This window comes from Selaginella moellendorffii, unplaced genomic scaffold, assembly GCF_000143415.4.
Source record: "Selaginella moellendorffii unplaced genomic scaffold, v1.0 SELMOscaffold_151, whole genome shotgun sequence".
NCBI lineage: Eukaryota > Viridiplantae > Streptophyta > Lycopodiopsida > Selaginellales > Selaginellaceae > Selaginella > Selaginella moellendorffii.
The window spans coordinates 86274-147552 of record NW_003314412.1 but is presented as its reverse complement, the minus strand read 5'-3'; the positions used below and the strand labels follow the sequence as shown (position 1 = coordinate 147552).

At 44.3% G+C, this 61279-nt stretch overlaps 15 protein-coding genes and 1 non-coding gene across 23 annotated transcripts; 7 read left to right on the top strand and 9 right to left on the bottom strand.

The window, feature by feature from the left end:
• Positions 1-17477: 17477 nt before the first annotated feature.
• On the bottom strand, positions 17478-18737 carry LOC9640802 (peptide methionine sulfoxide reductase). Of its 2 annotated transcripts, XR_002991289.1 has the most exons (3): positions 18131-18737; positions 17684-18067; positions 17479-17633 (listed from the first exon to the last, which is right to left on the bottom strand). XR_002991289.1 is itself a non-coding variant. In XM_002993197.2 (2 exons), the coding sequence occupies exons 1-2, from the start codon at positions 18503-18505 to the stop codon at positions 17816-17818; spliced, it is 627 nt and encodes a 208-aa protein (XP_002993243.1). In that variant the 5' UTR covers positions 18506-18737; the 3' UTR covers positions 17478-17815. The 2 variants fall into 2 exon arrangements, 1 of the variants encoding a protein (XP_002993243.1); XM_002993197.2 differs by having other exon boundaries at positions 17478-18067.
• Positions 18738-19371: 634 nt separating this feature from the next.
• LOC9640833 (protein CHLORORESPIRATORY REDUCTION 7, chloroplastic) lies at positions 19372-20056 on the bottom strand. Its single transcript, XM_002993196.2, has 2 exons — positions 19815-20056; positions 19372-19765 (listed from the first exon to the last, which is right to left on the bottom strand). The coding sequence occupies exons 1-2, from the start codon at positions 19962-19964 to the stop codon at positions 19466-19468; spliced, it is 450 nt and encodes a 149-aa protein (XP_002993242.2). The 5' UTR covers positions 19965-20056; the 3' UTR covers positions 19372-19465.
• On the bottom strand, positions 19990-22326 carry LOC112343459 (pentatricopeptide repeat-containing protein At1g11290, chloroplastic-like). Of its 2 annotated transcripts, none has more exons than XM_024666942.1 (2): positions 22227-22326; positions 19990-22180 (listed from the first exon to the last, which is right to left on the bottom strand). In XM_024666942.1, the coding sequence occupies exon 2, from the start codon at positions 22164-22166 to the stop codon at positions 20013-20015; it is 2154 nt and encodes a 717-aa protein (XP_024522710.1). In that variant the 5' UTR covers positions 22167-22180; positions 22227-22326; the 3' UTR covers positions 19990-20012. The 2 variants fall into 2 exon arrangements, with proteins under 2 accessions (XP_024522710.1, XP_024522711.1); XM_024666943.1 differs by having other exon boundaries at positions 19990-22168; positions 22227-22255.
• LOC112343458 (putative pentatricopeptide repeat-containing protein At3g13770, mitochondrial) lies at positions 22276-26075 on the bottom strand. Its single transcript, XM_024666941.1, has 4 exons — positions 26007-26075; positions 25817-25953; positions 22431-25744; positions 22276-22377 (listed from the first exon to the last, which is right to left on the bottom strand). The coding sequence occupies exon 3, from the start codon at positions 25725-25727 to the stop codon at positions 22440-22442; it is 3288 nt and encodes a 1095-aa protein (XP_024522709.1). The 5' UTR covers positions 25728-25744; positions 25817-25953; positions 26007-26075; the 3' UTR covers positions 22276-22377; positions 22431-22439.
• On the bottom strand, positions 26070-27905 carry LOC112343465 (pentatricopeptide repeat-containing protein At1g11290, chloroplastic-like). The gene has a single exon (XM_024666968.1). The coding sequence runs from the start codon at positions 27903-27905 to the stop codon at positions 26070-26072; it is 1836 nt and encodes a 611-aa protein (XP_024522736.1).
• Positions 27906-27922: 17 nt separating this feature from the next.
• On the top strand, positions 27923-30039 carry LOC9640832 (TITAN-like protein). 4 transcript variants are annotated; one of them, XR_002991287.1, is made up of 7 exons: positions 27923-28212; positions 28286-28412; positions 28514-28736; positions 28799-29190; positions 29260-29324; positions 29384-29450; positions 29557-30039. XR_002991287.1 is itself a non-coding variant. In XM_024666948.1 (6 exons), exons 1-5 carry the CDS (start codon positions 27968-27970, stop codon positions 29302-29304), a joined length of 1032 nt encoding a protein of 343 aa, XP_024522716.1. In that variant the 5' UTR covers positions 27923-27967; the 3' UTR covers positions 29305-29324; positions 29365-29934. The 4 variants fall into 4 exon arrangements, 2 of the variants coding, with proteins under 2 accessions (XP_024522716.1, XP_024522715.1); XR_002991288.1 differs by having other exon boundaries at positions 29365-29450; XM_024666948.1 differs by having other exon boundaries at positions 29365-29934.
• Positions 30040-30341: 302 nt separating this feature from the next.
• LOC9640801 (zinc finger CCCH domain-containing protein 12) lies at positions 30342-33695 on the top strand. Of its 2 annotated transcripts, XM_024666944.1 has the most exons (7): positions 30344-30953; positions 31139-31359; positions 31529-31591; positions 31729-31848; positions 32002-32313; positions 32506-32790; positions 32920-33695. In XM_024666944.1, the coding sequence occupies exons 1-7, from the start codon at positions 30791-30793 to the stop codon at positions 33313-33315; spliced, it is 1560 nt and encodes a 519-aa protein (XP_024522712.1). In that variant the 5' UTR covers positions 30344-30790; the 3' UTR covers positions 33316-33695. The 2 variants fall into 2 exon arrangements, with proteins under 2 accessions (XP_024522714.1, XP_024522712.1); XM_024666946.1 differs by lacking the exon at positions 31529-31591 and having other exon boundaries at positions 30342-30953; positions 32920-33436.
• A 253-nt stretch (positions 33696-33948) lies between these two features.
• Positions 33949-35706, bottom strand: LOC9640800 (DNA-(apurinic or apyrimidinic site) lyase). Its single transcript, XM_002993195.2, has 9 exons — positions 35481-35706; positions 35327-35419; positions 35134-35284; positions 34844-35045; positions 34707-34785; positions 34594-34655; positions 34437-34523; positions 34265-34368; positions 33949-34192 (listed from the first exon to the last, which is right to left on the bottom strand). The coding sequence occupies exons 1-9, from the start codon at positions 35685-35687 to the stop codon at positions 34122-34124; spliced, it is 1056 nt and encodes a 351-aa protein (XP_002993241.1). The 5' UTR covers positions 35688-35706; the 3' UTR covers positions 33949-34121.
• Positions 35707-35795: 89 nt separating this feature from the next.
• LOC9640799 lies at positions 35796-37949 on the bottom strand. The gene has a single exon (XM_002993194.1). The coding sequence runs from the start codon at positions 37947-37949 to the stop codon at positions 35796-35798; it is 2154 nt and encodes a 717-aa protein (XP_002993240.1).
• A 7-nt stretch (positions 37950-37956) lies between these two features.
• On the bottom strand, positions 37957-40607 carry LOC9640798 (probable ribosomal RNA small subunit methyltransferase B). Of its 2 annotated transcripts, XM_002993193.2 has the most exons (16): positions 40351-40607; positions 40114-40268; positions 39942-40058; positions 39823-39888; positions 39678-39761; positions 39525-39611; positions 39371-39462; positions 39255-39315; positions 39117-39176; positions 39003-39063; positions 38832-38939; positions 38638-38759; positions 38498-38566; positions 38341-38426; positions 38180-38276; positions 37957-38126 (listed from the first exon to the last, which is right to left on the bottom strand). In XM_002993193.2, the coding sequence occupies exons 1-16, from the start codon at positions 40598-40600 to the stop codon at positions 37995-37997; spliced, it is 1647 nt and encodes a 548-aa protein (XP_002993239.2). In that variant the 5' UTR covers positions 40601-40607; the 3' UTR covers positions 37957-37994. The 2 variants fall into 2 exon arrangements, 1 of the variants encoding a protein (XP_002993239.2); XR_002991286.1 differs by lacking the exons at positions 37957-38126; positions 38180-38276 and having other exon boundaries at positions 38410-38426; positions 38640-38759.
• Positions 40608-43252: 2645 nt separating this feature from the next.
• On the top strand, positions 43253-44653 carry LOC112343464 (pentatricopeptide repeat-containing protein At4g02750-like). Its single transcript, XM_024666966.1, has one exon. The coding sequence runs from the start codon at positions 43253-43255 to the stop codon at positions 44651-44653; it is 1401 nt and encodes a 466-aa protein (XP_024522734.1).
• An 8-nt stretch (positions 44654-44661) lies between these two features.
• LOC9640831 (chitin elicitor receptor kinase 1) lies at positions 44662-47705 on the bottom strand. The gene is made up of 12 exons (XM_024666965.1): positions 46631-47705; positions 46521-46551; positions 46459-46466; positions 46196-46390; positions 45935-46137; positions 45791-45880; positions 45640-45733; positions 45439-45590; positions 45281-45384; positions 45077-45227; positions 44906-45007; positions 44662-44850 (listed from the first exon to the last, which is right to left on the bottom strand). The coding sequence occupies exons 1-12, from the start codon at positions 47703-47705 to the stop codon at positions 44737-44739; spliced, it is 2319 nt and encodes a 772-aa protein (XP_024522733.1). The 3' UTR covers positions 44662-44736.
• A 211-nt stretch (positions 47706-47916) lies between these two features.
• LOC9640830 (transcription factor E2FA) lies at positions 47917-50723 on the top strand. The gene is made up of 15 exons (XM_024666980.1): positions 47917-48268; positions 48339-48465; positions 48523-48582; positions 48652-48737; positions 48810-48898; positions 48961-49015; positions 49078-49130; positions 49180-49230; positions 49300-49348; positions 49417-49482; positions 49549-49625; positions 49685-49889; positions 49954-50020; positions 50120-50245; positions 50311-50723. Exons 1-14 carry the CDS (start codon positions 48053-48055, stop codon positions 50206-50208), a joined length of 1290 nt encoding a protein of 429 aa, XP_024522748.1. The 5' UTR covers positions 47917-48052; the 3' UTR covers positions 50209-50245; positions 50311-50723.
• A 30-nt stretch (positions 50724-50753) lies between these two features.
• On the top strand, positions 50754-50827 carry TRNAV-CAC. The gene has a single exon. It is a non-coding gene; the product is annotated as a tRNA-Val (tRNA).
• Positions 50828-50997: 170 nt separating this feature from the next.
• LOC112343456 (18.1 kDa class I heat shock protein-like) lies at positions 50998-51520 on the top strand. The gene has a single exon (XM_024666939.1). It carries the CDS (start codon positions 51031-51033, stop codon positions 51475-51477), a length of 447 nt encoding a protein of 148 aa, XP_024522707.1. The 5' UTR covers positions 50998-51030; the 3' UTR covers positions 51478-51520.
• A 2280-nt stretch (positions 51521-53800) lies between these two features.
• On the top strand, positions 53801-54329 carry LOC112343455 (18.1 kDa class I heat shock protein-like). Its single transcript, XM_024666938.1, has one exon. The coding sequence runs from the start codon at positions 53829-53831 to the stop codon at positions 54273-54275; it is 447 nt and encodes a 148-aa protein (XP_024522706.1). The 5' UTR covers positions 53801-53828; the 3' UTR covers positions 54276-54329.
• The last annotated feature ends 6950 nt before the right edge of the window (positions 54330-61279 follow it).

Genomic DNA, 61279 nt, shown 5'->3' with positions numbered 1-61279 from the left:
TTAAAGTTGATGTAAAAAAGTGGCCGTTGCGCTTTTCTAAGAAAGGTGACCCTTAGGCCTTTTTTTTATAGTGTTATGCTCGATGGCAAAATGCACTTTGCATTTCATTAGATTCTATGAGAGTAGTGAACTCTCACTAATCTTGACTTGTTTTAGGTGGCCCTGTGCCTTGGCTAAGGATGGTGATTTCCAATTTAGTTGTTTGAGGTTGAGATGTTAGTACCTGTACTATAGCTTTATTTATGAGGAGGTTGTGTACTGATATGAGTCCATCTCATGGTTATCACTTTAGTTTTGACTGAGTTGGATTCGAGTTGTCCTTTAGTTTATGCTTGTCCATAAACCTTTATCTCGTACTTGGGGTATTATGTTCATGTTGGACAAGTATATAATTTGATGACATAAGTTTAGTGTTTGGGTTTTGTGAAAGGCAAGTTGAAAAGTGATTGTTGGTTGCTTTGCAACTAGTGATTGCTTGTAGATTTTGTCGAGGTCTATTGACACTTGTTTTGCTCAATGAAGATTTAGCAGTGATAGACTTGCTTTACTGGATGGTGTTGCAAAAAATCATGTTATTAGACTTTCATGGGTTTTCCATGTTGGTATGTTGACTTTACCTTTATCAATATTATTTGTTTACGTTTAGTCTGTAGTATTGGATTTCATGGAGTCTTGGATGTGGTGAATCACTCCTTGATGATGTGTTATCTAAAATTGAGTATTATTGAAGGATTAGTCTCGGATACTTAGTATAATATCTTCGATATTGGTTAGCTTGGTTGCTAAAGAGCTTTGGGTGGTGATTCACTCTTGCTTTCTTTTAACTTTGTTATGGTGTTAATGGCATTGAAGTGATGCTATATCATTGACATTGTTGATATTGAGATGCAAGTGAGATGAGATGTCTTTCCTTATGATTGGTATTGAGTTTCATTAGTCTTAATGAAGATCGTATAGATGATTTGGCTTTACCTTTGTGTTGTTGGCATTCATGCATTTACTAGTTAACAACTATATTGACATTCAAATGAACTAAGTGGTAAGTTTGAGTTAATTGTGTTTTAGATGAGATTATTTAGTAGGGATTGAGCTTTGAGCTTTTCCTTAAAAAGTGATTTAGTCATGAACAACACTAATTCCACAAGAGGATGAGTTAGTAATTGATATTGGATTATTTAAATCCTTATTGAATTTGAGTTTGAATATGTTGATCATTAATGATTCTTCTTGTGCTTGTTATGATGCGACTTACATCTTGCTATAAATGGATTCATGGAAGATTTTTTTAGTGATCACTAATTGAGCATAGCTCCATTATGCTTGGCTTTTGGATTGATGCAGATATACTCTTCATTAGCTTTGGTATTATGAAAATTGGCTTATGGAAGTGTTAAGGAAGATGTTGTGAATTATATAATGATTTCTTCTTTAGCATTGAAGTTAGTTCATACAAAACTTGTGATCGTTATTATGCAAGACTTGGTTATAGACTTCTTCAAACTTTTGGTTTCTTGAGTTTTCATGTTTATTGTTTCATTTGTTAAAAGTTGTTGGGGAAAGCATTTTGGCTCATTAGTTTCGATGTTGAAGTTAGTATTTGCATCTGGCAATCATTAATGATGATTGATTATATTTAGAATAATTGATTATCCTTATTAAAGATGTTTGCTTGATTATTATTGATATAGAATGATTTGTCATTCTATGAGATGGTAAATTCCTTCTTTGATAATGATTATGCATATCTTTTTTGATGGGATGATTGATGATCTTTCATGATGGTTAGTTATGTTATTTGATAGCTTATGGCTTTTCGCAATACCACATATTCTTTGTGGTTTACTCTAGATTGGTCTCTTGGGTTTGAGATATCAATAGCATATTGTTGACACTTGTTTGAGCAACTCTGATTCTTTGGTATTGTTGACTAGAATCTATTTAGATTGGTTAATGCAATTGTTAGCATGAATGAGTGTTTGTTGGTCTTATCATATTCATTCTGTTCTGTTAATTATTGCTTAAGCTAGTTTTGATAGATTAGGATGTTATTTCCTTCGGGTGATATATTCACGAGCATTGTGCTTGCTAGTCGAGATACTTTATGTTCTTTTAGTTGTATTTTGTGAGTTATTTTGCATGCTATCTGCAATCTTTGATAGTTGTGTTTTGTCATTGAGTGTCCTTGATGATACATTAGCTATTGAATTTTGTTGGATAGTAAATCCTATATTTCCCCCTGTTGTGATCTTGGTGGTTCCTACACTATAATACTGGTTTATCGGATGATAACTTATTTGAAATACTTTTGGTGTTCTAATCAAGATATATTCATTGATAATTAAGTTTCTAAGATATCATTGTCTCTGACTTTGATATTGTCCATCTATTAATTTTTGAGTTTGGGCCAGTATAGATAGACTGGCTTCGGCACTTCATGTGCATGGTAAAATCTCTAGTCATGGGGTAGCTACTGTCGACTGGTCACATCACCCGCCTCTTTGTCGATGTTCCTTATTCCGTTGAAGGGCATGACTGTGTAAACAACTTTAACTGCCTGTTTACAATAGTCTATCTAAACCTTACCGACAAGTTTGGGTTCTTTGCTCAGGAGGGTTGGGGCCTCTGGCTTCTCTCTCTATGCCATCTACGGGTAGGGGCGTATCACACTTTTGTAAGTTGGGTGACACCCAGAGCAGCAAGGGTGGCTAACTCCATTGGTTATTTCCTTGTTGGCAACAGCCAGAAAGTGTTTGAGATGGTAGCGCAACCTTAAATAAAGAGGTTGCCTCCTAACTCATTTAAGTTGGTGCATTTCTCACATAGTGTGATCATCATGAACTTTTTCTGGAGTTGTTTCCTTAGTGGTAGTCTAGACTCGAGTATGTATTGACGAGGACATCGATCTTCTCTAAGGGGGGGAGAGTGTCATGAATGTGACTTCGGGTATCAAAAGTTACCTATCGGCTAGTCCTTTCAGATACTCTTTCCTTACTGCCACGATGGCAAGAGGTTGGTATTGTTGGATCCTTTATTAGTCTTTGCCTAAGCTAATTGAAAAATTGGTCCTCACGTATGTACTTAACCAAATGAGCATAAAGACGGAATTCCTAAGTGCTATTAGTTAAGCATACTTGATCTGGTTAGAGAAACTCATTCATTGACTTGCATTTGCTAGTGTTAGGAACCCCCTCGACATTGAGATTGGTCCCTCAATATTTGCAAGATGATAGCTTACTGTGTTTGCCAAACACCCTTGCTATTATGTCCTTTGTGTTAATCTCATTTTTGTCCCAAATGCTATTTATGGAAAGTGTTTAGATTTGCTCATTTGGCATGTCTACAAAATGTAGAGATTGTTCGGAACACAATGGTGTTCGTTTCGTATCCAAATTTGCAATCTAGGGATATTTCATATTTAGTAAGTTTTGAATTTGTCCCGGAGACTAACTCTTGGTACTAAAGGAGGCTTGGGGGGGGCTGTGGGGGGTTCCAAATGTATAGTAGGGATAGTGGGTAGGTTAGGCATGGCTGACTAACCTGAGGCATAATTTAGTTCCCGTTTGCGTGGTTGTCTTTGTTCTATGTCCAACTTGGGTCTAAGCCCAAGTTCCACACCATGCTAGCTAGTGGAGTACCCATGTCCTTGCGTTAGGCCACTAGTATGCTAAAATAGCGCCAGACTCCGTTTGGCTTCATTTTGCATGCTGGTCCTGGCATTGGGATGCTGGTTGCTCTAGGACTATTCCAAATTACTCTGGGCTCCTGTCCCTTTGCTCCTTGGGCTGTATGCTCAAAAGTTGTTTCATGGTTCACTTCTGTCATTCCTTGGCTCCATGCTTGGGAGTTTGGCACCATTCCTTCATTTAGTGGCCCAAGGCCCTAAACCTTGGGTTCCACACCACTGTCCTATGGACACGTGGCATGCAACACATGGCATATGACACATGGTATATGGAGGGTTTAAGTTTCTCTTTGTGGTATTATCCTATGGTAAATCACTATAGGATAAAGGGTAAAAACTATGTGCGCTATAATCGCACTCACCTCGGATAAGATTGAAAACTTTGAGAAATCTGATTTTAATCTTAAGAGGATAGTTGGAGACATGAGTGACAGAACCAGGACTATTCCTATAGAGACGTATAGGAGGCTAATAAGAAAAAGTAAGGTAGTTAAATTTATTGGTACTATCTCCACGCAAAAGTAGGGTAAAATAAACTTGGCTCAAACACTTGAGTATGAGATTCTCTCCATGAAGTACATCACTGCGCTTGCAAAGGAGTATATAGTCAAAATAGAAGGTGGAGAGTACACAATTGTCATTCAAGACTTTTCTTCTTGTATATGTCCAAACTTTATGAAGCACAAGAAACATAGGAAATTATATGCTCTTTACAAGCATATGTATTATATCTTCATCAACATCTTGCACTAGGATTCTAAAGTGGATATTCATATACACCAAGCAAGCTTTACTATTGCTAAGTTGTAGAACTTTTGGAGCTAATTAGATTTCTTTAACACTATCGATGTTTATTCTCTATTAATAATATAAGCTTATTATACTTTATATAATTAATAAAAAAATGTTTTTTCATTTCACTTTTCATTTTATATACTTGCGAGTGTTCTTTTTGCAATACTGTCTATAGTACTTATGTGTCTCCATTTCTGTCTTTACAATCTCAAAAAAGATTTTATAATAGTCTTTTAGGTATGTGATGTTACAGTGTGTCGCGAGAGAATATATACCATCATATTGATCATCGTCATTATTTTCACAAGATGCTAGAAAACATATAGGGCATTTTTTGAAAGTTACAGAATTGCAGTTTTCTAAAACAAGTAAGAGGGCATTTTTTTACCCAATTTGTTGTGCCCTCTGTCATTACATTTATCTCTAACTCATGATCAGTATCCTCACTATCATCTTTTTCATTTTCTTGTGTGGTTTGGTTATGTTGTACAATGGGATAATTATTACATCTCCTAGCCCTTGAACTGTGGAAAGAAAGATTGTGAGACTTTGTAGCGCACGTGGTTTTTACCCTTTATCCTATGGTGATTTACCATAGGATAACACCACGAAGTGAAACCTAAACCCTCTTTGTGCCACGTGACAGATGCCACATGTCACATGCCACATGTCCAAAGGACAATGGTGTGGAACCCAAGTTTCAAGACCTTGGGCCACTGAATGAAGGAACGGTGCCAAACCCCCAAGCATGGAGCCAAGGAGTGATGGAACCGGACCACGGAGCAACTCCCGAGCATACAGCCCAAGGAGTGAAGGGACAGGAGCATGGAGCGACTTGGAATAGTCCTAGAGCGACCAGCATCCCAATGTCAGGACCAGCATGCAAAACAAAGCCAAATGGAGTCTAGTGCTATTTCAGCATACCGGTGGCCTAACGTGAGGATATGGGTACTCCACTAGCTAGCATGGAATGAAACTTGGGCTTAGACCAAACCGGACGCAAAACAAGGACAGGCACACAAGCAAGTGCTAAACTATGCCACAGGTTGGTCGGCCATGCCCGACCTGCCCCCTATCCCTACTATACATTTGGAACCCCATAAGCCTACCCCCCCCCCCCCCCCTTTGAGGAACACACGCTTTGGGCTTTCACCCCAAGCCTCCCTTAGTATCAGGAGTTAGTCTCTAAGACAAGCTCAAAACTTACTAAATATGAAATGGCGCTTGAATGCGAATTTGGACACGGGACGAACACCATTATGTTCAGGCCAATCTCTACATTCCGTAGATATGCCAAATGAGCAAATCTAGACACTTTCCATAAATAGCATTTGGGACCGAAATGAGACTAACACAAAGGGCATGATAGCGAGGGTGTTTGGCAGACACAGTAAGTTATCATCTAGCAAATATTGAAGGACCAATCTCAATATCGCAGGGGTTCTTGATACTAGCAAGTGCAAGACAGAGCAAAAGAGAACTAAGAGCCAAGCCGAGTTTGCTCAGCTAGAAACACATAGGAGTTCCTACCTTATGTCCATCTGGCTAAGTACAGATGCTAAGCCCAGTAAACTAACACTTGAACAAGAGGGGTTGATAAAGGGAACTAGCAATACCGACCTCTTACCATCATGGTAGTAAGGAAGGAGTGTCTGTAAGGATTGGCCAACAGGTAACTTTCGATACCTAAAGTCACATTCGCGACACTCTCCCCCCCTAGGAAAGATCAACGTTCTTGTCGATGCATACTCGAGTCTAGAATACCGCCAAAGAAACAACTCCAAAAAAGTTCATGGTACTTACACTATGTGAGAAATACACCAATTTAAATGAGTTAGGGGGTAACCTCTTTGTCTAACGCGGAGCGAATCCTATGTCTTTCAATCATGTTGATCTTGGTGGTTCTTATACTCTAATACTAGTTTATCGAATGATAACTTACTTGGAATACATTTCTATTCTAATCTAAGATTTATTTACTAATAATTCAATCTCTAAAATATCATTGTCTATGATTTTGATATGGTCCATATATTGATCTTTGAGTTTGGGCTAGTATAGGCAGACTGGCATCGAGACTTCGTGTGCATGTTGAAATCTCTAATCATGGGGTAACTATTGTCGACTGGTCACATAACCTACCTCTCTGTCGATATTCTTTATTCCGTTAAAAGGGCATGACCGTGTAAACAACTCTAACTACCTGTTTACAGTAGTCTATCTAAACCTTACCGACAGGTTTGGTTTCTTTGCTCAGAAGGGTTGAGGCCTTTAGCTTTTCTCTCTATGTTCCTGTGGGCAGGGGCATATCACACTTTTGTAAGTTGGGTGACACCTAGAGCAGCAAGAGTGGCTGATTCCATTGGTCAATTCCTTGTTGGCGACAGTTGGAAGGTGTCTGAGTTGGTGGCACATATCCAACAAAATTTGATAGCCAAACTTATCATCAAGAAATCTCGATGATAAAACTTAACTACCGAAAATGGTAGATAGCATGCCAAACAACTCACAAAACACAACTCATAAAACACAAAGCATCATTGACTAACAAGCACAATGCTCACAAATATATCACCCGAAGGAAATAACATCATAATCTATGAGAACTAACTCAAGCAATAATCAATAGAACAAAATGAATATTGCAAAGTAAATAAACGCTTGTTCATATCAACCATTGCACTAGCCAATTTTAATAGATCCCAGTCAACAATACTAAGGAACTAGAGTTGTTTAATCAAGTGTCAGCAACATCCCACCGATGTCTCAAACCTAAGAGACCAATCCAAAACAAACCACAAAGAACATGTGATATTGCAAAAAGCCATAAGCCATCAAAGAGAACAACTAACCACTATGAAAGATCATCAATCATCCCATCAATAAAGAGATGCATAATCATCGTTGAAGAAAGAACTTACCATCTTGAAGAACGGCAACTCAATCTATATTAACAATAATCAAGCAAAACCTTTGACAAGAATAATCAACTATCCTAGATGATAGTTAATCATAGTTAATCACTAATAATTGTTAGATGCAAATATTAACTTCAACATCGAAGCTAATGAGCAAAAATACCTTCCCTCAACAACTTCTAACAAATAGAATAATGAGCATAATAAACTCAAAGAACCAAAAGTTTGAAGAAGCCTATAGCTAAGTCTTGCCTAACAACGATCACAAGTTTTGCATGAACTAACTTCAATGCTAAAAAAGAAATCATGGTATAACCCACAACATCTTCCTCAACACATCCATAAGCTAAACTTCATAATGCAAAAGCTAATGAAGAGCATTTTTATATCAATCCAAAAGCTAAGCACAATGGAGTTATGCCCAACAAGTGATCACTAAATGATCCTAAACCAAGTCACTAAACTAGTATTATAGTATTGGAACCACCAAGATCACCATCATTGGAAAACATAAGATTCACCATCGAACAAAATTCAATAGCCAAACTAGCATCAAGAAAAACTCAATGATAAAACTTAACTATCAAAGATTGCAGATAATATGCTAAACAACTTACGAAAGAAAACTCAAAGAACACAAAGTATCATTGATTGGCAAGCAAAATGCTCGCAAATGTATCACTCAAAGGAGATAATATCCTAATCTACCAGAACTAACTTAAGCAAGAATCAACAGAACAGAATGAATGTGGTAAGACCTACAAACACTCATTCATGCCAACTATCACATTAGCCAATCTGAATAGCTCCCAGTCAATAATGCCAAGGAATTAGAGTTGCTCAAGCAAGTATCAGCAATATCCTATTGATGTCTTAAACCTAAGAGACCAATCCAGAGCAAACCACAAAGAACATGTGGTATTGCGAAAAGCCATAAGCCATCAAAGAGAACAACTAACCATCATGAAAAATCATCAATCATTCTATCAAAAAGAGATATGCAAAATCATTGTCTAAGAAGGAATCCACCATCCCGAAGAATAGCAAATCATTCTAGATCAACAATAATCAAGCAAAACCTATGACAAGGATCAAGTGCTAACGGATCAACTGATGAGCTATAGCAAATGAATGCTACAACCCTTTTTCCAACACCTTATGGGCAAACCCTCAAGGAAACAACATACCAACTCAAGCTTAGCATAATGGACCACCATCGAGAATCCAATCAAAGCTACTACAATGTTACTTTGTGCAAGTAGACTAGCATTATTATCAACCACTTTGGGGTCAATCATCATTTAACCAATAGCAAGTCTAGACAAAATAGTTTAGTACTTCACTGCTATCCATCCCACAATTCACCATTTGTAAGACCATCATCTCCAAGATGCATCACGGTAGGGACTCTTGATTGCATATTATGAACACGAGCACTGAGTTAACACCTTAATGTAAATTATCTCCCAAGAAGGGAAGATGATTTATGTGTTTGATCCTTCGTCCTTGACAACTCTCTTTTCGGTCTCATCTTTGACTAAACTTCAAGCTTGCTTTCGCACTGCTTTCAGTCCAATCCAAGAAAAGTTTATGAGAGAGCATGGCAATGATTACTTGAATCAATAGACTAATCCCTACAGTCTTGATTGATTCACTTATAATCATGCCTAGGAAGGATCCACTAGTGTAGTACTAAATAGCTACGGACCAGCTTGTTTGCCACTCATAGCAAACCTAGGGAAAGTTTACTTTCACCCATGGTACATGGAACAACTTACGGAACTACTGGAACAACTTATCGAACCAAGCATCATTCTCATGACAGATGCCCAATCTGTCAAACGATAATATCTCGGATCATCGTTTTCATCTCTGCATATGCAACGAGACTAGTTGCCCAATCTCATTGGATAGTACTCGCCGAGACTCATCCTCTAATACCAAATATAGCGCACGTGGTTTTGACCCTTTATCCTATGGTGATTTACCATAGGATAACACCACAAAGCGGAACCTAAACCCTCTTTGTGCCATGTGACAAATGCCATATGTTATATGCCACGTGTCCAAAGGAACGTGGTGTGGAACTCGAGTTCAGGGCCTTGGGCCACTGAACAAAGGAACGGTGCCAAACTCCCAAGCATAAAGCTAAGGAGTGATGGAACCGGACCACGGAGCAACTCCTGAGCATACAGCCCAAGGAGTAAAGGGACAGGAGCCCGGAGTGACTTGGAACAGTCTTGGAGCAACCAGCATCCCAATGCTAGGACCAGCATGCAAAATGGAGCCAAATGAAGTCTGACACTATTTCAGCATACCGGTGGCCTAACGTGAGGATATGAGTACTCCACTAGCTAGCATGGAATGGAACTTGGGCTTAGACCCAAGCCGGATGCAGAACAAGGACAGGCATGCAAGCAAAAGCTAAACTATGCCACAAGTTGGTCGGCCATGCCCGACCTACCCTCTATCCCTACTATACATTTGGAACCCCATAAGCCCCCCCCCCCCTGACGAACACATGCTTTGGGCTTTCACCCCAAGCCTCCCTTAGTATCAGGAGTTACTCTCTGGGACAAGCTCAAAACTTACTAAATATGGAATGGCGCTAGAATGCAAATTTGGATACGGGACAAACACCATTATGTTCAGGCCAATCGCTACATTCCGTAGATATGCCAAATGAGCAAATCTAGACACTTTCCATAAAATTGAGATTGGTCCTTCAATATTTGCTAGATGATAACTTATTGTGTCTGCCAAACACCCTCACTATCATGCCTTTTGTGTTAGTCTCATTTTGGTCCCAAATATATCACAGGGGTTCTTGATACTAGCAAGTGCAAGATAGAGCAAAAAAGAACTAAGAGCCAGGCTGAGTTTGCTTAGCTAGAAACACATAGGAGTTCCTACCTTATGTCTATCTGGCTAAGTACAGATGCTAAGCCCAGTAAACTAACACTTGAACAAGAGGGGTTGATAAAGGGAACTAGCAATACCGACCTCCTGCCATCGTGGCAGTAAGGAAGGAGTGTCCGTAAGGACTGGCCGACAGGTAACTTTCGATACCTAAAGTCACATTCGTGACAGGGTTAAAATTACTAACACTAGAACCCACAAACATTTATATGTATTTCCCTCTTTTTGAATGAGAGTGTGAATGAAATTCCATAAATTCAATGGTTATATTTTTTTCCTTTCAAATAGTTATATGGCTTTATATAAAATCTTATTTTGAATTTAATAATTTTTTAATTCTGAAAAACCTGATATTTACTAGCTAGAAAGCACAGAGTATAGATTTAAGGAAGTGACAAGAATACTTTTTTTGCAAACATCTTATTTTATGTTCTAACAAACATCCCTATTATGGTATGTAGTCAATATTTAAATTGTTAGAACAAGAAGTGTCCTTTAGAACATTTTTATCAGTGAATCTACTTGCAAGTAATAACATTTAAGTAGCTTTGACTTAGTTCTCAATGGTGATCCATTATGCTAAACCTAAATTAGTACCTTGGTCTTTGAGAATTTACCCATTAGATATGTAACATTTAAAGTTCTAGCTATTGTTATTCTTAGATTTGCTCTTCTTTTTTATATTTATTGCATTGGGCTGTTTATCCAATTTCTCTGGAGGGGTGGTGTGGTCACAGTCTCCTTCATTTAATCTGGCAACATAGCTCCTCGCTAGGCAAAAACTGTTGGAAAGGATTATAGCATTCACTTGCTATAGCTTGTTAATTATCCTTTAGCACTTAGAGTAGATTATTAAATAGAGAAAGTGTGAAGTTAAGGCATTGATATTGTTAGCACTTGTGTTAGTGGAAGTGACATTGTTGTTTCGAGTGATAAAAAGTTTTTCCTTAGAGCTTGATTTTCCATGTTATTTTTCTTGTTTGTGTTTTGGCATCACATTGGATCTTGAAGATGATTAAAGAAGAGTGTTAGTGTAATATGAATACTTGAAGATATAATCTTTGTGATCAAGTTTTGGGTATTCATTAACATTTATGGATAATGGTGTTAGATGTACAATATATGGGTATGATGTTAGATGCTTAAAAAGTTGTTGGGTCATAAGAACCTATGTTGAAGTGAACTTGTGAGAAGTTGTAGGTAGGAAAAAATCTTAAAAGTTTGTATTCTTAGATAAAGAGTTGTTCTTTTTCTAGGATGGAAATTTTCCACAAATTTTCTTAGGCTTTTCCAATGGTTGATTTGTTGATTATTTTACTTAGAAACCATTCTATTTTTATAAGCCAATATAAACTAGTGAAAGGGTTAAAGTTGACTTTGGTTTCCAACTCAATTGCCTAGGTTTAAGTTTAGAGTCTTAAGTTGGTATAAAAAAGTGGTTGTTGTGCTTTCTAAAAAAGTAACCCTTATGTCTTTCTTATGCAGCATTATGCTTGGTGGTAGGTTGAATTTTGCATTTCATTAGACTTTATGAGAGTAGTGAGCTTTCATTAATCTTGATTTAGTCTTGGTGACCTTGCACCTAAGCTAAGTTGGTCATATCCAACTTAATTGTATGCGGTTGAGGTATTAATACCCATACTATATTTTTGCCTATTAAGAGGTTATGTACTATATGAGTCCATCTTATGGTCTTTACTTTAGTTTCAGCTAAGTGTTAATTATGCATAGCTAGCCTTTTCAAAACATGTTTAAAGCTATTGGCTATAACGTATCAGCAAATTTATTGTTGTATGATTGAATTTGAGTGGTCATTTGGTTTGCATTTGTCCATATTCCTATATCTCGTACTTAGGGTATTATGTTCATGTTGGACAAGTATATGACTCAATGGCATAAGTTTAATGTTTGAGTTTTGTGGAAAGCAAGTTGAAAAGTGATTGTTGGTTGCTTTGCGACTAGTACCTGTAGACTTTATTAAGGATTTTTAACACTTACTTTACACACCATCTGGTAAATAAGCCCACCACTAATAAATTTTCATCAACTAGATTTTTCCATGTTAGTGTATTGACTCTACCTTTGTTGATATCATTTTGTGGTGTTTAGTTTGTGGTGTTCGATTACATTGAGTCTTGGACATGGTGAATCACTGCTTGATGTGTTATCTGTAACGAAGGTTTAATCTTAGATACTGAGTAAGGTATCTTTGACTTTGGTTACCTTGGTTGTTAAAAAGGTTTAAATGGTAATTTACTTTTATTTTCTTATAACTTTGTTCTAGTGTTGATGACATTCAAGTGGTGCTCTGTTATTAATATTGTTGATATTAAAATTCAAGTGAGATGAAATGCCTCTCTATAGGATTGATATTGAATTTTATTAGTTTCAATACAAATAGTGTTTGATAATTTGGTTATATTTTTATGTTATTGGCATTCATGCATTTACTAATTAGCAACTATGTTTTGCGTTCAAATGAGCTGAGTGGTAAGTTGAGTTAGTTATGTTCTAGACAAAATTACCTAATAGGGGTTGAGTTTTGGTTTTTCCTTGAAACGTGATTTAACTATGACTATACTAGTTTTATAAGAGGAAGAGTTAATGATTGATATTGAAGATATTAGTTCTTTATTGGATTTGAGTTGGGGATATATCAATCATTGATGATTTTTCTTATGCTTGCTATAAAATGAATTATGTTTTATTATAGAAGATGGATTCATAAAAGATTATTTAGTGATCACTTGTTAAACATAACTTTGTTGTGCTTGGTTTTTGAATTGATGCAGACATACTCTTCATTAACTTTTGCATTATAAAGTTTGGCTTCTAGATGTGCTGAGGAGAATATTGTGGGTTGTACCATAATTGAAAGACTCATGATCATTGTTAAGCCAGACTTAGTTATAGGCTTCTTTGAATTTTTTATTCCTTGAATTTTCATGTTTATTGTTCCATTTGTTAAAAGTTGTTAAGAAAGGCAATTTAGCTCATTAGCTTTAATGTTGAAGTTAGCTTCTACATCTAGCAATCATTGACAATGAATGACTATCATCTTCAGATATTTAATTATTCTTATTAAAAGTTTTATTTGGTTGTTGTTGGTGATGAATGACTTGCCGTCCTTTGGGATGGTGAATATTTTTCTTGATAATTTTGTATCTCTCTATTGATGAAATAATTGATGATCTTTTATGATAGTTAGTTATTCTCTTTGATAGCTTATGGTTTTTGCATTACCAAATATTTTTTATGGTTTTCTTTGGATTGGTCTTTTTAAATTTGAGATATTGGTAGGATATTGTTAACACTTAAGCAACTTGAGTTCCTTTGTATTTTGATTGGGATCTATTCAAATTAGCTAGTGTGATAATTGACATGAATATTATATTTGTTGGTTTTTGCAACACTTATTTTGTTACGTTGATTATTGCTATAGTTAGTTTTGATAGATTGGATGTTATTTCTTTTAGGTGATACATTTGTAAATATTTTACTTACTAGTCAATGATACTTTGTGTTCTTTATGTTATCTTATGTAAATTGTTTAGCATGCTATTAGTCGTCTTTCATAGTTAAGTTTTATCATTAAGTTTTCTTGATGATACATTGGCTATTAAATTTTGTTGGATGGTGAATCCTATATTTTCTAATTATTATTATCTTGATGGTTTTTTGTACTCTAATACTGGTTTATTAAATAATAATTTATTTAAAATACTTTTGTGTTCTAATTTAAAATTTATTCACTGATAATTAAATCTCTAAGATATCATTGTCTATCCATATCTTGATATTTCCATTTGGGCTAGTATAGGTAGATTGGCTTCAGTACTTCATGTGTATAATGAAATTTTTAGTCATAGAGTAGCTACTGTCAACTTGTCATATCATCCACCCCTCACTTGATATTCCTTATTTCATTAAAAAGGTATGACTATGTAAAAAACTCTAACTACCTTTAAATAGTAGTCTATCAAAACTTTACCGACGGATTTGGTTTTTTTGCTCATGAGGGTTAGGGCCTTTGGCTTCTTTCTCTATATCATCTACAGGTAGGGACATGTCATTTTTTGTAAATTATGTGACATCTAGAGTAGCAAGTGTGGCTGACTCCATTGGTTATTTTCTTGTCAATGATGGCCAAAAGATGTCTGAGTTATAGCGCATTTGCGTTAGAGTGAAAGGTTGCCTCATAACTCATTAAATTGATGCATTTAATACAAAGTGTGAATACCATGAATTTTGTTTAAAGTTGTTTCTTTCGCGGTGGTCTATATTAAAGTATGCATTGATGAGGATGTCAATCTTCTTTAAAGGGGGGAAAAGTATTGCAAATGTGATTACAGGTATTGAAAATTATTTATTAGTTAATCCTTTTGGATATTCTTTCCTTACTACTGCGATAGTAAGAGGTTAGTATTACTAATTCCCTTTCAGCCCCTTTTGTTTAAATGTTGGGCTTAGCATTTATACATAACCTGATGAACATAATGCAAAAACTCCTGACATTAGAAAGTTGGATGCTTTAGAACTATTCTAAGTCTCTTTGTGCTCTTATCCCTTTGCTCTTTGGGTTATACACTTGGGAATTACTTCATACTCCGGTTCCTTTACTCATTAGCTCCATGCTTAGGAGTTTAATTCCATTCCTTCATTCAATGGCCTAATGCTTTGAAACTCAAGTTCCACTCTACTGTCCTTGGATATGTGGCATGTGGCATATGGTATGTGGCACATGGCATATAGAGGGTTTAGGTTTTACTATGTATCCTATGGTAAATCATTATAAGATAAAGGAGGAAAACCACATAAACAAAACCTTTAGAAATATTCTTTTTGATATGTTTATGTAATGCTTTCAATTATGCTAGTGAAAGATTGTAGATAAGACCAAATAGTGGTAATTTCCCCTCCACAAGATGAATGGGACAATCATAAAGTCGATGTGATGGTAAATTATTAACTCTTCTATTATTAAAAACATCATCAAAGTTAGCATACTTGTGGAAAATTGTAGTGTATGTGATCATGGGATGAGATTTCAATATACTATCAATATGAATCTTGGAACATTGGGAGATAAAATAGGGATAAAATAATCACTAAAGACTCTCTTAGGCAATTGCCCTTTTTTCAATTGATTTAAGGGGAGAAAGATAGGGTGCACTACAAAAATGTACATTTAATTTTAATATATTAAGTTGATGTTATATAAATAATAATTGCAAAGAAAGGATTAGAATTATAATAACAAGCATCTTAGAACTTAAATAAAGAAATATGAAAAATTTAAATTGGAGAAGCATAAAAAAATGTTATGTCTTTGCTATCTCTCTTAGTTATTATAAAGTATATTTACTATTACTAGCCATAGCAAAAATCAAAGCCCAAATCTCTACTCATTCGATTTATTGAATTTGAACTCATGGCCTATTAAGCATAAAGCTATACCTAGATTAGATTTCTGAATTAGTTGAGGGTTAAACTAATAATGTTTTTGGTTGGTATCCCTGAGCGCCATTGATATTTGCTTAATCCTTGTTTAAGCAAATGACCTCTATCATATTGCATTAGAGTCCAAAAGAGGTTATATTGATAAAATATTGCAAATGCAAGACCCTTATAAAAGTAAAGAGTGTTCAAAATAAATCTATTTTTTATTTTTTTATTATTTTAGTATTTTCAAATAAAATAGAAAATAAAAAAACATTTCCTTCTCTAAATAATAAAATAAATAGTATTATTAAAATTAAAATTTCAATAAATTATTTTAAAATATCAATATCACAATTTAGAAAATGACTCTTCACTTATTTCTCTATAACAGTTAATTTAGAAACAATAATTATATTAAAAAATAAGTCTTTCACCATTATGGTCTCATTAATGAACATAAGTAGTTGAGTTGATAATATATTTTTCAATATTAAAATAAAAAAATGATAAAATGTCTCCTTTTAGCATAATTTTATTTTTTTATATTTCACACTATCTAGAATTTGATTATTTTATATGCAACAAACTTAGGTATTAGCTTGGATGAAGGTTATTATTATTCTTTCATTAAATAACATAGCATGTCATTAGTGTTTCAGTTTTGCATAGTAAATATGATTATTATATTTGGCTTACTATAAGAAAGGATAGTACATTCTTTTATTGTATACATTTTGAAATATCACATTAATCCAAGGAGAAAATACTTGTTCGTAGGGACGAATTTAGAGCTGTGTGAATATCGTGTTCATCAGTTTTGCTCGACAGCCTTTCACGATGTTGACCCAAAGCACAGAAAAATCCAATCATGCATCAGCAGGCATAGCAGAACTCAAAATTTCCTCACAGCTGCACAGCAACCTGATCTTGTACAAACCTGTTGGTTTGTGCTGGAACTTGGAGGGAATCCCTTTCTCTTCTCGGAATTTGGAAACCCAGCAGCTGTCTTTGCATGAGTCGTCACGTACTTCTAGAAATTCAACAGCTGTGGAGATCACTGGACTCTGATCATGATGATCAGACTGAGAGCAGTATGTGATTTCTCCTCGGCTGGAAAAGAGAGATTTGATTGCCCTGGACTTTTCCCAACCTTGGGCGACTTTGCCTGATTTGCCCAAGTCAAGTGATGAAATTCAGGGAAGATTTCTTTGAAATGGTTTCAAATCCCAACGATCAATTATCTCATCTCAACAAAAGCAAAGGAAATGGAGCTATCACCATCTGTCCGTATTCATGTACTTTGACGAAAACAACGAGGACAAAGCTAAGTTGGCTTCCAGGGTAGCGTCGATCGACGACTAACATTCCACTAGAAGAGCTAGAACTCCAAAGTCACGAAAAGAATCTAGATATATAGACGAGAACACGAGTGTCTAGATAAAGCCTAAGAATAATCTACGCTTTTTCTTGTTTAGAACAATGAGTTGTGAGGATTTTTTTTAACCAGCACAGTGAAAGTTTCATTCTTTTTAAAGAATCGCTGCGATCAGCGGTTCTAGGTTCCCCACGAATCCTTCTAGAAAACGAAAATCTTCTCTCTTTTCTCTAACTTATAATTTAAGGCCGAGAGAGAGAATCGCCCACCGAAAAACACGCACGGTAAAATTCGAGGATGGGGAAGGCTTACAACATTTGTCGTTCTTCCTACCGTGGCGACGAGCGTAACTTTACTCGTTTTTATTCCTTTTGATCAGCGATCTTCTTTTACTTGCTGGTGGTGGCAGCGCCACCTTCTTACTTATTGCCTGGTGATTGTTTTCTTTCGATCAAACTGTACAGTTGATTGGAAGAACCTCCGCTTCTTCTTCTTCTTCTCGCTGGAACTCAATAAAAATTCTCGAAATGTTTATGGAAGAAATGGACGTACCTAGGAGGAGGAGGAGAAAATTTTTTGTTTTTGATCCTTCCCAAGGACTCTCACTCGTACGAGGAGAATGAGTGTAGAGAAAAAAAAAGGATGAGAGGAAAGAAAGAAAAGGAAGAACCAAATGGCGTTGTTCTACCCATAGCAGCGGATTGGATCAGTGCAACCCTTTGCAGCGGACTGCCTGAATCCGAATCGCCCACCTTTGGCGAGGTACTGCTGGTGGAACGCCTCGGCTCGATAGAATTTCTTGGCGGCCAGGATCTCCGTCACGATCGGGCTGTCCAAGCTCTTCTGGAGGCTCTCTTTCGATGCTATGGCCGCGCTCTCTTGCTCGGGAGTGTAGTAGTAAATTCCAGAGCGGTACTGGGTTCCCACATCGTTAGCCTGTTCTTCACGAAAACTTCCAGCTAGAATCGCGAAGAAAAAAATCTGTTTTTGCGAGCTTACCTGACGATTTGGAGTGGTAGGATCGTGCTTGGACCAGAAAACGCTGAGGAGATTCTCGTATGAGCAGCACTTTGGATCGAATTGGACCCGGACGACCTCGACATGGCCGGTATCCCCATCGCAAACGTCCCTGTAGGAAGGGTTGTGGAGGTAGCCGCGCGAGTAGCCCACTTCCGTCTTGGTCACGCCAGGAACTCTCTGGTACGCCAGCTCCACTCCCCAGAAGCATCCGGCGCCGAATTGGGCCATCTCGTTGCCCGCCTCCGCCACATCCAAATCCGGCCCCTGCGCGATCTTCATCAGCGCCATCTCGTCCTGTGCCGCATTCCTGCTTCCAAGCCCCAGCTTGTGGAGCCATCCCCGGACCTTCCCCATCCCGCCGCGACACTCCCCGGGCCGCAAGAATTCCTAGAATCCAGCTCCAAGATCCACAAATCCCGAGCGCGCATGAAGAAATACTACCACTCTAGATCAAAACCCCGGCCATGCTCCCATCGATCGCTATGCAGCGCGCGCCCGCGGCGCACGCGCACTAGCTCCACCGCCCTGCGAGAAATCAATCCATAGAGATCACTGCATGCCCTCGATCCGGCATGGCGCTCGCATTTTCTCCCTCCCACCACGAAGAAAACCTAGCAAGCTCTCTCGCGCATTACGATTGCCACGGCAACCGTCGATTCCGTCGATCCGACGGTCCGCGTCGCTCGCTGCCGTTGCCGTCGGATGCGTCACATCTACCGCCCGCCGTGCTTAACTGCCTGACGTGGCGGCCGCAACGGCGGGCCACGTGGCAAGAAACACGTCAGCAGCCTTTTCTCTAGAATCGTACGGTAGCCGTGGCCAAAAGTCATTTTTGACTGGTGGGTAGTGCCACCGCCGTTGGATCATCCATCCAATGCATGGAAGAAAAGCTATGGTTTGTACTATGTAGGAAAAGACCCCCGATTAATAAAAAATCGCCCAATGTTTAGAGTCATACGATTCCTGTGACTCGCGGAAACGAGGGAGAGAGAAAAAAAAAAAAGTTGCTAGCAATTCACAAGCTACGCGACGGGCGACGACACGCTGCCGTACATATCTTGTATTTGCGCCATATGGCGTGGCCTGGCAGTGACCGTTCCTGTTTTCCGTGCCCTACCACCTTTCTAGAAGTTAGGTTTCTTTAGAACCTTCTAAAATGTTAGTTTAATGGTGTGGATCCCAACCAACTTTTTGATTATAAATTCACGGCACGCCCTGGCTTACGTAATGTGGGCTTGATATGTTCGTTCTAGATGTTGACACGAAATAGAAAGATAGAAAAAGAGTAGTTCTAAACAAAGCTACTACTATAATCTATCGTTCTTCCAGTCTAACTTGGAACCATTGAATGGAACCAAAGCCGCCGCCAATTTCGAGCTCGCAGGAATTGCTCACGAGATGCGACGCGGCCTCGTCCAGAGTCTTAAAGTTTTGGAGGTCGAATGGCAGCGACCCCGACGGCCATCGCTCCAGCCAGGATTTAATCCTCGACTGGAGCTGCTCCATGGAGACGAACACTTCGTCCTCGCCGGGCTCCAGGAGAACGAACGTATCCTCGTCCTCGTACATGATTCCTCGCTGCCCCCCTGCTCGATTTCGATTCACCACCAAACTCTGGAACGAAAAAACGATCAAACTCGATTAGAAAACGAAGAACACATACCTTGGAAATCCTCTGGCAATGACCACTGATCGATCGAAATCGCAGCGAATTGCCACCGCAGTTGAAGTTGTAATCGTCGAGAAATCTCGCGGAGCCGCCACACTTCGCAAAGGAGCTCGCGAGAGCTGTGATCGTGGAAGCCATCGCCATGGCGCCACTGGATACGAGGCGGAGATAGACCCCGACGTGGACGCCACGTCAACCAACTGTCGGGACGCCAGCAGCCACGTCACTGTCATGTGAAGCCAGCTCGCTCGAGTAAACGTTGGCCATGGCGATGTAGATGGAGGCCTCCTCTCGATCCATAGCTCGCAGCTTCTCAAACGCTAGTCGCCCGTTGTCTACATCTTTCCACTTCGCGGACGCGGCCAGGATTGTCATCCACACCGCCGCCGGCAAGCTCCGCTTCTGCGCCGCCAGCCTCTCCGCCACCGCCACCGCCTGCTTGAGCCGGTTTGCTCGGCTCAGGAGATCCACCACGCAGGTGTAGTGCTCGATCGTCGGCGAGGATATCTCCCGGAAACACTCGAGGCCAGCGTCGACGAGCCCGGCGTGACTGCAAGCCTTGAGAACCGAGAGGAGCGTCACACCGTCTGGCCGGATCTTCTCCTCCCGCATCCTCTCGAGGAGATTCAAGGCCCCGGCTGCGTCTCCCTGGAAGCTGTAAGCCGCGATGAGAGCACTCCACACGGCCGCGTCCTTCCTCGCCACCGAGTGGAAAACTTCTCGAGCGGCGGCCGTGTCTCCACACTTTCCATAGAACCCGATGAGCGAGCACGCGAGCAGTGGATTGCTGTCCAGATTTCTCTCTCGGATCTGCGAGTGGAGCCTCTTCCCAGCGTCCACCGCTGCTAAGTCGCCGCAGGCCTTGAGCGCCGCCATGAAAGTCTGAGCGTTTGGCTGGAGGTAGGAGCCGGCTAGCTCGTAGAGCTCGAGAGCAAAGGTGGCTGCGTTGTTCTCGGCGTACCCCATGATCATCGACGTCCAGGAAACGATGTTTCGCTGCTCCATGCCGTCGAAGACACGGCGAGCTTCTTCCAGACTTCCACACTTGGAGTACATGTCGATGAGGCTGTTAGCCACGAAGATATCGAGGCAACACCCGGACTCCATCGCCTGTGAGTGAATCGCAGCTCCTCTCTCCAAGCTGGAAACTTTCTTTCCCCCGGCTTCTTTTTCTTTGCTTGCTAAAGCCGCGCAAGCATTGATCGCAGCAACGAAAGTCCGAGCGTTTGGAGGCAGGCCAGCTTCGCGTTGCATCTGATAGAAGAGCTCGAGAGCCATCTCTCCATCTCCGTTCTGTGCATGTCCCATGATGATCGTGTTCCAGGCAACCACGTCGTGGTTCTTGGTTCTCCCGAACACTTGCCTGGCCTCTCTGATGCTCCCACAGTTGGAATACATGTCCATGAGGCTGCTCGCGACGAATGCGTCGGCTTCGTATCCACACTTTGCGAGGCGAGAATGAAGCTCCCTGCCCTTTTCCAGGTAGACCAGCTTCGACTTTCCATCCTGTTCTTCGTCCTCCATAGCCAGCTTCGTGCAAGCATTGAGCGCGGCTCCGTAAGTTAGAGCATTTGGCTGGCAACCTTGTTCTTGCATACGATGCAAGAGCTGTAACGCGAGCTTGGCTTGGCCGCTCTGGACGTAGCCCGAAATGAGCGCAGTCCACGAAACCACGTCGCGACTTTTCATCCTGTCGAACAACCTGCGTGAATCTTCCATGCTCCCACTCTTTGCGTACAGATCCACCAGACTGCTTGCCACGAACATGTCAAGATCGTAGCCCGCCTTGCAAGCCGAGGAATGCAGAGCCATTCCTTTCTCGAGACAATTGAGTTTGTTCTCGGCTTCGTCGTTGCCTTCAGCTGCTAGCAAGCTCGTTACCGCACCGATCGCTGCGACAAAACTTCTCGAGTTTGGTTGACAGCCTTGTTGCTGCATGCTGGAGAAAAGATCAAGTGCCAAGCTACCTTTGCCGCTGTGAGTGTATCCTTTGATGATAGTGTTCCAGGAGACGATGGTGTGGACTGGCATCCGGTCGAAAACTAGTTGAGCGTCCACCATACTGCCACACTTGGAGTAGAGGTCCAAGAGGCTGTTTAGAATGTAGATGTTGGTGTGGAATCTGCTGCCTGAAACCACGTTCGCGTGGATCTTCATCCCTGTCTCGATGTCTCTCGACACGCTGCATGACTTGAGAGCCGCGAGGATGACCGGAACGCTGTGTCTTGCACCGTCGTGCTGCAGCTGGTCGTAGAGTTTGAGAGCCTCTTTATTTTCGTGCCGCCTGTTCTTGGGCTTCAGCTTGTCGAAAGAATCTGTGGAGTGATAAACTTGGCTCGTCGTCATTGCTGCGAATTCAGCTGAAAGAAAGTGGAATGAAAACTAAGAAAAATGGAAAACACGAACCAATGTCTGCATTCTTCGTGGTGCGAGCGCGCTCTCATCGTGTTATCCCGGAAAGTGTGAAATGAGTTGCCCTTGAGCTAGAGGAGCTTAATGGAAAACACCCACATACCTCATTCCAGGAAGAAAAACTTGGCTTCCTCCTTCCACAGCCCTAGCATATGAAAGTTAATACACCACGAAGTTGCAGTCCAGAACTTAGCTTACCTCTTTCGCTCACCAAAAATCTCCGCAAGAGCATTTTCCATCCTCGAAAACATGAAACCGGCTGGCGTCTCGGCAAACGATGACTCGCTTTTCCACCTTGGAGATGAAGCCCGTTGCCTTGTGGCAGTCCTCGCAGACACGCAGATTCTTGCCGATACGAATCGTTGTTCCTGCTGGAGAATTCACGAGAGCACAGGCGATAGCCAGCCTCTCGCTGTGGCCGCAAAGCGACTCCTCTTTATCCTCGTCCGGAATGTCCCATGCAACGGCTCCTACGTCCGCAACGTACCCCTGATCCTTGATAGCAGCCTCGAGAAGCTTCAACTTCTCGCCAATCTCGTCCCTTTGCGCGTGAGTTCTGTCTCCGGCTACAAACTTATGGATGATTCCACGCTCGTCAGTCCACCAGCTCTGTCCGGGCTTCTTCCAAGCCTTCGCATCCTTCCTCATCGCATGAACTTTGGCCTTCTCCTCCCACATTCCAGCAGCAGCGTAGATGTTTGCCATAAGCACGTACGATGCAGCTTGTTTCTCGTTCAGCGAAAGCAGCTCGTCAAAGGCGAGCTTTCCAGCCGCAACATTCTTCCATTTCCTGCTTGCTGCTAAGATGGTCGTCCAAGTGATCACGCTCGGCTTGAACGGCATCGTTTTCGCCATCTCGACAGCCTCGTCTAGCTTGTTTCCACGCCCGAGTAAGTCCACCATACAGTGATAGTGCTCCAGATCTGGAGTTACTCCATACTCCGACGAGCTCATTGCCTGGAAGTAGTGCTTCCCTTTGTCGACCAAGCCGGCATGGCTGCACGCAGTGAGGATGAAGTTGAAAGTAATCCCGTCCGGTTTTAAGCCTTCCTCCAGCATTTGTTGGCTCAGCCGGAACAAAGCCGCTGTGTCTCCCAAGTGACCATAGCTCGCCATCAGTGCGTTCCAAGTCACGACGTCCTTCGCGGTAGTCGAGTAGAAAACTTGCTCAGCACCAGTGATACTCCCGCATTTACCATACAAGAGCACGAGAGTGTTGGACACGGATGCAACGCCTTCAGCTCCATATCTGGAAATAGTCGAGTGAATTGCCTTCCCAATTGCCAGAGCTGCCAAACTTCCACAGGCCTTCAGTGCTGCCAAGAAAGTTTGAGCATTTGGTGCAAAGCCTTCGACCAGCATCCGTTGAAACAGCTCGAGAGCGTCTTCCGGTTCATCGTTCTGAGCATAGCCGGCGATCAAGGTAGTCCACGAGACCACGTTATGTTTCTTCCGGGGTATTCTTTCAAAAACTTGACGAGCTTCTCTCATGCTTCCACACCTTGCGTAGAGATCGACCAGCATACTCGCGACGAATATATCCGTGTCAAACCCAAACTTCGCTGCTTGGGAATGGATCAACGAAGCTTTCTCCAAAGCTCTCTTTGTCCTCTCGTCGTCCGCTTTACCGTCTTCACTCAGGAAGCTGGAACAGGCCTTCAACGCAGCAGCAAACGTTTGAGCGTCCGGATCACAGCCTTGGGATTGCATGAGAGTAAACAGCTCCAAGGCTTCGTCACTGGCACCGTTTAGAGCGAAGCCCAGCATGAGTGCATTCCAGACCACAGCGTCCCGCCGCTTCATCCCGTTGAAAACCTCTCGAGCACTCGCCATGCTCCCACACTTGGAATACATGTCGATCAAAGCGCTGGCCACAAATATGTCCGACTCGTAGCCACGCTTTGCCGCTTGAGAGTGAACATCTTCCCCTTTCTCCAACGAGCCAGCTTTCACAAGCTTTCCTTCCACCAGCTTTGCATCTTCGTTGGTGGCCAGGTCGATGCAAGCTTTGAGAGCAGCCACATAAGTCTGGCCATTCGGCGGACAGCCTTGAGCTTGCATGCGCTCAAAATACTCCAGAGCTACACCACCTTCACCGTTTTGAGCAAATCCCGATACCAGAGCCGTCCAGGAAATCACGTCCGGATGCAAAATCTTCTCAAAGACTTCTCGAGCGTGTCTCATGCTCCCACACTTCGCGTACATGTCCACTGCCGTGTTTGCCACATATATATCCGAGTCGAAGCCGCATTTTGATGCCGCAGAGTAGACTTCTATGCCTCTTTGTAGCGACCATACTTTCACGACTTTGCTGTCGACTTGCTCGCCTTCCTCTTTGGCAGCCAAGCCAGAGCACGCCTTGAGAGCAGCAACAAAAGTCTGGCCGTTTGGTGCACATCCTTCCGATCTCATCCTTTCGAACAGACGAAAGGTCACCTCTGCCTGCCCGTTGTGAACATAGCCCAGCATCAGCGCGTTCCAGGACACCACTGCTCGTCGTGGAATCCTCTCAAATACGCTCATCGCTTCAGTCATGCTCCCACACTTCGCGTACATGTCGATGAGCGTGTTCGCAACGAAGATGTCTGAGTCGAACCTGTTCTTTGTAGCTTCTGAGTGTATTTCCCTGCCTTTGGCCAACGTGGAGACTCGCAACAGACTTCCATCAACCTTGCTGCTCTCTTCTTTTGCTGCCAGATCCGTGCAGGCCTTTAGAGCAGCCAAAAACGTCTGACCATTTGGTGAACACCCGCTGGACTTCATGTCTTGGTACAAGTCCAAAGCTACTTGTCCTTCCCCATTCTGTGCATATCCCAGTATCAATGACGTCCAGGACACCACATCCGGCTTCTGAATCCCGTCGAAAACCTCCTTAGCTTCAGCCATGCTTCCACACTTCGTGTAGAAATCAATAAGTGTGTTGGCCAGGATCACGTCTGCGTCGCAGCTGCTCTTTTTAACTTGAGAGTGTATAGCGATCCCTGTTTGAAGAGCTTTCGGCTTCACAACTCTCCCCTTGACAAGCTTGCCTTCTTCTTTTGCAGCCATCCCCGTGCAAGCCTTGAGTGCGGCAGCAAAAGTCTGAGCGTCTGGAGCACAGCCTTTAGTCTGCATGCGAGAGAACATGTCCAGAGCTACCTCGCTTTTGCCATCGAGAACATAGCCGGAAATCAGTGATGTCCAGGAAACCACATTCGGCCGCGGTATTTTGTCGAACACGTTGCGAGCATCCACCATGCTCCCGCATTTCGAAAACAACCTCACCAAGCTGCTAGCTACGTAGATGTTCTTGTCGTCCTTACTCGCGACAGCATCTGCGTGGATTTTCCTTGCTTTTTCCAAGTCCCTGGATTTGTTGGCGTCCTTCAAAGCTGCGAGCAAGTCCGACACTCTTTGCCGCTCTTCAGTCTGCTTCGCTATCCTGGAAAAGTGTCTACCATCTCTTTGAGCAGAAGATCTCCATGCAGCTCGAAGACTGTAGCAGAACCACATCATTTAGACAGCTGCTGCTACTGTAGAAGAAAAAGAAAACCATCATGTGAGGATCGTCAGCAATAAGTGGAGCTCCTGCTCAAAGTACTTACGCGCATTTCCGGGACCCATTCCAATGCCGCAAGGAATCCTTTCTAACCTTCGCGAAAACTCCAGCGCCTCTCGCTCAACCCTAGTGTATAGTCTCATCTGACGGCCCGCAGCTTCTCATATGCTTTCGCGCGACACACTGAAAGAAAAGTTTAATTAATCTATCCGAGACATGAAAAGAGATAAGCAGACCTTTTGAAGTGTTGAATCCATTCCTGGTAGCATAGAACTGAAGTATGATGTAAAGTGCCTGTTCTACAAATTCCAGGACTCGTGCTCGAGCGCCTCCTCATCCAAGCCACCCATCGCACGAACTTTGGCTTTCTCCACAAACATCCCAAGGCTTCCATAGATGTTGGACATGAGAATGTGAGCTGAGACTTCACCTGGATCCAGCTCCATGATTGAGTCGAAAGCCATCCTTCCCACAGCAACGTTTTTCATCTTCCAGCAAGCACCTAGCAGCGTCCTCCATGTCACCACCGTCGGCTTGTATGGCATGTCTGTGATCATGGTCACTGCGTCGTCCAAATGGTTAGACCGGCCGAGAAGATCAATCATGGCATGATAGTGCTCGATACCTGGCTGGACACCATAGACCGGTTTCATAGAACCGAAAAGCTTCCGTCCTTTCTCGAGGAGACCAGCGTGACTGCAAGCACTGAGAACTGCTAGGAGGACGACGGCATTCGGTTTGAGACCTTCATCGACAAGCCTGCCGAAAAGAGTGATCACCTCTTCGCTCTCTCCTTGCCGACCATAGCCAGCCATCAACGCTCCCCAGTGCACAACTCCAACGGCAGCAGTCGAGTCGAAGATGTAGCGAGCAGCTTCCACACGTCCGCACTTGCTGTAGAAGTCCACCAGGCAAGCCGAGAGAAACGGCTCGCTCTCCAGTCCCTGGCCAGTTACTAGAGCATCGATTCTTCTCCCAGCATCAAAAGCCGCCAGAGTTGTGGAAGCCGTGAGTGCGGCAGTGAAAGTCCGAGCGTCCGGTCTACAATCCGAGCGCTCCATTTGCATGAAACATTCCAGAGCCTGTTCACTGTCACCATTTAGTTCGTAGCCGAGAATAAGAGCAGTCCAAGAAACGACGTCGGGAGAGATCATACCTTGGAAAACCAAGAAAGCATCGGCCATGCTTCCACTTTTGGAGTAGAGCCTCACCAGCGCATTTTCGATGAATCTATCCGACGCAAATCCCCGCTCCAGCGCCTGAGAGTGAAGCTCGAAGCATCTCTCCAAACTCTTCAGCCTTACAGCAGCCACCTTTCCAGTTTCTTGGAGGAAAACTTGCGTTCCATCTTCTTTCTCAGCCAGCTCCGCGCAAGCGAGCAAAGCAGCTACGTAAGTTCTCGAGTTTGGCTCGCAGATCTTTCTCCCAAGAACATAGTCGAAGAGCTCCAATCCAGCTTGGGTCTCACCATTTTCTACATGTCCCTGTATCAAAGCCGTCCACGACACCACACACGGCGAAGCTATAGTCTCGAAAACTCTCCACGAATCCACCAAGCTCCCACACTTAGCGTACAAATCCAGCAGAGTGTTGGCGAGAAAGGAGCTAGATCGATCGAAACCAAGTTTCGCCGCTCGGGAGTGGAGCCCCATCCCTTTCTCCAAGCTCCACAACTTGTAAACCTTTCCATCGATTTCCCTGCCCTGTTCTTCCACCGCTGCGATCGCACAGGCCATAGCCGCTGCCACGAACGCTGGCCCATCCGCCGGCTCCTCCATTCTAGAGAAGAGTTCCAGCGCCAGCCTCGCCTCTCCATTCTCGGCGTAGCCAAGAACGAGCGCCGTCCAGGCAACCACGCCTCTCACGGCCATGGCATCGAAAACCTTGCGAGAATCCGCCATGCTGCCACACTTCGCGTACATAGAGATCAGCGTCGTCGCCACGAACGCATTCCTGTGCTCGCCAGAGCGCATTGCATCGGCGTGGATCCTCTTGCCCGATTCGAGCTGCCGCGAGCTCGCGCACGCCTTCAATGCCGACACGAGCAGCGCGATCGTGTTGATTCCCTGGAGCGCTACGAGTGCCGGGAAGCGATCGCGGAGAGAATGCGCTAGAATCCTCGTCCTTGGACGCATCCATCCAGGAAAATATTTTAGGGTTCTTGGGGGAAAGAAACGAGTTTAGGGTTCTTCGTGGGATGGGCGCGAAGGGCTTCTCCTTCTGCGCCGTGTGCCGGAGGAATCACGAGCAAGGGAGAGGTCACAGGTACTCGGCAGGCCATCGCAATGCGCTGCAGAGCGTTCTTGGGAAGACCCGGATGAAAATCGAGGGCGTCAGAGGATTTCTTGGCAATCCGCTAGCTCAGGCGCCGTCGCATCGCTTCTGGTGCTTGTTCTGCGAGGAAGATGTTGCTGACGATCAAGGCAGCAGCTCCATTGCCTGGTAAGATCGAGATTTTCGTGCTATAGTGAGATTTTATTTTATTTTTTCCTTGATCCTCCTTTTGGGCACACAGCTCCAATGCAATTCACCATCTCGCAAGCGCGGCCCACGTCTCAAATGTGAAGAGGTTTTGGTGTGAGAATGGCGCTGACGCCAACACCCGTCACGACTTTTTCTTTTCGAGAAAGGAGATCGCGGATGTGAGTGAGTCGTTTTCTTCTCTTTCCATTTGCATGACAATTCCAAGATTTTGACTTAGAAAAAGAAGCTCCTTTCTCATTTTTTTTTCTTTCTTTTCCAGTGGGAAGCTGTTTGCGGTGATGGAGCTTTGGCGGACAGCAGCAGCGTAGCTACAACACAAGGTGCCACGGAGAATAATATCCATCATGAACGGTTTCTGGCTGCAAAGAGCAGCCAAAGTCCCAGTGTTTGTGTTGAGCCTTTACAAAAAATTTCCAAGGATCAGACATTGCAGGTTAACGGTGCTACAGCGCATAAGCACACAGTGGCAGCGTTTGGTGGAAGTATGCTGTTTTTGCATTATTCCAGCTCTGTTACTTGACACTTTGATTTTTTTTTTTTGCAGATCTTGCCACTGTCAGTCCACGGCCGCTTGTGTCAAGCAAGGGAAACGTGCACTCTGGGGCCCCCCCGCCTTGGTTGTCTGACCTCCCGACTCACGGAAGTGACGACGGGTGTCCGAAGGGAATTTCCAAACGTAAACGAAGAGAGATGGAGCGGCTAGACAAGCGCGTTGGAGCGGCTTGGGCCAATCGGCGAAAGGCACAGCTTGAGCGAGATGCCGCACCGCGCAGAGAAGAAGCTGCGAACGATTGGCTCCCGAGCTTTGGACGAGTTTGGCAGAACGGATCGAGGAGGGACAGCCGTAAGGAGTTTGAGATGGAGAAGAAGAAGCTGCGTGAAGAGACGACAAACTCCACGCCTCCTGCGGTGCAACCATACGTTGGGAAGAGAAAGGTGCGGTCGTTTTTCTAGTTATTTTATTTTCTCCTTGTTTCCGTTGCTACACATGTTCGTTCCTTGCAGCATTTACAAATGGAAATGGAAGCCGGAGGTGGGAAGCACGACTAAGTCACATTGAGCTTCCCAAGGTGCGATTTTCCAGCTTGGATTTCCTAACCTTTGTGTAAGGTGCAAACACTGGGTGCAGAGAACAAGGGATACATCGGTCATAATACGGCAATCATACAGGAACTTAGCAGTCGACATCAATTTTGGTATTCATTTTTATCGTTGTTGCAAAAGCGGTCGTAGTTTTTCTCGCTTTGACATTCCTGATGCGTTTGTTTTTTTTTTTTTTTTCTTTTCGTTTTGTTACTGTAGGTAGCTCGCAGCACTAAGAAAACATGCCGCAATATATAGACTCGTCGTTCTCGCTTTCTCGCTCAAGTTGGCGCCCTTTCGGCATCGCGTCGCAGAGCCAGAGAGATTTTGTGATGTGTCAAGCGCGGAGAAGAGATTCTCGTTCCTGGAGGAAGAAGAAAACTTATTGCAGTGGACCTTCACACCGACTGCCTGGTTTCTCGCAAAACGAACTCCAACATTACGAAGCCAAGTAAAGTGGTGTGAAAAAAAAAAAAGAAGGATCGAGCGAAAGAATGGTGGAAGGAATAAAAGAGACGAGAGTTACATACATCGACAACGCGAAAAAATCGTAGCTCTAGCTTTTATATAGAAGGGATTTTTGAGGTTCGATTCCCAGCTGGGACAATGCCGTACGGAAGGTGCGCCATTATTGCGGCCCAAAAATGCCGCGCGGTTGCGCTCCTCGAAACCGCGCGCGCACAAAATTTGTGCGCATGTTTTTACCTCGGCCCGATTCACACACTAGGCTACATTGAATGATTTTTTAGCGAGAGGGGTAAAATTCGGCCGGTAATATTAATAATCCAAGACACTTACGACGCTTCTTAAATCCGACGGCTTCCCATCTCGACAAGTGTGTTGGTTTGGGCCGTGGATCCGCCCATCAGACGGTCACGGAGCACGAGACAGCGCGACCGAGGATCTCGTGGCCTGATTATGCCCGTCAGATCTTCTGCCCAACGGTCCGGATGCGGCAGTGAGAGACATGTACAAGATAGCCCACCCCCGCCCCGCTGGCCGGACAGGGGCCGTGGATCCCGCCCCGCCAACGGCCACGATGCGCCGAAATGCTCACCATAGGAAAGGCCCCCCCAAGCTCGGGAAAAACAGAGCACATTAGCGCCAACGAAGAACACACCGCGACGAAGAAGAAGCGAGCAAGGAAGGCAGGAACAAGGGAAGAGGCAAGAGATCCTCTTTGCTGCGCTCTCTCGCGAGAGAGATCACACGCAGCAAACGAGGATCCAAGGCCGGATCTTCGCTAGGGCGGGGCGGCATTCCTCGCGCTGGTCGCAGATCTCGCGGAATTGGGCAGTGGGCTGCCGCCAATCGCCGGCGGGGCGGCGGGCTAGCGCGCGGATTCGAGCAAATCGCGAGCTGGGGAGCGTAGATCCCATGGTTGTTCTACAGTGCCGCGCTCCTCGACCATCGTCGCCGCCACAGGGGGAGGAGGAGGGCTGATCGTCGTCGTATGGACTACTACCAGCCAGTAGCGCCGCCGGGGGGCTCGCCATTCGTGGGCTACGAGCAGCCGGGCGGCGTGGTGGATCATCCATCCTCGTTCCAGGAATGGCGGCAGGAGGGATCATCCCAGCAGCAGGCCGCGGCGCCGCCCAATCCCACTGGCCTCGAAGGTAAGCTCTCGCGAATCCGTCGATCAAGGAGTGAGAGAGAGAGTGTGAGAGTTTCTTGAGAGCTCGAGCTCGCGAGATCCAGCTCTAGCGCAGGGGGCTTTTGGATCGCGGCGCATTGCCACCCCAATTCTCCTCGGAATTCTCCTCACCAATCCTTGTCCCGGATCTTTGTCTTGTTCTTGCAGAGGCGATGTGGGGGCTGAGCTTGCAGAGCGCGGGAGATCACCCCGGGATGGTGGACATGGCGGCGCCGGGGGGTGGCGGAGGCGGCGGAGGTGGCGGCGGGGGTGGCGGCGGGCCTTATCCCGAGCGCCCGGGCGAGCAAGACTGCGTCTACTACATGCGAACCGGGCTGTGCGCCTTTGGAATGAGCTGCAAATTCAATCACCCTCCAAATCGCAAGCTGGTAAGCACTCTTCCCTCGCCAATTCTCTCCAAGTTCTTTCTCTCCAATCTCTCGTCCGCCATAGCCAACCGTGTGTGATGGTTTTCTTTTTTCTTTTTTTTTCTGTTCTTCCCCCTCTCTCATTTTTCCTTCCTTTTCTTCCTTCTTCTTCTTCTTCTTCTTCTTCCAGGCTGCTGCCATAGCTCGTGGCAAAGGCGAGTACCCAGAAAGGCCTGGGCAACCCGAGTGCCAGGTAAAAGAAAAGAGCTTAAATCCTCCGGGGGGTGTGATTAGCGATAATCCGCCCCCCATATCTCCGCCACCTCGCCTAGAACTAATCCGATCGATTCCTCTCGATGTGTTTTTGTTGTTCCTGCGGTTTTGGAGCAGTATTTCCTCAAGACCGGGACGTGCAAGTTTGGATCCACTTGTAAATACGACCACCCTCGAGACAAAGCGGGCATCCAATCCAGAGTCCAGTTAAACATCGTCGGCCTCCCATACCGCCCGGTAACTTATCTCTCCGAAACATAACCCCTAGAAAATCTCTCGCAAAATCCCTGTCGGAAGAAACTCCCGATCACTAAAAATACTTCCGTTTGCCTTTTATGGCTCTCTTTTTTTTAATTATCTGTTTTTCTTTTTTTTCTTGTTCTATCACAGGGCGAGAAAGAATGCGCGTATTACATGAGAACCGGGTCTTGCAAATACGGAGTGACTTGCAAATTCCACCACCCTCAACCGGCGGTGGTGCCATCCATCTACGCCGCTGCCGCCGCTGCCGCCGCCGCCGGGGCGTCCCAACCGGGGACGCCGAACGCCGCAACCGGGACGCCGCAGCACTTCCAGCCGGGGTGGCCGACAATGAGACCGTTCCCCAGCCCGAGATTGCAAGCCGGGGCGTCGAGTTACACCCCACTTCTTCTTCCTTCCCCACAAGGGGTGGTTTCCATCCCCGGCTGGAGCACGTATCACGTAAGCCGCCAGAACCTCTTCTCTCTTTCGTTGGTTTCTTCCATTCGATCCAAAACCTTTGCATGGTTCGCATTTCATTCCCATTGTTTGATTTCATGGCTTGGAACGAATGATCCAAGCGATTGGAAATTGCTATGGGGGATCACACTGCAGCATACGATCTTATACTGAAAGGTCGGTTGGTTTTTCCAGGATCAACAGCTCTATCTTCCCGGGGCGAGCTCCCCCACGACAGCCGACTACAGCCCATTTGTGCCGGGGTCCCCCACAATGGGCCTCCCGGCGGGGCTGCGCGAGCACAAGGGTGGCGGCGGCGGGGACGCCTTCCCGGAGCGGCCGGGCGTGGCCGAGTGCCAGTACTACCTCAAGACCGGCGACTGCAAGTACGGCGCATCTTGCAGATTCCACCACCCGCGCGACCGAATCTCCGCGTCCGCACCCACAATGCTCAGTCCCATGGGCTTGCCACTCCGCACGGTATGTATCCGCCACCTCTGTGCTAGTCTTGTTTTACCTTCTACCACCTTTTTTTTCATCGTCCGCCACCTTTCCCCTTCGCCACCTTTCCTAGGGATGTGTTATTGACTTTATACTACATGAATGCAGGGCGTGCAACCGTGCTCATACTACATCCGGTTTGGCATCTGCAAGTTCGGGCCGACGTGCAAGTTCGACCACCCGCTGGCGGCGATCTACGGCTTCGGTTCGGAGGTGCCGGCGTCGCCGCCGTCGATTCACCACCATCACCACCACCACTTAGCTAGTAGGGCGACTTTAGTGGAGCTGGAGGGGCAGGATCAGCAGCAGCAGCAGCACATCCAGGGGAGCAGCAGCAGCGGCTCGCTGTCGTCCACGTCCACGGCGGCGGGCTCCTCGACGTCGACGATGGGATTGTCAACCACGACATCGGTGGATTCTGCGTCCGTTTCTTCGCCCGCCGCCGCCCCTCCGCCCATTTCGGTGAGCTCCTCCTCGCCGTCGACTACGCAGGCTGAGATTTAGGGGAGAGAGATTCTTCGTGAGATCGAATTGCCAGGCACAGGGAAACAGGAGGAAGGACAGGATTTACGAAACACCAATTTGCGACAAATTTTGGGGGCCGAGTTGCGAGCAAAAGATCAAAGAGAAGAAAAAAAACGGAAAAAAAAAAACAACCATTTTCTGGGGGTCGGAAAATAATAAGGCGCACTCGCTGCTACTGCTGCTGCTGCTGCTTCTATCGTCGATCATCGTTTCGTCTCAGTGTAAATTCTCCTCCCTCTTTTGGTTTCTCTCCCGCTCTTTCTTTTTCGGCTTGGCAGCAGCCAAACAGCGATCATCTCTTAGAGAACCTTTTGTCATTCGGTCTTTTATAAAATCAGGCTCCCCGCGTTTTTTTTTTTTTTTTTTCCTTTTCTCCGGAGTTTATCAGCCAAAATCTTTGTCGATTGAATCTGGGAGAGAATAAGAAAAAAAAATGCTGAAAATTGGTGCTTTTCAAAGCTTGATCGCGAAGTACTTTGTAAATCACGTAATAGCATACATAGCATGCGACATCGATTTCGCGCTACACCATAGACCGTACGCTTGCGATCGAACAGCGGCCACGCCGTACGCCTTCTTTTGCGTGTGTGCGTCGCTGTCGCATAGACTCTATGGCCCAGAATATGCTTTTTAAAGTCAGCAACAAAAGCTTTTCTGGCCGGACAGGTGTCGGACAGAGACGGGCTAAACAAAAGCACCGTCTTTGTGGAATATTCGCAGTGGAGAGATGGGATGCAATGCCTTGACTCCGTATATATAAAAAGAATGAAAATCTCGCGCCACTCTCAGTCGTGGTTTTGGCAGGCTTGATTCTTGAGTTCCATGGTCAGTGGGCAGTGATCACTTCCAAGGAATCCTGGAAAGAAGAGATACTCTATTAGATCATTGTTTGGAAGAGAAGCAAAGAGATCAAAAGAAAACACTCAACCTTCTAGCTCAATTCCACGGCCGTGGATTTTGCTGCTGGCTAGACGAGGAAGCAACGCTTTGGAGATTAGAAAGTAGTCGATTCGCATACGCTTGCCGCGATACCTGGGATTTCTCACGATTGTCATTCTCCAGGTAGAAAAGTAAAACTCCTTTTTTACGGTTGTACTTACTTCCCCACGGGATTTCCAGACCACGTAAATCCAGCCTCCAAGTCCTGCTTCTCGTGGAGATGCCTGTACGTATCCACCAGATTTCCCCTGAATTCACAAAGATCAAGTTAAAGTTAGATCTCAGTTTGTTTTTTTTTTTTTTTCAAGAGATACTAACCGATTTAAGATTGCTGAGAACCTTGCTCGCTCATTGAGCGTGAATCCGGGTTGTCCAGCGTCCTGATCACTCACAATTCCAATACATAGAGTCGCTTTAGGAGAAAAGTATACCTCTTTGTTTGGAGGAGTGTAGCCGGGTTGGGTTGCGTTTGCAAAAAACTCCGGATGAGTAACATCGATCTCCTGATGGCTGAAAGTCACACTCGCACGCTTCATTTACAAGGAAAGAACCTTCAAATCGTACGTACCTCACGTTAAGATCACCGCACCAAATGAGCGGCTTGCTGCAAGAGCTCACAAACTCGAGTACTTTCTTGTCCCACGCTCTTCTTCGCACGAAACCATTCTCTTCTTCCTTCCATCCATTGTTCGGGGCGTAAGTGTTGAGAAGAGTGAACGATCCAAACTCCGCCAAGATAATTCTCCCATCGATCTCATGGCGTTGTGCATCTATCATCCACGAAAAAAAAAAATCAAATCTTGTTGAGTTTTCTAAATGCCAAAGAGCAAAAAAGAAACAAAGAATGGTTTTACGAACCTTTGCCTTTGTTGTCAATGTTGAAGGCTACCGACACTGGCTTGAAGCAATTCTTCACGAAGAGAGCTGTTCCAGCGTACTTGTTCTCTCCGAGAGACCACCACACGCTATAATCTGCCATTGGCGACACCGATAGAACACGCATCACAGCCTACTAGCCAATGCATCACTGACGAAAGAAAGAATCCCATACCTGCTTGTCATTGCGAGCAGCAGCGCTATCATCCTTGATCTCTCCCGGATTTTTCTTCTCGCCTTTAAATCCAGCCGCCGGGAGACGAACCTCCTGGAAGCAAGCAATCCCTGTCGATGAGAAATCCGATGCTAGCTAGGAGCTGGGACACCACCTGGATACAAATCACATCCGGATCGAAGCCTCGGATGAAGCTCATGACCTCCTCCCGGTTGTTCTTGAATCGCAGAAGCAAGCTATTCGCATTCCAAGACATGAACCTGGATGGATCGGCGCACGCATTCTCGCCGCCGTTGGCGATCGCGATGGAGGGCTTCTTGGAGGCGCCATCGCGCTCCACGGGCTGGAAGAACCTCTTCATCCCTGGGCAGGAACCCTAAAACCCACTGCTATGAACTACATTTAAATTTATGTAGACCGTCCGATGGCTCGCATCTAGCGGCTGAGTATGAATCTAGCCATGGCGGGCTTAAGCTATGGCGGGCTTGAGCCATCTCGTGTCTCTAAAGCCACAGCGGGCCTTCTTCCCTTCTCCGGTGAGAGCGCTCGAATCTAACTTCACGGGCCCCCAGGATGGAGTTCCATCTTCGTACGCGTTGTGCGTGAGCCGGACGAGCTCGCTCCCATCGATTCTCGCCATGAAAATCTCTCCATACGGCTGGAACTGCGCCGGAACAGCGATCGGATCCGCAGACACGCCAGCGTAGTCCGTGGTGAACACCAAGCTCCTGGAATCCGGGCTGAAGAACGGATGGTTCACTCGCCCTCCAGTGCTGGAGTTGAGAACTCTGTGGAGTTGGCTACCATCCGGACGAACAAAGTAGAGCTGGAAGCTGCCACCGCCGGGGTTGTGTCGATCCGACGAGAAGGCGATCCATTCTCCGTCGTGTGACCAGCTCGCCATTGTGTCCGTCCAGGCCCCCTCGGTGAGTCTCCTCAAGCTTGCTTCTTCGCCATGGATCGCGTCCATGATGTAGAGGTTCTTGTGTCCCGAGCGTCCGGACCGGAAGACGATCCACTTGCCGTCGGGCGATGGCGATGGGAATGCGTTGTTCTTGGTGCCGCTCTTCGTCAGGATCTTCCACTTGACTTCACCTCCGCCGCCGGCGATGAGCTCGTCCGCGTTGAGAATGGAGACGATGTGAACGATGGTGTCCTCCGGCACGAATCCCGGGCCATAGCTCGTGTAGAGAACGCCTTTCCTCTGCTTGTCCCAGGAGAGTCCGAAGGCCGGCTTGTCGAAAACTTTGGTCAGGCCCGAGCCGTTGAGCCGCGTCACGTAAATGCCACCTTCGTCCAAGTCGGGGATGAAAGCTATGGACTCTCCATCGGGAGAGAACACGGGGAAGTCCCCGTCAACTCGCACGAGAGAGATTCCTGGAACTGGAGACTTGATGTGCTCCAGCCGAGGAGTCACTCCCTTTCCCCGGCATCTGTGATACCCGATCTTGTCCGACTCTGGCGAGACAAAAGGGTTGTAGTGATGAGCCTCCGGAGCGACGAGCTCGCTAACTTTGTGGAACTTCCTCGAGCCGAGATCAAACACCTCTACGTGACGGTATAGCGAGCCGGCTCTTCGAGTTGCTACAGCAATCCATTTCCCTGTCCGTGAAGCCGCTGGAGTGAACGCATGAACTCCCGGTGGTGTGATCCTTTCCTCTCGAATCGCCGTGAAGGACTTTGAGAAAGTGGCCTTGTAGACGCTCCACCACCCATCCTCGGCTCTCCTGTGAAAGAAGACGGTCGAATCGTCCGACCAAGATGGCCAGCCTCCATTTTTCACCACGAGCTTTCTTCCGGATCCATCCCAGGCTTGAAAAGAGTATAGATCCGTGTCAAGCTCTTCGATCTCTCCTCCCCAGCCTCGACCATCGTCCGAAGCAACCATGACGAACTTCCCAGATGGAGAGACCGAAGGGCTGTAGTCTGTGACGCCCTCTGGAGTGAGCCTCGTGATTTTCTTCGTGACGATGTCCATGGAGTAGACTGCCGCCCAGCTTTGCCTCGACTGCTCTCGCCGCTTCCTTGTCGAGACGAAGATCACTCTCCCATCGGCCACCGACGGTCTGTCGTAGAGCGCTGTCGGTTCCACCTCGCTGCTCGACCATAGCTTCCCCAAATCGATGAAATTCTGGGAATTCCCTCTATCGCCATGGATTTCCAGCGCATCCCTCCTGTTTCCATGAGATTCTTGAGAGCCGCTCTCGATATTTCCGAGACTTCGCTCGCCTCGATCGCGTTGCCCCTGGTAAAAGAGATTGAATCGAACCTCAGCAGCGCCATCCCGCTCGGAGACATAGATAAGAATCCCTTGGCTCGCATCACCCTGCTGCTCACCGCGGAAATCCAGCGCCTCGAAGATCACTCGCCGCTGAGAATCATCCACCAGCGCCCCGTTGTAGTTGACAGAGACGCCATCGGTGGCCCGGAACTCCAAATGGGGCCCTAGGCTTGCATTCTCGAGCTCCCACGGGCGGAAATCCAGCAAGAACACATCGAATGCGTAGCGCGCTCGCCCGACAGAGGCGAATGCCACGGTCCCTTCCACGATTCTGTCACCGGCATTCGCAAACCCGGGCGCGGAGAGGACGATCGAGCTGAAGATTATCCACAACAGTGCCATAGCCATATTTTGCCCTTACATTTGGCATATTCTTCCTCTTTTAAATTAAGCTTTGTGCCTGAGCTTTGCCGCAAATGCTCCATCTATGCCGTGCGTGTACGGCAGAGAGTAAAAACATCCTTCCCGAGAGACCATTTCTCGAGGAACTTCTCTCTCGAGTGGCTCCAGGATGAAGTTCTGGAAGAACACACGATTTCACATCAATAGATGGTAAAAAAGGAAAGACTCACTTGATTTCTAGCGAGAAAACTAGTGATCCGATCGATGTTCTCGTCCGGTTCGATCGAGCAAGTGCTGTAGACAAGCACTCCTCCCGGTCGAACCATCCTGTTATAAGTAGAGAGATATCAATGCCGAGCGAGTGAAAAACGATGGAAAGGAAAAAACATACTTGCAAGCACCGTCCAGTAGCTCGTCTTGGAGCTTTGTCAATTCCTCAAAGCTTTCCAGAGTTCTACGCCATCTCAAGTCCGCCCTCTATCGAAAAAATTGAGCAAAACCTTGTTTTGATCAAAATTATTGCTCTTGCATTGATCAAATGTTCTTACCTTGGATAGAACACCGAGACCACTGCACGGAGCGTCCAGTAAAACTCTATCCGCTAGACCTGTTTTACCCTTCACATTCACAAAAGAAAAAAGTAGAAAAGCTTTAGATAAATCTTACAAAGTGGTAAGTTCTTACTCACACGGATCATGTCTCGGGCATCCACATTGTAGACGGATACTTGCTCGCTCACGCCTGCTTTCTTTGCGGAATCTTTGAGAAGCTGGAGACGAGCCTTGTTGATATCCACTGCTATCACTTTCCCTGTAGCACCACCTCTTTGATTCGTCCACAAAAGAAAATCTCAAAGAAAAAAAGAGATGGAAAAAAGCTGACCTTTTCCTTTCAGTCGTGAAGCAATATAGAGACTTTTGCCACCAGGTGCAGCGCAACAGTCGATCACTAAGTCTCCAGGCTGTGGATCCAGCAGTTCCACCACCAGGCCTTTGAAAGAAACTCTCAGATAAAAAATTCTAAATAAAAAAGTATGTGCAAGAGTACACATACCACCACTCTCGTCCTGGACTGTGCATCGTCCCTGTTGGATCAATCCGGATCTCAGCACCTCCTAGAAAACGATATCATTTTATCAGCTGACTTGAGTTATCATCTACAAGCTACCTGAAGTCCTGAAGTCACTCGAACAAAGTCTTCCAGTAGTGGCGACTTAACATATGAAACCTGCTAAGCACAGGCAGAAAAAAAAAACAACAAAAAGAGATTCAAAGGAGTAGAAAAAGAGATTGTGATTGATCCCACCTCGAGCTTTTTAAGCTGTTCTATTAAATCATCGCGAGAGGTTCCAGTGGCATTATTCGCCCTGAAAGCCAGAAAACCAAACACGTAAAGAGTCTACAAATCACATATCGTGGTACCTTAAAGCATAAAAGGGCCTTGTGTTGTTCCACTCCATCAGTTTTAAAGTGTCCTCAGTGCCATATCGATCTGTCCATCGCCGCACCATCCACTGCGTCAAAAACGAAAAAGAAACAGAATAACACGACGATTTACTTGGCATTGTCTACTCACAACTGGATGGGAATGGATTGTTCCTAATGCTCTCGCTTGCGACCGCAAGTTTCCTATTACTTCAGGAACGGGCAGCGTATTCTTCTCCTGTAAAAAACAAGACTCTTGCATTGTGTGAAAACACAGAGAAGTTTTTCATTTTTATTCTTCTACTTTGTGTGAAGCTACTGCTCGAAGAAGTGCGTTGGCCAATTTTCCAGCTCCAGCCCGAGAAGCAGCATTGGCAAGTTTGACGGCCTGTGAAAGAAAAAGAAAATTTTAAAAATAGTGACTTTACAGAAAAATAAATAAACCTTACTTCATTGACAACAGCATAAGCTGGTACTTCGAGTTTCAAAAGCTCATAAGATCCTAGTCGGAGGACCTGGAGCGAAAGAAAAGCGAACTAATTGAAGTACGAAACAATGGGAAATACACCTGCTTTAGAATGGGCTCCATTCGCTCAAACTCGTTTTGATCCTTGTCATAGACATTGCTTATCACATAGTCGAGATATTTCTTCCAGCGAACAATACCAGCGACCTCTTCAGTCACCTACAAAAACAATCGTCAATAACTAGGAAAACCAAAAGAAATGCTAAGATCAAACCAGCTTCAAATTTTCAGGCCTCAAACTCGGTATGCTAAATCCCAGAGTTCGTTTCACGTACTCCATTTCTTTGTCCAAGCGATCTTCTCCATCCCCGTTTAGGACGTCTGAGAAAGCTCCTCCCATCTCAATCCTCATCAATCTTACCACCACCACTGCCAAAGAGACAAGAGAGTAATTTTCCTTCATGTTCCTCTATTTTTCCTATCTCAAACGATAAAGGTTCTTCCAGTTTACCTGCGCGAACAGGAGAAATCCCGGCGTAAGAGGATTTGTCGATCCTGTTGTCATTTGAGGGCTTCAAATTCCTGCTCCTATCCAAACGCTTCGAAGATTTCTTACTTTGTAGAGCTACATTCTCAGGCTTGCTCTCCTCCTCCTTGTTCTTCCAGTCAGAAACTCGTGGACGAGAATGTGGGGTGTTGGATTCCACCCTGACTGCCTGGAACACGCTCTGAGACCGACAAACAGGCAAATGCAAAAGCATGGCACCTATAAACCCTAAAGTACTTAGATAAAAGGTATTAATTTTGAAATTCAGATAAAACTCTTATAATTTGTGATGCATTTTTTATTATTTACATATTCTTTAATATTATTGGTTGGAATTAGTAATTTTATATTATAGAAATTTAGTAATTTCCAAATCAAAGTCTGGATAGATATGTATACATTTATCAAGTATAAAATTGTATTATTTTAACCATAATTACCACAAATTTAAAATAACTCAATTTTTTATATTTAAATTATTCTATAATTTTTCACATGAATAAATATTTAAATAATAAAACTGATCAACTAGTACTATTACTACTCTCAATGCTTTAAACATGTGGAAGATAAAAATTAAAGAGGAAGTTACACTAAAGCATTATAATTTATGTACATATAATAGTGAGTTTAAAACGAAATCAACTATAAAATTAAAAGTAGAATTTAGTAGTAAGAAATAAATAATTTACTCATATAATTATAGATTAAAAATATTAAGTACACATAAAAATTTAACATCGCTCAGATTCACTCTTTATTAAATAGCTGAATAAATTTTCTTAAGCATTTATGACTGGTTATAAGTTTACATATTGTTAAGATGCAAAGTATCAATTAGAATATATCTATATAATAAATTTTTATATAACTACTTACTTTTAAAATTAGATTGATTTTTAATTTTAAAAAAATATTTGTACACCCAAATCAACCAAGACAACTCAGATATAAAATATATAATAAGTTACGAAAGGTGTGTAAGTTATTTATTTCCTATTGATATAGCTTTAAATCTTTTATGTCACAATAACCATTATTTTAATATTGTTTATTCTAGCACAATTTTAAATAATTAAGTTCTTTTAGCTTTATTATTACACATGCTATTAAAAAAATTTGAACAATGGAAAATGCAATCTCAGAAAATATCCTTTACCTCATATATTCCATGGAAAATGATTGAAGTTTTAAAACTTACATACAACAATATGCACTTCTATAAATTTATCTCTTACATAGCAACATTAATAAAATACAAAATAAACAATGTTCAGTTCCTTTTTCAGAAATGATTAACTTGAAAATACTTAGAAAATCTTTATTAAAATTCCCAGTAAAGATATTGCACTATGTTATGCTTTTTTTACAACATATACTTATAATAGACATCTTCAAAAAGCATCTCAAATATTTGACAGCATGCTTTATGTGAATGTAGATTTATGGGTTGTAATTCACATTACACTTGCTAAAGCCTCATATCTTTTATAGACACAAAAGATGCTAAACAACAATCATCTTGGGGTATTTGCTATCAATTCTAGAATAATATTGAGAATTGATCCTAGTAGAAACTATTATTGTGTTATCTGTATAATTAATTAATAGTTAGCCATGTTTTATAAGTTGATTATAAATAACCAAAAAGAATGACTTAAAAGATGATCAATTAAGAGCTTTGCAAAACTTAGGGTTAAGTGTTTTTTGGTTTAAATAATTCTGGGTGTGGTGAGCTCCTGAAAAGTCTAAATTCAATAGTTTATATTTAGTTTTACACCACATATTAAAATTGATATTTAGTGCTTCAAATTAACTGAAGAAATAGAGTGTTAAAATAGAAATATAGCTCTCAAATTTCATTCAAAAAGGAGTGAATTTGTAAGGAAGCATATTAAATTGTAAACAAACTTGAAATATAAGTATAAAAATATAAATGTAAAAGGAAAAACCCCATAAATAAAAATGCACCTCTTTTTTCAATCAGCTAATGGTTTTATGATATTTATAATTAAATGTCCTTGGGTTTGAATAGTACTGGTTGGATTACCTTCTAAAAAGTCTAAATTCAGAACTTACATTGATCTAGAATCTTCTTGAATCTATTTATTATTCTAAAATATTCATGGGAACAAAGACCTATTAGAGGGTCACAAAATTTGGCTAAATCTATTTATTATTCTAGAATATTCATGGGAACAAAGACATATATCATAAATAGTGCCTATAGTTGAAAATGTTCAAATTAAAAAGTTTATATTGATCTAAAATCTTCTTAAATCTATTTACTATTCTAAAATATTCATGAGAACAAAAACTTATGGGAAGGTCACAAAATTAGGCCATTAATAGTGCAAATGTCAGTAAAACTTACTAAGGTTGAACACCTTATGGATTTAGCAAAGTAATTTTTGCTATGAAACAAAAGTGATAATTTTAAACATGAAATAGCATCTTAGATCACTTGAGGAGCTCTCATCAATCTTCACCCAACCTAATCTTGAATCTTGTGGTTAGCATTTGTAATTTATATTGGGTTCAAAACTAAATGTGGTAATTTACATTTTAACTTTTACCCTTGAACATAGGTCTAGCTATGAAGCTATAACAATATTAATATTACAATTATTGGTCTTAATACATTTGAACTGAAAAGCATAAGACTTTGTTTCTTATGTCTGCTATCCATACCTAACATCCTCATGTGTCCTTGGTCAACCTAGTTAAAATACTCCCAAATATGTCTTTGGTAAAATAATCTACATTCAATAATATGTACCTCAGCAAATCAATCTCTTACATGGAAACTTTATGTACTTATTCCAGAAATGGTCAACTTGAAGATGCCCAGAAAATCTTCAATAAAATGCCCAATAAAGACATTGCAGCATGGAATGCTTTGCTCACGGCATATGCTCAGAATGGAAATCTACACAAAGCATCTCAAGTATTTAATAGCATGCCTTATGTAAACACAGTTTCATGGGCTGTAATGCTGACCGCACTTGCCAAAGCCGGGCATCTAGTAGAGGCACGAAAGATGCTCAAGGACAACCCAGATTCAAATCTTGTGGCATGGACCGCCATGCTCAAGGCATATTCCCGGAATGGCCTGCTGGTGCAGGCTGCCGCTGTGTTTGAGCGCTTGCCGCTACGTGACTTGATCGCCTGGAACGCAATGCTCTCGGCATTATTCCAGAATCGGCATCTAGAGGAATGTTCCCACTTCTTCTTTGTGGAAATGCCAGAGCACGACCTCGTCTCGTGCACGATTGTTCTTGCAGCTCTCACAGAAAATGGAGAGATTGAAAAGGCAAAGTCCCTGTTTGCGACTCTTCCAGAGAGAAACATCTTTGCACATAATGCCATGATCTCCGCATATTCAGCGGGATTGCATCTACGAAATGCCCAAGAGATCTTCAGATCCATGCCTGTTATTGATCTCGTCACTCTCAATACGATGCTCACTAGCTTTTCTGCCGCAGGAGAAATCGATCAGGCTAGAGCACTCTTTGATCAAATGCCAGCAAGCGATCTGGTTTCATGGACTACGATCCTAGCACTGTATGCCCAGAACGGGCATATTGAAGAATCTCAAAGAATCTTTACTAGAATGCCACAGTACGATCAGATCGCTTGGAACGCAATTCTTGCGACGTATGCTGATCACCGCCAACTTGATTACACCTCTTATTTCTTCTGGAAAATGCCGGTGAGAAACACTGCCTCTTGGAACACATTCCTTGCAGCAAATGCCAAGAGTGGGGCATATTCGCAAACGGTGTCTCTTTTCCAGGCAATGCCCGAGCAGAATCTCATCTCGTGGAGCTCGAGGCTCGCCGCATGCACACGACGAAGGGCATATTCCATGGAGGCACTGCGAATCTTTCACGCAATGGAGATGTTTCACTCGCCGGACGTGGCGTGCTTCACGTCGGTTCTCATCTGTTGCAGCCATGGAGGCAAATTGGAGCTCGCCCGTGGCTTGTTTGTGTCGATGAGCTTGGACTTTGGAATCGCTCCTTGCGAGCAGCACTACTGCTGCCTCGTAGATCTTCTGGGCCGTGCTGGGTTTTTGCTCGACGCGAGAGATCTCGTCACAAGCATGCCTTTTGTTCCCAGGCTTCTCAGCATGACTTGCTTCCTGGCTGCTTGTAGAAGCCACAGGAACGTCGAGCAAGGTGCTCTAGCTGCGAAGCTTGTGATTCGTGAGAGTGTGAGAGATAGCTGTGGCTATGCATTGCTTGCCAACGTTTACTCTGTGTAGTTCTCGCATTTCCAGCAAAGCTTCGATTTATTTCTGTAAAGGTTTTTAGTATCTACAGATAAGTGTTTTTACCTTTAGAGGATTTAAGAGTTACTAGCTGTGTTGTGCACGAGTGTCATAAGCGCCACCACCACTGTTCTCATGTTGGGCCTCAACTCGGGGTTCTCTTTGGTACACGCTCCTGCTAATTTCGCGAGCTGCAAAGAAACAAGCCATTGTGCTGATGACCACTAAAGGAAACAAATTTCTTACACTCCAAGCAGCCTCTAGTGGGTAATTGTCACCCAGCCGAGGATCCATCAAGTCTCGAAGCCTCTCTTTTCCGTTTGTATCATCTTGCAGCACGTCCTCAAACTGCAAATCGCCATAGAGAAGAAGTTAGCAGCTAGAAAGTATCCTGTGCTTTGTAGCAAAAGAACTAACCAGTGTGGCAAGCCCCTTCTGTTCATCCTTATTCGAAAGAATGCCACTCTGCGTTCTTACTATAGCCTCTTGAGCGGATATGATCTCAAACAGGACTACGCCAAACGAGTAAACATCAAGGAATGGCGAGACATCCCCATATCGTGCATATCTAAAAACGACCTTCGTGAATTAGTAGTTCTAAGCACGAACAGGAGAACTTACTCTGGAGACATGTAGCCAAATGTTCCAACCAAACGCGTGGGTTGTGTGAGTGATATGCTTGTCATGCCGGTCTCTGTTAGCTTGCTGAGACCGAAATCAGCAACCTGTTACCAAAAGGAGCTCTTGAAGTCTTGCATAGCATCTTGTACATACAGTACCTTGGCATGAAGATTTTTATCGATGAGAATGTTGGTGGATTTAATGTCTCGGTGAATATATGTTGGCTTTGTGTGCTCGTGTATGTACTCCAGCCCTCTTGCGGCGTCCATTGCTATCTGGATCCTGGAAGACCAGCTAAGTGGTGGTCGGGCTGCTCAAGCAGAGAATTATATAAAGATACCAATGGCAGAACTACTTACTTGCGGAGTGCAAGTGTTGCGCTAAAGTTCCATTATCAACAAATTCGTAAACTAAAAACAAAGACTCAACTGTACAGTATCCTATCAGCTGGACCTGTAGCAGAAAAATGATAGTTGGAGTAAGCTGAAAATACAAAGCCTGTGAAAATACCAAGTTCGAGTGATGAACGCGGCTCAAGATTTTAAGCTCGGATAAAAACTCCTTGGTAGCTTGCATATTCATCCGTTTCACAGCCAGCTTCTGCTTACAGAAGAAAGAAAGAAACAGGTTGTAGATTGTAAGAAACCATCGCACCTGATCTCGAAAATAGCCGTAGTAAACAGAACCGTATCCACCTTGTCCAATCTTGTTTGTTTCGTTGAAGTTATTGGTAGCCGCTACAAGTTCATGAAGTGAAAACTCAATGGACTTTTCCAGAGCAATATCCGAGATTGCAGATCGAACGCTAGTCGTCGAGGATATGTTTGATCGCAGCACTCCTGAAGGCGTTGGAGTTCCTGCGTAGCAGCACCATAGATTTGTGTGTGTGTGCTGATAATCAAGTAAATACCAAACCTGATGCTTTTCGCAATGCCGACACTGTGCTGCTGGCTACTGGCGAAGGAAGACGATCGTTTTTCTCGTCTTGCTGGAGATGTTTTCTTTTCCACAGGAAGAATACCATTCCCGCGGCAGCAGCAAGAAGCACAGCCAGAATCGATCCAACGGACGCACCAATGATGGTAGACCTCCGGACTCCACCGTGACCATCTGAATTTTGTGCATAATCATCGGCGTTGTTCCACCTTGATAAGAAAGAAGAAAAAAAGCATGCTCACCGTCATCGCTGCAAAACCAATAGTTAGGACATGCGACACATAAGTTTAAAAGCGAGCTTCACCTGCTGTAAGGTGGATATAAACCATTCGAATCTAAAACATAGACGAAGAAGAAGCAACGACAAAAGATCGAGGAAATGTAAGCAAAAACAAAATAAAAAGAAATGCTAACCTTTGGCCGGAACGAAGACAATGCTCTGAGCTATAAGCCTCTGGAAGTCGATATGTGGATTAAACCGCTGGAGAAGTTGCTGGTCCGGAACCTTAAACCTGGCAGAGATGGTCGAGAGCGTATCACCCGGCTGTACTACATACGTAGCAAAAAGTCCATAGCTACGATCCACGTCTGGATTTCCACACGAGCAGTTGACGGGAACCTTGACGTTTAATCCCGCGAAGATGGTGTTCTTGTCCTTCAATGGCGTGGCCTCGGCAATCCAGTCATCCCTCGTTAAGCCTTGGAACTTTTCTTTCGCGATGATGAAGAGAGTAGTGTCGTCGGGGGCGATCTCATATGGGAAGTTGTGCTGGAGAACCTTTCTCACGCATTGGCAGTCGAAAGGAATGAAAATCTGTGCTGAGTTGTTGCCGCTACCAAGTTGGTTGTACTGAGAAACGAGCTGGGAGCTTGTAGAAAACCTGTCGTAGATCACCTGTAGCGAGCTTGGATCCACCGCAGAGATATTAAAAACCAGGAGAGCTCGCGGACATCCAGCTCCAGGAACACAGCTCGAGCTCGCAGCAAACACCCAGGAGAAGAAAATGGAGCAAACCAACGCGACGGGGTCTCTTCTTCTCCGGGATCGCCTGGATGATGATCCCATTCTTTCCTGCCTCGTCCTTCTCCCGCATTTCATACGCGAGGAGAGGAGAAAGAATCGCGATCCAAGGGCGTGGGAGTGAAAGCGCAGGCGGTGGCAAACCTTGAAAGCTCCACTGGGAAAAGCGATCACGCGTGGATGATAATAAACATGGAGACAAAGGTGGACGATCGCTTGTCGCATTGCGAGCGCTCTCCAGCCTGGATCACCCCACAAAACCCTCCGGAGAGATTCACTGTTGCTGGGGCGCGCCGGGGGATTGCCAACGCGGAGGCGGCCATCCGATCGATCGAGCCGCGCCTCTTCGTGAAGATCGGCGCAAACGATCCCCGGCACAAACCCTAGAAGATGCGACGCCTGCCGCGGCGCACAGTATGATGGATTTAAAATGGAGGGAGAAAGCGACGAGCTCGTCGTCCCTAGCATGGGCGTGCCCGGTCACTGCAACGTGTCCTCCACGCAATGTCCACGTCACTGTCGGGGGGACGTGGCAGGCACATTTCGCGCCCTCCAATTTCAAAGAAATTCATTTTGTCTATCGCCCGCGCGCTTTTCTGCCGCTGACGGAACCCTAACAAGCGACGTCACCCGGCAGAGTTTGCCAGCGTGTGAAAGTGACGGAACCCTAGCTAGCGGCGTGGGTGTGTGTGTTGTGTAGTCTTGGGTTTTTTCGGTGGGAGAGCTCCTCTTTCTTCTCCGGTCGAGGGGAAATTTTAGGGCGACGCGAATTCGAGGGCTGGGGCAGCGGGAAAGATGCGTGGCGAGTAGGCGGCATGGTGGAGATCTACCGCGACAACGGCCTACATTCTGGTAAGACGCCTCCGCAGCTCAAGAGAAATGGGTCTGGGCTAGCGGCGCCCCCCGATTTCCAGCAGCACAAATCTAGTATGGTTTTCCAGCGCCCGCCATTCTCGTTTGCCGGGGAGCACCACTTTGGCGGTGAAGGGGAGAGCTTTCTTGGCGAAAGATCGGAGATGTCCAAGTTCTCGGTAAGTTTTTCTTCTTGAGTGGAATGAGTGATCCGTTACTCAATTCGTAAAAATCATTCTCTTGTGACAGGAGGACTCTTTACACTCGTCTCCTGTTGTTACTCCTGGGTGCGGCCCAGGTTCCAAGCGTGTTAGCCGTCCAAAGTTCGTGAAAAATGCCACCAAAAGTGGCCCTCAAACTCCCGGTAGTGTAGGTGGTAAGTTCGAGTGCCATTTTTTTAAGTCTTGTTTGCGAACTTACAAGTTCTTTGCAGGATCACCCGCTGCTAGCGTGCCAACACCAGTCAGTACATGCCGCTATGACAGTTCCTTGGGTATACTTTCTCAAGCTGTGTTTTTGGATTCTAGCTTTTTCTAGCGACCTGTGTTTTCTTCCTGTGCAGGTCTTTTGACGAAGAAGTTTATTGACTTACTTAAGCAAGCTGAGGATGGTGTCCTTGATCTTAACAAAGCTGCAGAGACATTGAAAGTAAGTGCATGCTGCATTCAGTGTCTGTCTCTTTCGCAAGCTGCTTCAGAGAGGCTTTCTTCTGCCTTTCAGGTGCAAAAGCGAAGGATCTATGACATCACCAATGTGTTGGAAGGAATTGGCTTAATAGAAAAGAAGTTGAAAAACAGAATAAGATGGAAGTGAGTCACTTGAGCATAGCATAGCATCGATGATACGGTTTCACAATCGGAGTTTTTAACAGAGGACTTGGTTTCACAACTCCTATGGATATATCACCTGACATGACAGCGTTCAAGGTAGAATTGTCATCCTTTTACTGGTTTTATTCACACCCCGGTTTTCGTTATCTTCGAAACAGTCCGAAGTGGACGAACTACATGTCGAGGAACGGGACCTAGACGAAAGTATAAGGTTTGTACTTCTATTCTAACATGACGCACTTTTTCATTTTTCCAATCAGGGAGATGCGGGAAAAGCTGAAAATGTTGAGTGAAGATGAAAACAATAAACAGTATCCTTTTTTATCAGTTATCTTTCCCGCACCCCTCAGAATTTTCTTGACTTCATACTTCTACCGAAGATGGTTGTACGTGACCGAGGACGACATTAAAAGTTTACCTTGCTTTCGTGTAAGTAAGCGTTGCTCGGTCCTTTCTAAGCCTGATATATTAGTTTTAACGCTTGCTCTGGCTGGCAGAATGAAACCTTGATTGCGATCAAAGCTCCCCATGGAACTACTCTAGAAGTTCCTGATCCGGACGAGGTCAGCTCAGCATTTTTAAGAAATCTTTCATCTGGATGGTCTTACTAAACTAATTGTAATATGCAGGCCGTTGAGTACCCGCAGAGACGATACCAGATATTGTTGCGCAGCACGATGGGACCCATAGATGTATATCTTGTGAGGTGCGTATTATTATGATTTTATCTCTTTTCCTGGTCTTAAGGTTCGCAATCCTCCGCAGCCGATTCGAGGAAAAATTCGAAGAAACGAATACGTTAGAACTCACGGGCCCGTCCCGTACCGTGGAAGAGAACACCATTGCTGTCATTGAGAATGTAGAGCATGTAGTTACAAGGCCGCCTCCATCACACTTCGCTGGTGCGGAATCATCAAGTATGCCCGACTATGGAAACGGCATCATGAAGATTTTGCCAGCTGAAGTCGATGTAAGTGCTGCTAACATTTAAACCTTATCCAACACGTAGCTGAGCTGACGGTGTGATGCAACAGACGGATGCTGATTATTGGCTTTTATCGGATGCTGGTGTCAGTATCACCGATATGTGGAGGACCGATCGTATCCATCCCCTTCGTTTTTATTTCTTTTCTCACGATCATTCATTGCTTGCAGCGGCGGTGATCTTAGAGGATTTTTGTTTTCCTTAATGACTAGCAGCTTCGACAGCTATGTGGGACGAAGTCCAGCTCCAGGCTGCCGAGTTTGGAATCGAAGGCGAACCACAAACACCGCCAATGGCTTCATAGCAGCAAACGAAGAGAGAAAACCTCCCAAGAGGCTCAGGTTCGGCAATGCTGATTTTCAAGTTCTCCTCGTCGCCGGGACTAAGTTCTTTGATGCTTCTTCAGGAGGCTTCCTTCCAAGTCAAAACTCTTGTTTCTCCAGACAAGACTGCGAGAAGCTTTACAGAGTTCCATTTGCAACGACACTTTGGGAAGCTGCGTTTGCTGTGCCAATAAAAATCCAACGATAGGTAACATTGGCTCTCTTTATATCTCTATAGAGTTACAAAGCCAGCCAAGCCAAGCCTGGCTTTGACAGAAGCAAGCCATGGAACCAAGAAGCACGAAATCTCCTCACAGCCTAGAATTGGAGCACACAGCCTCTTTGACGACGTCGATTCTTTCCAACAAAATTGGATCCACTTTCGCTAATTTTTTTTGCCGGGTGCTGTGATATTTCATAGTGTGCTTTGTAATCTTCTGTAATATTGAAGCAAAATTATTTGTTTCCAGTAAAATTATCAAGGTATAATTAAACCGATGAAAATATAAGCGAAATAAACAAATAAGTCTGGGTGGTGTAGTTGGTCATCACGCTAGTCTCACACACTAGAGGTCCCCGGTTCGAAACCGGGCTCAGACAAAAGACACTGTTGTTAATTTTTATGGTTAATTGATCTAGAATCTTCTGGAATATCACTATTCTAGAATATTCTAGAATATTCTAGAATGTATTGGAACACGCTAGAGTTGTCCATGGCTCTATATAAAAGTGGAGCAATCTCTTAGCCCAGCATCGATCAATAGCAAGTCACAAATCTCTTCTTCGTCTTCTAAGTTCCAGACATGGCTTTGCACTTCTATGGTGGCAATGGCAGCAGCATCTTCGATCCCTTCGAGGAGCTCTCGTCGATCTTGGCTGGTGGTCACGAGCCCTCGAAGCAGATGGCCAGGGATGCGAGCGCCGTCGCCAACACTCGCGTGGATTGGCTCGAGACGCCCGAAGCGCACGTCTTCAAGGCCGATCTCCCGGGGCTGACCAAGGAGGAGGTAAAGATCAGCGTGGAGGATGGCCGCACTCTCCAGATCAGTGGCGAGAGGAAGAAGCACGAGGCACAGAAGAGCGATAAGTGGCACCGCGTGGAGCGCAGCTATGGGAGCTTCCTGAGGAAATTCCGGCTGCCCGAGAGCGCCAATGTGGATGCGATCAAAGCCCAAGTGGAGAACGGCGTCCTTGCCGTCACAGTTCCAAAGATCCCCAAGCCACAGCCGAGAACTATCCAAGTAGAGTAGAAGTGTGATCTTGTAAATTAGGGCTCTTGAGAAAGAGAATCAAATAAAGAGCCCTCTTTTCTTTGACGTCCATCTTCCGATTTGTTAGAAAACAGTTAGCTTGGATTGTACTGAGGCTCGAACCCCAGAGCCAGCAAATTGGGAAACCTGGTACGTGGAATACCAGCTATCTGGAAGACTCTTCTTGTATATGCCCAAATAGGGTATCTGGAAGAATCACAACATCTCTTTGACAAGATGGAGGAAAAGAGCCTCGTGTTATGGAATGCGATGCTCTCGATATATTCCCAAGTTACAGAGAGGTGGAGTGGGTTTTTAAATCAATGCGAGAGAAGAACTTTGTCTGCGATGTTTTCGGGTTACTCTCAGAGAGGAAATCTTACCAAAGCTATACTCCTCTTTGACAGGATGCCAGAACGAGGCCCAGTTTCATGGACGGCTCTTCTTGCAATGTATTCTAGCAACAGAAAACATTCTAAGAACCTAGAAGTATTAAAATCCATGCAAGTTGACGGTGTTAAGCCCAACGATGCAACTTTCACAAGTGTTCTAGCGTGTTGGTGATGTTCCTGTGGGATTCAATCGCTCTGTCTGGATTTCGAGATGATCCCGAGCAAGCAGAAGTATGGATGCATGCCAGGATTGTTCTGCCGAGCTGGGAGAATCAGGGATGCTCGAGAGCTCGTCTCCAGTGCCCCATTTATTCCAGACGAAGTCGACTGGATAAGCTTGCTAGGATCAAGGGCTTGGGAGGAAAACTTGGCGGAGCAAGCTATGTCTTGCTAGCCACCATTTCAAGCGTCTTGATGGTATATAGACTTTCTGGATCTACTTTGTTAAAGAAAACAGTAATTGCGGGATGTTTGGAAAGAAAATGGTTTAGTACTGGCCGAAGTTTCTTGGGAGCTTTCGTATATAGGTTAGAGAGATTGTCTGGAACCATCTCTGGAGCGTTTCTGAAAACCTGAGGAAAACACTCAAAACTTGGCAATATTTGTACTCAAGGAGTACGGGACACAAATCAAGACGCGTTTGTTCAAACCGAAATTCATATATAATGGTCAGCCGAAGAACGCATTTCCCAAAACAAGCAAAGAGTCATAGCTCTTCAAGCTATTTCTTCTATAGAGCTACTTCAAGATCCATGGCTTCCACACGTTCGAGCGATCGAGTCTTGTCACACTCGATTGGATTTGGACACAGCTAAGCGCAAACTTGTCCCGATGCGGAGCGGATCATCCGATCCGCGACACGATCTGCGATTACGCCAATCGCGATCCAACGGTCCCCCAACGGATGGTACCAACGTCGAGAAGTTCTCCCTTCCAAACAACAATTCAGCGCGGGGATTCGAAGTTATTGACGATGCAAAGATTGGAGAAAGCCTGTGGTGTCGTGTGCCGATACAATTGCCATCGGCGCCAGGGATTCGACAGTCAAGGTTAGCATCGCTTTGATCGTTTTTGTGTGAAGTGACTGAAGGCACTGAATTTTTCCCCTCGAATGATCATATGATATTTTAGATGGGAGGCCGGCACTATGAATTAGTCACTGGGCGCTACGATGGAAGAATATCAAGCTTCGATCTGGCAAGCACAACACTGAGGTCCATCGTGCGATGCTGCAGCTCTAGGAACCAAGGCTAATCCATTCAAGATCTCGTTGTTCTATCAGGTTGGATGAATAAAACTATCTTAACAAATTCTTACAGAAGTTTTTGGCAGGAGCTCACACAGTCGGGACCTCCAAGTGTTCTACTTTCGCCAACGGCCGATTTGATCGCATATACAACTTCAAAAACACCAGCAAGCCAGATGAAACAGTGAATCCCGAGTATTGGCCATATCTCCGGAAAAAATGCCCTCTTGGAGGAGATTTCACCGCGAACACAGTCGAGTTTGACAGGGGCTCCCAGTTTAATTTCGATAACTGGTACTTCAAGAGCTTTGAGAAGAGGAATGGTCTTCTCACCTCTGACCAGGACCTCTTTGAGAGTCAATTCACGAGTGGACTGGTGAAGTTTTACGGGAACAATCCCGATAAGTTTGCCTGGGACTTCGGGCATTCCATGATCAAGATGAGAAACATTGGGTGGAAGACGAGAGAAAATGGAGAGATCAGGATAATGTAGTAAACAGCGACTCGTATTCACAGTAAGTTTGATCAGTTGAAAATCAGTCATTTTAAATTGATATAGAATCTTCTGGAATATCACTTTTCTAGAATATTCTAGGATGTATTGGAACACTCTAGAGATGTCCATGGCTCTATATAAAAGTGGAGCAATCTCTTGGCCCAGCATCGATCAATAGCACGTCACAAATCTCTTCTTCGTCTTCTAAGTTCCAGATATGGCTTTGCACTTCTCTGGTGGCAATGGCAGCAGCATCTTCGATCCCTTCGACGAGCTCTCGTCGATCTTGGCTGGTGGCCACGAGCCCTCGAAGCAGATGGCCAGGGATGCGAGCGCCGTCGCCAACACTCGCGTGGATTGGCTCGAGACGCCCGAAGCGCACGTCTTCAAGGCCGATCTCCCGGGGCTGAGCAAGGAGGAGGTGAAGATCAGCGTGGAAGATGGCCGTACTCTCCAGATCAGTGGCGAGAGGAAGAAGCACGAGGCACAGAAGAGCGATAAGTGGCACCGCGTGGAGCGCAGCTATGGGAGCTTCCTGAGGAAATTCCGGCTGCCCGAGAGCGCCAATGTGGATGCGATCAAAGCCCAAGTGGAGAATGGCGTCCTCACGGTCACAGTTCCAAAGATCCCCAAGCCTCAGCCAAGAACTATCCAAGTAGAGTAGAAGTGATCTTGTAAATTAGGGCTCTTGGAAATAATGGAAATCTAGAATAGATCACTGGTCTCTCTAAACAGATCTTTCGCCATGGTACGCATTTGCCAGTGGCGAGCACTGGTACCGCTGCACGCATGGATACAGGGAAAACAGATACACGTCGTCATCAAACTCAATGCATCCTTTCTCTGTTTTTTACGAAATCTCGCGAGTGGGCAGTAAGATCGGTGGGGACTCTTTGTGACCGAGCCTCTTATCCAAAAGATGTATCACATTTGTAAAAACTAATATGTAGAGTTTCAATATGTTTCATGTACGATCTTCTGTGATTGGAATAGTTTCAATCCCTCTCGGCCGAGACACCTGCACGAAAAAACAAAGAAGAATGGAAAGAATCACAAAACCTGGCACTTCGCACGAGAACTTGGAGGATATGTTGATGGCCCTCCACTCGGAATCCGGCAGAGGATTTGTCCAACCAGCAGGAGATGCACATCGAATAGGCAGTATGAAGAGAAGCTGAGCTTGAGACTGATTATGAATTCCGGGGGAAGGCTCTTCCATATGCCAGGAATCCTCACCAGCGAGTGACGATCAAGGAAGTTTACAGACTTGAGCGAGTAGTCTGTGATGAAGAAAATGTGGCTTTCATCGCTGCAAAATCCATATTTAAGTTGTCGAAGGTCGTCACTTCGTCGGTGATGATTCCCCTGGGGTACAGCCACCCGGAAGCTGGAGTCTGGGAACACTTGGAAACTGGCGACTGAAGCGATTGAATCCTTAGCCCAGTTCAGTGGTAGCAGCGAGTGACTGGATTGGGGACGATCATCTCGGGTTTGTGAGGTTTCCACTAGGAGCAAGCTTTCAACGTTGCTGCCCACACTTCTTTCGAATTCGTGAGGAAATCCAGCCGAAAAGTGCTCCCGGGGCACGCGAATAGATGTAGTATTTAACCTGGCGCCAGGCTTTGGAGACGAGCTAAGAGAGCCCGGAGAGATGGTATTCAGGAACCGCAGGCTGGTTCTAGAATATTCTTGAATGTTTTGAGATTGCATAAACAAGTTCTTTCTCTTCATATTTTCATTTCATGTACTGAAGACATAATGAACCTACCTTGCTTCCAATTGCTCATTCATATAAATCCCAAAATCAAATATCCATGAGTTTGGAAAATTTTGTATTTGGAAATTCAAATGAATTTCATAAAGCATAAAATCTTTGCATAGTGTATAATATTTCTTCTAGTACTTCAAAATGTGTATCTTGGTGTGGCATAAAAAACATTATGGAAATGAAATCTCAAGAAACTTTTTCCGTGATTTCATGTTAAGTTGATTCAATCTTTAAATGTTGCTTCCAAGTGTTTTAATTATTACTAGTGTTTTTTGAAGTTTAAAATTTATGTTATATTGTATCAATTTTGAATTAGTAACAACTCTCCTTAAAATGCTATAATATTTTAATTTATTATAAGTAAAATAAAATTATTTGATTCTTCTAAAAGCAAGAAACTGTATTATATTTAATTTTTTATATAATTATTCATAAATATAAAAATAAATTACTTTTTTATAATAGGTATAACAGTAAGGGTAAATGAAAAATGTCATAAGAGAGGCAATAGTGAATCATTTATTATATAGTTTCAAATTTAATTTTTATTTCTGTTAAAAATAAAAAAATTAATATTGTGAGGGCCAAGTGTACGGTTACGATGCCGTATACTAATATTAGCGTAGTGGGATTTTGGTAGCCGTCGGATTAGTTTCAATCCGGACCACTCGCTCATGTATATAAACTAGGGCTTTTGGGCTAATTGATATGCACATTTCTATATTCCCTTTCCATATTCCAAGCACTCACATTGGTGGAAGTGAGGGGCACCTTTGATTGTCCCTGGGGAGTGCTTGGATTTGGGATTTTGGTTTAGATCTAACTTTTTGCATTGTCTAGATTTACCATTTCCTTCTAGCTTTTTGTCATTTCTCTTCTTTTGCTCTTTCTTTTTCATTCGTTTCCATGGCAAATCAGCAATCTCCTCCTTTGACTCTCGAGCAGCAGTTGGTCCAATTGCTTGATGCTATACGCTTGCAATTGAACAACCAAACTTAATTGATGGCGGCATTCACAGCACGTGGTCCAACTCCTCCTGCTCTTGGTGCCAATCCTCGCGTTCGGCCAGAGTTCTTTCGTGGGAATCCCAGGGATGATGTGTACCATTGGTTCGATCACTTCACGGTGATTGCCACATATCATTCTTGGGATGATGCTTGACGTTTACATGAGTTTCCCACGTGTCTCCAAGGGATGGCGTTGCAGTGGTACAATGGATTGAGTGCGGCCACTCGTGAGGATTGGAGTGTTCTTCCGGACGTCTTCAAACGCGCCTTCGGACATGCCGACAATTGTGACGATGCCTTCCAACAATTGCATCGTCTTCGCCAAGGGCCATCTGAGTCCGTGATGCAATTTGGCATTCGTTTCCGAAGTCTTTTGCTTCGTGCGGAGCTCAATATGTCGGAGCGGATCAAGCTAGGAATGTTGTGGCCAGCACTTCGTCAAGATCTTGTTGGCCTTGTGCATGCACTTGCTCCTGCCACCCTTGACGATGCTCTTCATTTGGCACAACGTTATGAGACGTCGCCTCTTCCACTTCTCGCTGCACGTCCTTCCACTCCACTTTCTATGAGTGATGGTCCTGTTCCCATGGAGGTTGATGCTGCTGCTACTCGAGTCCAAGGACAAGGACGAGGACGTGGTCGTGGCCGTGATGTTCGTTGCTGGGCGTGTGATGAAGTTGGTCATACTTATCGGTGTTGTCGGTGCTTTTTGGATTGGCGACCTCCATTTCCTGGGTGGAGACCTTGGCGTCAACAACGTCCCATTGGTGCTGCTGCAGTGAAAGGTTTGGACACCGAGATAAATCCCGGAAACGAGGAGTCGCGTGAGTAATGGAGGAACCTTGCGCGAATAAGTCAGTGACCCCTCCATCTTTCTTTCGGGAGTATCATCAAGGGGTTCACTCGGCACCAGTTCATCCAGTGTTTACTTTCCAAGCTCATCTTTATAACAAGAGGTCTCCTATTATTCTCTTCGTGTTGGTTGATACAGGTTCGAGTTTATCTTCTATTGCTTGACCTATTGCCATACGTTGTCGTCTACACTTGCGTCGTGCGGAGGAACCAGTTTTCATTCTTTATGGCAACGGCCGTACACATGCATGTGCACGGGATGAGGCAGACCTGGTTGTGTGTGTGGGCGATCTCGAGCTTGAGTTGCAGTCGTTGCGGGTGGTGCCGAGTCAAGCTTTTGACCTCATTCTTGGTATGGATTGGTTGCAGCGCAATCATGCCAAGTGTGACTTTAAGGCTTCTCCCCCTTGTCTCATACTTCCTTATGTTTCCTCCATTCCTCTCACATCCGTACCTCTTCGTCCCTTTACTTCTACCTCTGATTCCATTACTTTTGTTCCCCCATTATTTCCTCCTGTGTTTCCATCTTGTTCTGCTCTTCCCTTTTTCGATCCCTCCGACGATCTTTGTGTTGCAACAGTTGACTGTCTCATGAAGGAGTATTCTGATCTCTTTGACTTTGACCTATCGTCTGGAGCCAAGATTGCTACACGTCATCCGATTCTAACTGGGGATGCTCATCCAATCAAAGTTCCTGTTCGTCATCGGTCACCAAAGGAGATCAAGATTTTACGTGCAAATGTCCAAGAGATGTTGGAGAAGGGTGTTATTTGGAAGTCGCGAAGTCCTTGGGCATGTGAACCTCATCTTGTGACGAAGCCTGATGGGAGTATTCATTTCTGCATCGACTACCGTCCGTTAAACGACGTAATGATCCCGGATGTGTACCCTCTTCCTCACACTGCTGATCTCTTGGATCGTCTGGGGCAAAGTCGTTGGTTCACCAAGCTAGATCTTGCTTCTAGGTACTGGCAAGTACCAATGGCCGAAGAAGATATTCCTAAGACTGCTTTTCATACATCATTTGGTTTGTATGAGTTCTTGGTGATGCCATTTGGTTTGAACAATGCTCCAGCAACTTTTCAACGGATGATGGACTAGGTTCTTTGTGATATGCCGGAGTTGACTACTGACTTCATTGATGATGTCTTGATCCACTCGGAGGGGACATGGGAGGAGCACGTTCGTGATGTTTGTAAAGTGTTGGATCGGCTACGCGACGTTGGTTTAAAGCTGAAGCAGTCGAAGTGCGTATTTGGATCTAAGAACACAACTTATCTTGGGTACCGTATTTCTCGTGAGGGTTTGCAAGTTGATCCTGAAAAACTTGTGGCTGTTCTAAAGTTCCCTACTCCGAAGTGTGTGAATGATGTGCAGCGCTTCTTGGGCAAGGTGCAGTATCTCGGGCGTTTTGTGGATCATCTTTCTGATCGCACTGCACCATTGCGAGTGTTGTTGAAGTCATCAACATCATCTTTCATCTGGTCTTCGGATTGTGAGCGGGCGTTTGGGGATCTCAAAAAGTTATTGACAACTCCTCCGATTTTGGCATATCCTGACTACACTTGACCTTTTATTTTGCGCGTGGATGCTTCTAACATTGGTTTTAGAGGTGTGTTAATGCAAGAGAGCTCGAATGTGCCTAGTCAACACCATCCCATTGCATATATAAGCCGTACATTACAACCAGCGGAGATGAACTACTCCACGATAGAGAAGGAGTGTTTAGCAGCAGTTTGGGGTTTCGAGAAACTTTATGCATATCTATATGGTTCTCGGACGTTATTTGAAGGTGACCATGCTGCTGTTACTTTGTTATTAAAGCGAAAGAACCTAGTTGGTCGTACTACTCGGTGGGCTTTGAAGCTTCAGATATATAATTTTGATGTTGTTCACCGCCCAGGGAGTTCTATGGCTGATGCTAATGCCCTTTCTCGAGCTTCTCTTCCTTCTTCATTCTCTTATCATGTTTCGCATCTGTGGATTTTCTAGACGAGGATTCTGTGCCGTCGGCGGTTGCTATACTTGACGGTCAGTGTCCACAAGGTGCAGAGCAAGATCTACCTTCGCTTGATGAGGTTCGTGAGGCTCAAAAGATTAAGCCATGGATTCGAAGGCTTTGAGATGGGTTTGAGAATCCTGCATCACTTGCTGATGACTTGCCTTTCCGGCATTTACATTCTCAATATCGTCTTGAAGGTGGCCTTCTTTATTTTGTGGGGATAGATCCTGATGATCAATTACGGCTGGTGGTGCCTTCTATCTTTATTCCGCGGTTTCTCCATGCCTACCATGATTCTCCTGTTCTAGGTGGGCATATGGGACATCGTCGTGTAATCGAGAAGCTACGCAGGTCTTTCTATTGGCCGGAGATGAGATGTGATATTATCTGGTATGTGCGTAGCTGCGTTTGGTGCCAAGCTCATAATACTCCCCCTCAGACTGCGGAAGGATGGTTGGAGTCAATTGCAGTTTCCCGTCCGTTTGAATTGGTGGCGTTTGATATTATGGGAACTTTTCCACGGTCAACTGCTGGCAATGAGTATGTTATTATTGCTTCTGACTATTTGACTCGTTGGGTGGAAGTTGGTGCTCTTGCTAGTGCCTCTGCAACTGCTGTTGGATACTTCCTCCTCAATCAAGTGGTATTCCAGCATTCTTGTCCAAAGCGGATTCTTTCGGATAATGGTCCCGCTTTTATAGCTGAGGCGTTTCATGTTTTGACGTCTCGGTTGGGGATTCGCCACACTTTCACGAGTGCTTATCATCCACAATTAGACGGTCTGGTGGAACGGCTCGTTCGGACGTTCAAAAGGATGATTGCGAAGTACGTGAACTTTCAGCATTCGGATTGGGATGGTTATTTGCCGTCTCTTCGGTATGCATATGTCACTGGGGTGCAGAGTTCTGTTGGTGCTTCACCATATAAACTCCTATATGGTCATGATCCAATATTACCAACGAAGCTGAATTTACCTTCGCGATTGCCACGAGCTGCAGATGCTAGGTCATGGGATCAATATTTGACAAGCATTCTTCCACTTGTCCGAGCAGAGTCTGCCGAACACTTAGGCCGCGTACAAGTGGGACAACAACAGCGCTACAACTCTCGTCATCGTCCACCTGCAGAGTACAAAGTGGATGATTTGGTGTTAGTCCGTTTTCCCCATCTTACGGTACGTGGTTTATCTAAGGGGCTCCTTGCACAGTGGAAAGGACCGTATCGGGTGTTGCGGCAAGTTGGACCACAAGTTTATGAGGTTCGGCATGACGTCCAGCAGGCCAATCCTCCAGAGATTGTGCATGTGCAACGGTTGAAACGCTTCATACAAAAGGATCAGGAGCAGTTAATACCATCTACAAATCCGCCGATGCCTCCTCCTAATGTTCCTCCAGATCCCGGCCCGTCTACAAGAGAACCCTGATGGTCGTCCATTATCCTGAGAGGGGGGGATGATGTGAGGGCCAAGTGTACGGTTACGATGCCGTATACTAATATTAGCGTAGTGGGATTTTGGTAGTCGTCGGATTAGTTTCAATCTGGACCACTCGCTCCTGTATATAAGCTAGGGCTTTTGGGCTAATTGATATGCACATTTCTGTATTCCCTTTCCATATTCCAAGCACTCACAATATTATATTCAAAATAATCCATTAAATTTTTAATTAATTCTGATTGGAGCAATAGTGTTTATTTATACTAAAATAAGTTATAAATATAATAATATTATAAAATAAGGCTCTTAATAAATCAATTAATATTGATAGAAGAGTATTGTTTAGTCTGAAATGTTTTAACATTATTTATTTTAAAAATATGTATTTAATAAGATGTTTAAATAACTGTTTATGATTGCATGAAACAATACTTAGTTTTCTTAATAGTATTTCATACTTTACATTATATTTAGATCTAAAGTTTATAATTACAAACATGTTTATAAGTTATAAACACAAGATAAGCTATATAAATACAAATGAGTGTGGAAAGCTATATATCTAAGCATATTCTAAAATATACCACCATTTCAGCTTTTGTTA

Coding starts and splice junctions, on each gene's coding strand:
- LOC9640802 (XM_002993197.2), bottom strand. CDS start 18,505: ATGGGGAAGGTCCGGGGATGGCTCCACAAGCTGGGGCTTGGAAGCAGG. Junction 18,068..18,130: donor CTACCACTCCAAATCGTCAG/GTAAGCTCGCAA, acceptor CGTGAAGAACAG/GCTAACGATGTGGGAACCCA.
- LOC9640833 (XM_002993196.2), bottom strand. CDS start 19,964: ATGGCGATGGCTTCCACGATCACAGCTCTCGCGAGCTCCTTTGCGAAG. Junction 19,766..19,814: donor ATTGCCAGAGGATTTCCAAG/GTATGTGTTCTT, acceptor TTTTCGTTCCAG/AGTTTGGTGGTGAATCGAAA.
- LOC112343459 (XM_024666942.1), bottom strand. CDS start 22,166: ATGACGACGAGCCAAGTTTATCACTCCACAGATTCTTTCGACAAGCTG.
- LOC112343458 (XM_024666941.1), bottom strand. CDS start 25,727: ATGATGTGGTTCTGCTACAGTCTTCGAGCTGCATGGAGATCTTCTGCT.
- LOC112343465 (XM_024666968.1), bottom strand. CDS start 27,905: ATGCGTCCAAGGACGAGGATTCTAGCGCATTCTCTCCGCGATCGCTTC.
- LOC9640832 (XM_024666948.1), top strand. CDS start 27,968: ATGGGCGCGAAGGGCTTCTCCTTCTGCGCCGTGTGCCGGAGGAATCAC. Junction 28,213..28,285: donor GGCAGCAGCTCCATTGCCTG/GTAAGATCGAGA, acceptor TTGGGCACACAG/CTCCAATGCAATTCACCATC. Junction 28,413..28,513: donor CGAGAAAGGAGATCGCGGAT/GTGAGTGAGTCG, acceptor TTTCTTTTCCAG/TGGGAAGCTGTTTGCGGTGA.
- LOC9640801 (XM_024666944.1), top strand. CDS start 30,791: ATGGACTACTACCAGCCAGTAGCGCCGCCGGGGGGCTCGCCATTCGTG. Junction 30,954..31,138: donor CAATCCCACTGGCCTCGAAG/GTAAGCTCTCGC, acceptor TTGTTCTTGCAG/AGGCGATGTGGGGGCTGAGC. Junction 31,592..31,728: donor CTGGGCAACCCGAGTGCCAG/GTAAAAGAAAAG, acceptor GTTTTGGAGCAG/TATTTCCTCAAGACCGGGAC.
- LOC9640800 (XM_002993195.2), bottom strand. CDS start 35,687: ATGAAGAGGTTCTTCCAGCCCGTGGAGCGCGATGGCGCCTCCAAGAAG. Junction 34,786..34,843: donor TGCGGTGATCTTAACGTGAG/GTACGTACGATT, acceptor TGTGACTTTCAG/CCATCAGGAGATCGATGTTA. Junction 34,369..34,436: donor TCTGGAAATCCCGTGGGGAA/GTAAGTACAACC, acceptor GAGAAATCCCAG/GTATCGCGGCAAGCGTATGC.
- LOC9640799 (XM_002993194.1), bottom strand. CDS start 37,949: ATGGCACTGTTGTGGATAATCTTCAGCTCGATCGTCCTCTCCGCGCCC.
- LOC9640798 (XM_002993193.2), bottom strand. CDS start 40,600: ATGCTTTTGCATTTGCCTGTTTGTCGGTCTCAGAGCGTGTTCCAGGCA. Junction 40,269..40,350: donor GATTTCTCCTGTTCGCGCAG/GTAAACTGGAAG, acceptor TCTCTTTGGCAG/TGGTGGTGGTAAGATTGATG. Junction 40,059..40,113: donor GGCCTGAAAATTTGAAGCTG/GTTTGATCTTAG, acceptor TTGTTTTTGTAG/GTGACTGAAGAGGTCGCTGG.
- LOC112343464 (XM_024666966.1), top strand. CDS start 43,253: ATGCCCAATAAAGACATTGCAGCATGGAATGCTTTGCTCACGGCATAT.
- LOC9640831 (XM_024666965.1), bottom strand. CDS start 47,705: ATGCTAGGGACGACGAGCTCGTCGCTTTCTCCCTCCATTTTAAATCCA. Junction 46,138..46,195: donor GGCATTGCGAAAAGCATCAG/GTTTGGTATTTA, acceptor GCTGCTACGCAG/GAACTCCAACGCCTTCAGGA. Junction 45,734..45,790: donor GCGTTCATCACTCGAACTTG/GTATTTTCACAG, acceptor TTTCTGCTACAG/GTCCAGCTGATAGGATACTG.
- LOC9640830 (XM_024666980.1), top strand. CDS start 48,053: ATGGTGGAGATCTACCGCGACAACGGCCTACATTCTGGTAAGACGCCT. Junction 49,349..49,416: donor AAAGTTTACCTTGCTTTCGT/GTAAGTAAGCGT, acceptor TCTGGCTGGCAG/AATGAAACCTTGATTGCGAT. Junction 49,626..49,684: donor ATAGATGTATATCTTGTGAG/GTGCGTATTATT, acceptor AATCCTCCGCAG/CCGATTCGAGGAAAAATTCG.
- LOC112343456 (XM_024666939.1), top strand. CDS start 51,031: ATGGCTTTGCACTTCTATGGTGGCAATGGCAGCAGCATCTTCGATCCC.
- LOC112343455 (XM_024666938.1), top strand. CDS start 53,829: ATGGCTTTGCACTTCTCTGGTGGCAATGGCAGCAGCATCTTCGATCCC.